Source organism: Telopea speciosissima, chromosome 6 (genome assembly GCF_018873765.1).
Source record: "Telopea speciosissima isolate NSW1024214 ecotype Mountain lineage chromosome 6, Tspe_v1, whole genome shotgun sequence".
In the NCBI taxonomy this organism is placed as follows: Eukaryota; Viridiplantae; Streptophyta; class Magnoliopsida; order Proteales; family Proteaceae; genus Telopea; species Telopea speciosissima.
In genome coordinates, this window is record NC_057921.1 from 55,551,319 (window position 1) to 55,609,723 (window position 58,405).

At 37.3% G+C, this 58,405-nt stretch overlaps 3 protein-coding genes and 4 non-coding genes across 11 annotated transcripts; 5 read left to right on the plus strand and 2 right to left on the minus strand.

Moving 5' to 3' along the window:
* Positions 1–1,907: 1,907 nt before the first annotated feature.
* LOC122664111 (transcriptional repressor ILP1) lies at positions 1,908–19,575 on the minus strand. Of its 2 annotated transcripts, none has more exons than XM_043859810.1 (6): positions 18,327–19,575; positions 10,296–10,463; positions 4,899–5,578; positions 4,149–4,431; positions 3,762–4,051; positions 1,908–2,237 (listed from the first exon to the last, which is right to left on the minus strand). In XM_043859810.1, the coding sequence occupies exons 1-6, from the start codon at positions 19,545–19,547 to the stop codon at positions 2,045–2,047; spliced, it is 2,835 nt and encodes a 944-aa protein (XP_043715745.1). In that variant the 5' UTR covers positions 19,548–19,575; the 3' UTR covers positions 1,908–2,044. The 2 variants fall into 2 exon arrangements, 1 of the variants encoding a protein (XP_043715745.1); XR_006333287.1 differs by lacking the exon at positions 1,908–2,237 and adding an exon at positions 3,467–3,593 and having other exon boundaries at positions 3,641–4,051.
* On the minus strand, positions 8,471–33,238 carry LOC122664112 (protein ORANGE, chloroplastic). Of its 4 annotated transcripts, none has more exons than XM_043859813.1 (9): positions 32,921–33,238; positions 30,963–31,077; positions 29,772–29,888; positions 29,510–29,596; positions 28,314–28,390; positions 25,469–25,596; positions 22,808–22,944; positions 22,215–22,294; positions 8,471–8,484 (listed from the first exon to the last, which is right to left on the minus strand). In XM_043859813.1, the coding sequence occupies exons 1-8, from the start codon at positions 33,121–33,123 to the stop codon at positions 22,217–22,219; spliced, it is 942 nt and encodes a 313-aa protein (XP_043715748.1). In that variant the 5' UTR covers positions 33,124–33,238; the 3' UTR covers positions 8,471–8,484; positions 22,215–22,216. The 4 variants fall into 4 exon arrangements, with proteins under 4 accessions (XP_043715748.1, XP_043715749.1, XP_043715747.1 ...); XM_043859814.1 differs by lacking the exon at positions 8,471–8,484 and adding an exon at positions 9,998–10,007; XM_043859812.1 differs by lacking the exon at positions 8,471–8,484 and adding an exon at positions 19,310–19,320.
* A 7,651-nt stretch (positions 33,239–40,889) lies between these two features.
* Positions 40,890–40,993, plus strand: LOC122666432. The gene has a single exon (XR_006333621.1). It is a non-coding gene; the product is annotated as a small nucleolar RNA Z107/R87 (small nucleolar RNA).
* Positions 40,994–41,144: 151 nt separating this feature from the next.
* LOC122666349 lies at positions 41,145–41,243 on the plus strand. The gene has a single exon (XR_006333541.1). It is a non-coding gene; the product is annotated as a small nucleolar RNA R30/Z108 (small nucleolar RNA).
* Positions 41,244–41,288: 45 nt separating this feature from the next.
* On the plus strand, positions 41,289–41,381 carry LOC122666442. Its single transcript, XR_006333631.1, has one exon. It is a non-coding gene; the product is annotated as a small nucleolar RNA snoR31 (small nucleolar RNA).
* Positions 41,382–41,444: 63 nt separating this feature from the next.
* On the plus strand, positions 41,445–41,548 carry LOC122666431. The gene has a single exon (XR_006333620.1). It is a non-coding gene; the product is annotated as a small nucleolar RNA snoR31/Z110/Z27 (small nucleolar RNA).
* A 14,000-nt stretch (positions 41,549–55,548) lies between these two features.
* LOC122665948 (CASP-like protein Ni6) lies at positions 55,549–56,466 on the plus strand. The gene is made up of 3 exons (XM_043862073.1): positions 55,549–55,784; positions 55,954–56,092; positions 56,230–56,466. The coding sequence occupies exons 1-3, from the start codon at positions 55,549–55,551 to the stop codon at positions 56,464–56,466; spliced, it is 612 nt and encodes a 203-aa protein (XP_043718008.1).
* Positions 56,467–58,405: the final 1,939 nt, after the last annotated feature.

Here is a 58,405-nt window from a genome sequence, read left to right on the forward strand (position 1 = left end):
CTCCCCAATCTGATATTTCTCGAGTGCTCTCTATAACTGCTATTACTATGTACTATTACTATGTACTTCTTTTAGCTTTTTGAAACAAATGTGTTTTCCAAAACAAACCAGTTAATCCTTTTCTTTGTGCTTAAATCTATTTTTAAGTGTTCTTATGACCTTGCCTTCGTGTCTCATTTCACTGATCCTATTGGTTAATTCTCATTTGTTGTGGTAAACTAGCACGCGGCATCAATGGGGGCACAAGATAAGATATCATATAAGAAGGGTGGGGGTTCATTTCAAAAGGAAGAAGAGAGAGATAGACACAGTGGGCACTAGCTTACGGTACACCGGCACAAGCGGTGTGCCCAGCCTTTTTCTCTTTATGTTAATATCAATATTTTGTCTTATGAAAATTCTGATTAGGCTACGCCAATGGTAGGCTTTGTAGATTTTTAATAAATTTTTCATATTTATTTTGTATTTTATAATAGGATGCACCATTAGGCATATGGTCTTAAAAGATTGACTTATCCACCAATTCTTTTGAGAAGTAAAAGGAATTAAGCAAGGTGATTCTATATATTTAGTTGGTGAAGAATGGCACAAATTTTGCCTCTAGATACAAGACTCTACAACTCTCTTTTTGAAGACTGAACACAATTCTATTTCAGTTGCCTTGGATTGCAAAACAAAAATGATGAATTCTACCACTGGTCTTAACTTTCTTGGAGCAATTAAACAACTGATGAGGCTTTTTTTTTATGCTTAGTTTAAAATGGCTGAGTAAATAATGTAAAATTATTCCATAAATCATCTCATACAGTTTTAGAGCAAGAAAAAGTGTATCCAACCACAGTACTGGTACATCATGTTTATTTTCTATGAGATGATTTCTATAATGAAAATTTTTATGATAATTTATGTCACCACCAACCATTTTTTTATAATAACTAAAAACCATTTTACTTCTAAACAAACGTAGCCAAAAGATTTTTTAAATTTTCTCTTTCCTTTTTCTCCAAATCCGAGAAAGTAACCAAACAGCCTCAGATTAAATATATATGCTTTGGCCTACAAGTTACAAGCTGATGTCCATTAATTGAAAAAAAAAATAAATAAATAAAAAGAAAGAAAGAAAGAGCAATACTAAGACCTTCCACCACTAATGATCTGGCCTGTTAACCACCTCATGCTCAAAATCAGGACAACAATTAGAAAGCCAGAGACTTGACATAGACTACCAAAAAAAAATTATTCGGAGGGAGACCATACAGGAGATGCAAGAATTTAACTTCCTTGGTGGGTATTTTGTCAAGAAAAAGGTGATGGATATTGCATAAATGGAATAAAACACCACAGTACAAACTTTTTTAGGGGAGAAGAGAGCCAGTTCTTCACATGCATCACGGCCGGCTAAAAAGAACCCTCAAAGACCTAAGCTACAAGCTCAGTATTCAGGTAGGTTTACTTGAACCCAAGCTACAACAGTCCAGGAATGTAATAGAGAGAAATATGGGCAATCTGCAATCAGAACAAATTAAGGCATCACCTGAACATTGAATTGACAGCTCAAATCACATGGATGGCCATCTTATCTCCTCAAGTGCCTTCATGATGAACACATCTGCAGAACGACCCAAGCTCAGCATGGTGAAAATATGCTCATGATCCTTGTCCTGAATCTGGACCATCCATTTGTTAGGCCCGCATTGATTGTGCCAACCCAAGATATATGAATCTATCAAACCTAGCTGAGACTTCTCCAGAAGGGACCCATACCATTCTTGAAACAATCCCATTCTAAGCACAGATTCTCTTGTACCCAACCCTAGTCACCAGATGTAGGATTGCTTCTAAAAAGTGTAGAACGTTTAAGTATCAGAAGTGGCAAAGTCATTAAGCCAGAAGATTTCCAAGACTAATGGTTAGGGGTCCAAAATGTCCACAAGATCTTTTTAACTGATGCAACATCATCATATTACAAAGCCATGGAGCTGGTTTAGCAATCAATGAAAACAGTGGATGGTCCCATGATTCTGCCAACGAAAGCAAAGGACCTCTAAAGTGCCTCTCTGAGCTGGAAGGTCCTAGAGATAGCCCTGGCCTTATCATATTCATTGAGTTCAACCAGCATTTTCTTTAACCGACGAGCAAGCCCACTAGTCTCACTCTGACTCACACCTGAAGCATGCTTCTTCTCAAGTATCTTCCCCATTGTTAGCACATAATCCACCAATGGTTGCAACTTAGAGCTGCACAAAAGAAGGGGGGGAAAGGGAAGAACACAAAAACTGTTAGGAGTTCTGCTGAAGCTCAGGACAACACTAAAGCACAGAAACAAATTAACATTTAACTGCCAACATAAGACAGCATAAAAGAAATGTATGGAGAACCAAAATAACATTATAAAAGACTATACAAATAGAAATTCAGAAAACATTCATAAAAATAGAACTTCAACAAATGAGAGCCACAGGCAATATGTAGCAGGCAGTGATATGCTATTCAAGAACGCAGTGCAACATGATCCAAATCTTAGTGTCTTTTCTCCTCTTTGCCCTGAATGTTTTTGCTGAAAAATAGTAGTGCTAGAGCTTAAAAAATAACAAACTGTAGGGTGGCTAATGAACACAAGGGTTGTTTGATTTACAAAAAAATAAGTATGTTCTACTTCAATTAATCATAGGGCGGACATTCCACCTCATCACTAACACATATAAAGTGGCCGATGACTACTGCGGTAGAAGGATATCGTGGAAATTTTATTTTTGGTGGAGGGCAGGGGAAGTGGATAGTCGCACAGAAATATGTTGGGATAATTTCAATAACTAAGACAAGAGTAACATGGGTCAAACAATTTCTGCTCATGATCAGACACCAAGATCCCAACACCTACCAACAGAGTATGAGGACTTCAAAAAATTACCGCTTCAAAAATAACAAAAAAGCCATAACCACCATACTATCATCTAGTGTATGGCAGTTAAGATTACAGTCGTACAATTTATTTTGGTACGAGCTATTCGAGGTTCAACCAGTCATTTCTTTTGTACGATTAACTCTTCTTCAGCACAAGAAATGACTTCCTGAACACTGAATCTGATGAAAAACATGCACAGTGTGATTATTATGCTTCTGTGAATCTTCATGCTTTATATGCTGCGAAGCTAATCAGCCTCACAAAAACTGTATAACTTTATGTGATTTCCAAATTCAACTTTACCTCATTGCAATTGTTGCTTCAGTTAGGTTACTAGAAATCTGTTCCATCATTCCACTATATGTAGGCCCATACATTCAATTCTCTGACACGATCAAAATAGCAAGCAAATTTTCAGGATCCACATTTAAATGGTTCAGTGAAGGTTTTCTAATGCTGGTGACACATCCACCTAATGTCCAGAAATCAGGGCAGACCCAAAAGCCCCAGCAGAGTTGTTTATATAAATTTGAGTTTTCACCCCTTTTCTCATATTTGCTTATATTCAGGATCAGAACCAAATTACCACAAGAAGACTACCGACTGCAGGTGAAAAATGAAAATAGGGCAACCCTACAAGAACCTGACAAGCCAGACGCTTCACCATTGTCTTGGGCCAGGCATGTCACTGGCTCAAGAGCACCGACTTCAGCTCATCTCATAAAGGTAATGTGCAGATATTCCCGAGGGAAAACACTGTTAATTCCTACCAAGATAATAACCAAAAATGATGACATAACAAACTGTAAGCAGGAAGAAATATTGAAGCATATGGAATGTGAGCTATTGTAACTACCTTCGATCTCCTGTGACATTGGGACCTGCCCAACTGCCGGATAATGATGCAATGATCCTCTCAGTTCGCGTAACTGCATCATGAATATTTTCTTTGATGTTTTGCACATGAGGCAGAATTTTTCCATTCAGTAACTGATCAAGAGCAAGGTTCTCTAAAACAGGTGATGCAAGGATATCTTTCCACAAGCAAATATTTCTCAGCAGACGAACAGACATGCCAAACCGATATGCTGCAACTCGTGCTGCATTTGAGACAGCCTTCATCACTGATGCAGTCCATGTTGGAACCTATGAATTAGAAACAACACAAACGATGAACTACAGCAATGTACAAACCAAGTAATTATGCATATGCATGGCCATGGGATAGAGTTAGAAAGCATACAATAATATTTGTAATAGCTTCAGATAAACGGGAACGAATGGCTGCTAATAACTCCCGAAGAGCCTCACTGGTAGCTGGGACATAATTAATAACCAAATTTGTAGCAGCAACTGCATTTTTGGTCCGTCTGGTACTTAGCATATCCCAGCAATGAGCAATTTCATGGTGTAAAATTGGAAGTGCAATCTTTTCCACTAACCCAGGAACGAGGTTAGCATCAGCATCATCAGGGTTGAAGTCATTTTCATCTTCTGGCAACCCATAACTAAATAGTAGAGAATGCCTGTAAGGGCAAAGAAACATAACATAAGCATTGAAAAAACCAAAAAAGAAATATCAGATTAAAAAGCAAGCTATGGGATCATAGAATGCCTTAGTCGTACATAATAACCCCCCCCCCCCCCAAAAAAAAAAGACTTGGTATATATCTAAAATCGTAGATAGCAAGTTGAATAAGAAGAATATGCATGTCAATATGTCATAGTTGTGCATAAGGCACCATACAGAGATGCAAAGTTTGTAGTGTTCTCCAGATAACTCTTACAGTCTTACCTCAAACGTAGATCCAATTGTAACTATATCAAGAATTCATATTATTATGCTTTCATAAACAGGTGCAGAATAACAGATTTTTCAGAAAGGAATTCCAGATGGAATATAACAAATAGGTCTGAAAATCTATTTCCAGCCTGATAATCAATACATTTTAGATTTCAAAAATAAAAAGGACAAAACATAGTAAGTGCATACCATTGCATATCATTGAAATCTGCATCTTCATAAAGTGGATCCCATTTTAGTAGCTCTACTCTAACATATGGTGAGAAGATAGCAGGTGCACTTAGTGACATATAAGCATCACGGTAGCTTGATGAATAATATTTTTTCCATCTCTCAAACCTTTCTTTAACCACAGAAAGTTGGGAATATTCCTCAGATGCATCGCTAAAAATTTGTTCAGCAGTTTGAAGCAACAAATCACGGTTAGATTGGTATGCTGAACTCTCACTATCACTCTCATCGGTGCTCGACTCTCCTTCTATATGCTGATAGCCACTATCATCTCCAATATATGACATTCTCTTTGATTCCGAACGAGCTTTTTTGCGTTTTCGCGCTTCAGCCCTCCTCATCATATCCATGCGTTTCTGCAGATTTGTATCTCTGCCAAATTCGTCCAGCTGAACGGGCAGATTTGATTGTTCTCTTGCTGCAGCATATGCAGCCTGAGAAGCAGTAGTGGCAGCAGCAACCACAGATGCACTGTCACCACCTTTACTTAAAATGGCCATTGCTGCACTTACAGCTGCTTGCACTTCCACCATTTCATCAGCGTTATCAGCTGCTCTTCGTTCTATGATAGAAGATGCACGTTCTTCATGAAGTTTCTGCATTTGCTCTTCAAGTTCCTCAATGAAAGGAGCCTTATCCTGAAAGGGAAACAGTTAGAACAGTCATTAGAATATTCTGGACTCAATCACGTAACTCTATCATCGCAGTGTTAAAATTTTGAAAAACCTATATCTCAATGCGGATGCTTTGTTCATGAATATCAGAGAAAAATATAGAATTGGCAAGATAAAACTTCAACAGTATTGAATTGTTGGAAAGTCCTAGGAAGTAATAACAGTCAAGTAGCATCAATTAATAATAATCCAAACATCTTTGTTGGCACTAACATTTGTTTCTTATGGAATGAAGTGATATATGAACCTGAGTCCCCGTAAGTCAATGCCTACGAAGACCATCAGTCTGCGAGCACAACATTCTTTGGTAGAAAATTCAGATATTGATGCATCAAAGGGAATTTTCACATAAGGTCTGTACACATTGAAATTATATTTTCCAGCGCTCAATTATCTATCTCCCGAAGAAAAAATTCTCTTGCTATGCTGAAATTGTGATCCATGGACATGGATTCTCAGACACCGAAATTTTACATAGAAAGATAAACGAATTTTAACTGACATACAGAAAATAAACAGTGTCCACAATGATTGTAGATGGCTAATTCTATGCAATATCAGCAATTCAAATAACAAAATGCATAAAAGAATCCAGAAGCAAGGTGCTTTTAGTTATCAGGATTGTAGGTACAAGAATTCAAAAATTGAGGCCCTAGATCAACTCATTGGGTTTTTATTTTGGGAAAATATCATCCCCCTCCCCTCTAAGTTTGCCTAATATCAATCCAGTACCCAAGTTTTCAAAAATGATTACTCCCTCCCCTACTTTATAAAGATTATATCAACCGTACCCTATGTATGTAACGGTGTTAAAAAAAACACGTGTAAAGACAAAATTACCCTTTTTAATATCTATTGAAAGCATGTCTTTCTCCCTTGCTTATGAAAAGACTATAGTACCCTTTTATGCAGAGTTAAAAGGCAAAAGCCTTTCTTCTCCCTTGCAACAGCCAAATCGAGAGATAGAAGAAGGGGGAGAAAGAAGACAAGCCGAGAGATAGACGAAGGAGGAGAAAGAGGACGACCTTTCTTTCACCATTGACGATCTGCTGCAACCTTTCTCGGCAGTTAACAAAATAAAATAAACCCTCTTCTTTAAAGAAGGAACAATACATCTTCTCAGGATATATTGGGTTTCCATTCTCTTCTTTTTCCCCTTTTTTTGTTCATGAATGTGAAATTGATTAATTTAACCTGTAAAATTCTCATTTGAGAAAGGGTGAACCTGTTTCTGATTGCATAGTCTTCTTAATTAGGGGTTGGCTACTATTAGGTCAGTGGTGGAGAACAGTACCAAATCAAAGTTATATCAAGTAGGGTAACAGATCTTTCTCCTTTCCATAGGGTAAATCTCTTTAAAGATTTCAAATTTCCATTTTCTCTAGCTAATTGCATGTCATCTTCACATTTCACATTCTACAAAACCAAGGCAATACGCTTGTTCCACTACTCTCAATCCTAACCACTGCAGATGAACCACACGTGGCAGTCTAAGTGAAGAAAAGTAGATGGGAGAAACTAAGATAGGGAGATAGGAACTTTTGTGGAAGGGGAAGCCCTTCATTTATAGGTAAAGCTGTCTAGCAAATGGAAGGCATTTATGATCTTAAAGAAAGATAGTTCTAAGAATAAGTTAGTAACTCTGTTTTGCTTTACAGACCCATCTGAGGTTGTTTGAGTTCATCAAAATCTATCAAGTTTTCAAAATCTATGAGTTCATCAAAATCTATGAAGTTTTCTTCTTAGTAACTCTGTTTTGCTTACATTTAGATGATGAAAGTAGCAGAGAGAAGATGAAGATCGGCGGCAGTGTTGTGGTGCTGGCGCTGCTGCTGCTGCTATGATGGTGGTGCTGGCGCTACTGCTGCTGCTATGATGGTGGTGTTGGCGCTGCTGCCGGAAGAAGACGAAGAAGAAGAGGATCTGCGGTGATGGTGGTGCTGGCGGAAGAAGACAAAGAAGAAGAAAGGCGAGAAGCAGAGGAAGAAGAAGAAACCAGAGAAGCAGAGGAAGAAGAAGAAACGAGACAAGCAGGGGAAAAACGATGCAAAAAGGGGATTTTGGGATTGGAGGGGTAAAAATGGAACTAAAATAAATTAAGGGTAATTTGGGGTTTTAGATAAATTGGACCTGTCCACATCATCAATTAATGGTAGTTTTTAACGGTTAGGGTACGGTTGATATAATCTTTATAAAGTAGGGGAGGGAGTAATCATTTTTGAAAACTTGGGTACTGGATTGATATTAGGCAAACTTAGAGGGGAAGGGGATGATATTTTCTCTTTTATTTTTTTGTGGAGATTTCAAAATCATCCTACATAAGGTCCCAGGGTTGTTTTGAGTGTCTAGGCTCTGTTATCCCAGGGTGGTTATGAGTGATTTGGCTGTAGGGCCATTTTTTTAATTATTGTTTAGGGGTTATAGCTTAGTCAGTTTTATTTTTGTTATGGGTCAATTTAGGTTATAAAAGCTAGTTCCCTAATCCTGCAACTGGGTCAAAAATTCAAAAGTTTGAGTTGAAGTAGTGACTTATTCTCAAGTGCTAATTTCCAGATCAGTTCTCTACCTGATAATTCCAAAACCCCCCAACCCCTGAATTGACCTAATTAAGGCTTCATCTGAACAGATCCTGTATTACATTTAAAATAGATGACAATTAACCATATATTACCAATCTAGTTAGACAGGAGTTGATTACAGGATGTCTGTCTTTCATATGTTGATGCTGTCTTTAGCAATTTTCATGCAATTGGACAAACACTCTTTCCATAGCACATATTAAAAGTTACTGTACGTTTCTTAGAGAAATCAGATTCTCTAGAGAGAGAGCACTTGTTACTGTCCACCCACTTGCTGAAGGAAAATATGTTCTCCCTTTGAAGTTCTGTAGCTTTCAAGACAGCTCCCTAAGCTCATATTTGATGTCTAGTCCACTCTAACTATATGCAACCACGAAAATGCGAGACAGAGACTCCACACACCATGTCATTCACCATTTATAAGGCATACTCAATGCCCATTCTTGAGCTTCTTTTATGTGCCAAATAACCCATTAATTAAATGGGAACTATTCCAATCTTTGGAATTCTCTTTCATCTAGCAAACTAGCTTAATTTTGATAGCCTAGGGACCAAATGACAAAAAGACTCAGAACCATCATTCTACATGTTAAGTTACATGACTGCCTAATGTAATTCAATTTGTGGTCCTCACTTTAATCATCATCTCCTTCCCTTTACCTTTTAAATTTATGTTTCTTCTCGAATCCATGTAGCCGACCCCGTCTAATTGGGATAAGGCTGAGTTGTTGTTGTTGTTGTTGTATTAGAATGACTGGTGCTTGGAAACTAAGTACTTTATGATAATCTTCCTTTTTTTTAAAATGCTTTGCCTTGTTACCTTACGTTTCGGAAATAGATCAGCTTAATCACAAGGTGATTGTGAATCCCCAGTCCCATGTTTTAAAGTCTGATAAGTGTATGTCATTTGGAAATTGGATATACAGAATTAAGTATCTTAGCAAGGATGTCAAAATTGACTCAAGTGTAAATTTGTTAAATATTAATTAGCTTACTGAAGAAAAAAAAATTTGAATGCATTAAAAAAGTATAATAAAAAATGTTCCTACCAAAAGTATCATTGAATTCTTCAGTTAAGTCGAGCTTTCAAAGTATCTCAGTTATCGGTCAGAGCCTAAGTTTAAAAAGAGCGAGTCAAAATAGCAGAATCCTACCACTACTGGGTGGATTGGCCAATTTTCAAGTTTGCCCAAATCTATGATAACGCTGGAGCTGCTGCAGATATTAATTTTACATATTTTTCAAACGGAGCTGACTCATGTCTTGAGTGAAGTCAAAGCCTAGCGATCCTCCAGGCCAATTATGTTTTTAACATCATCAGCACCACGATGAAAAAGTCAGAGCTGACTTCAACTTTTTTATGCCTACTATGATTTTGTCATGACAAGAATGGTGTCTGACTACTTAAAATCATCAAAGAGGGGTGGACCTCGGAGCAACAGTAAGGTTGCTCCATTGGGACCTAGTGGTCGCGGGTTCGAGTCGAGAAACAGACTCTCCGTGAAGCGGTGGTAAGGCTGCGTACATTATGACCCTCCCCAGACCCCACAGTGGTGGGAGCCTCATGCACTGGGTATGCCCTTTTATAAATAATCGTTCCCTAACAAAACTTAATTATTAGTTATTGAATATGTCACTAAATGTTGAAAAGAAATGCTGTCCACAGTTTTCTTGGATAAAATGAAATCAGCCCCAAAACCTAGTACACCATGAAGATTGATGGAAACTACTAAAAGAACAAGAGGTTAGGCTTTATTATCCTTTCATGTGCTTCAGGATCGAAGTAAGTTTCCAGTATTTCACCAGCACCACACCTTATATCAACAACAATAAAACTAGTAATAGTAATGATGATGATAATGACAATTATGACAATGATGTCTCCAGCATACAACTTGATATAATACATACTGTGATATTAAAAGTTGAAAAGCAACATTTGTTACATTGAGATTAGTCAACACTCCAGGCAGGGCGGAGTGGGGAGGGGAGAGAGAGAGAGAGAGAGAATTGTCCACACACAGTTCATTCATCAAGCATCAAGATAGAAAATAAGTAGAAACACATGAAAATGGGCAGTTAAAACTCAGATATCTACCCACCTGTAAAAATTCACATATAACAGAAACAAAGTCACGAAGCTTTTGCATAAAGAGGAACCTCTCACCAGCAGCTGATAGAGACTTCTCAAGAGCAGTGATATTCAACAATGATGCAGCCAAATTATCATCAGTCATAGTCATTGATGACATGATTCTTCCATGTGATTCCTGATAAGAATTTTATAAAAAAACAAAAAACAAAAAAAGAATAGAGTACATTCATCAGCTTCTGCAACTCTTGCACATGTAAAAATTGAGTTGGAGGATCCAGGAGCAATGCTTTTACTTGCTTAGTTGCATATGCCAAACCAGGAGCATCCAACAGTTAAGGCCAAGTTCTCACAAGCAAATAAACATTTATTGCATCAAGTGACTCACTTAAACTTAGGGGGAGATCAAGAAAGGAAAAATATCAGTCCACTAACTGAAATAATCAATTAGCTTCCATAAAGGACCAGAGGTTTGACGTTTGAAATAAGGGCTGCTCCGGTGGAAAGCAAGAATGCGAGACTGTTACAAATTTTTTGGGTTGGGAAATTAAGGAATTGCTTCATCTAAACTTAGAACATTCTCCTTTCCCATTTCAATCTCTCGTCGAGTTTTCATTTGCCATAAGTAATTTTCTCTCAATCCATTTTGAAAGTATAGTTTTTCAATCTTTAATGGAGGAAGCCAATTTAGCAAAATGATAACACAACCAACCCAATCAAAGCAGTACATTCCAAATTGCATGTTCACTTGATCCCAAGCACCACCAGACATGCAACTACTCTCCTACTGACCCTTGCTGGATCATGTTCCATGGCACTTTTAGCTCAACCATCTCTATTGAGACTAATTGCAACCGCTATCAATAGTGACTTTGAATTTTGCCATTGTACTCTCAACATGTGTAAATAGTATATCAGATCAAGGCCATGTTGCGGAGTGCTGACAAATGTCTTCAGAAGCTTAGTTTCCAGGCAATATGCTCCACTCTCAGTCTCAAAACCTCACAAGCATGCCTTATATTTTAATTTATAATAATATACATAAAAAAATACAACCATATAAGGTGTAGTGTCTGAGCTAGGGAATTTTAATATGTTTTAGTCCTTAAAGGAGGGGGGGAGGGGGGAGAACAAAAAAGGAAATCTTTCACAAATGGTTAAAATTTTAAAGGAATAAATACGCAGGAGGAAAAGTAACAAACAAAAAATATGAAATATGGTGGCTCAAATAGAAATATACGAATGCAGAAAACAAAAATCCTTAAAGTCTATATAATTTGCTATTGGTAAGAGCAGAACATATGGGGCTTCCAGCTCCAAAAGATCATTTTACAGCAACCACTCCAATGAATTGAAAGAGAGACATAAAAATAGGATACCCTAGAGTAGCACCTGAGAGTGTAAATGCTACATAGTTAAAAGGAATGTTAGAATGTAAAGGCTACATAGGTTCTCAACCTTCAGATACTACAAGTGTAATAGGAACATCCACCGACAAAAAGGATCACCTATATGATCATCTCATGGCTATTGAGAACGAATCAAATCAGATGGTTTCTCAATCATTCTGACTTGATCCTACAGAACCAAGGTTGAGAAGATTGAAAAATCAGTCGTTCACAACCACTGATGCAGAATTCCTCTAAAAGTTATAGTGCAGTAATCCTTTCTAGAAATCAAATGGACTCGATCTATACATACGCGAGGAAGGTAATCAAAAAGGAAAGACAAATCCAAGAAGTATTATCAAGATGCAATAGCATAAGACACCAGCTAATGGTGTCTCCCTTTGTCAAGCCCAAGTCAGAGATAGGGTAGATCTTTTGCTATTGCAGAAATCTGATATTAAACAGCTCGAAGATGGAATTATTCATGAGATACAGGCTTGTCAAATGGAGATATGTGTCATTTCTGGCAATTGGTACAGTAGGTATATGTGTAACAGTGGAATGAAGATGTTTCTAAAGCTTTAGATGCTGTTGGTTAATCTCATCATAAGTAAAACTATAAGTCAATAATGGGGAATCGGTTTGACTGAACCTTCAAAAATGTGAACGAATTAAATGATAATTAAGCCAAAGGTATGCTGGTCCGAACTTACATGAACTTATATTACATAGGGTAGAACCATAGGTGATGGGGGGAGACTTCAATACTGTTGGAATATGTAATCCAGAATATCGTGAGGGTATTCTGGTCTTTTTGGGGTTAGTTTATTTATTATGTTATTAGGTACGGTCGGCTATGTGGGTTTTAGTCCCACATCGCCTAGTTTAGTCTCTTTGTAATTTTCCCTCTATTATAAATAGAGGGGCTTACCTATCAATGATATTATTCTAAGCCATAATTTTCTCTCTATTTCTCTCTTCTCTTCTCTCTCAAGTTACTGGTTACAGGTCCTAGGTTTTCTACATGGTATCAGAGCCGTTGTAACCAGTGATTTATTCTCTTCTTGGTTTGCAGTTTTGAGAGTCGTTTCAAGGTTCTCCGATTTATGGAGAAACCCTAGTTTATAGAAAGAAAAGAAGAACTAGGGTTACCTGCTCATTTAATCTTTATCGATTTTTTAATCTTTCATAGTCGTTGCACGGTGGAATCGCAAGGTTGAAGAGGACCCTTGGCTGTAACGATTTTTTGCTGCTGCCCTAAGATCTGTTCTACCAACGACCTTCTTTGCTGAAATTCCAGGTTGCTTGAAGACCTGCTGCATCTCAATCCATCTCGATCTACCATATCTGAACCAGATCCGTTGGCTGCTGGTTCGAAGTTTGAAGACAACCTTCATCAATGGGTCCTTTGGTTACCGCCTCTCTGTTTCCCCTTTTCTCGTAAGTCAATGGGGGTATAGGGGTTTCCTGCTGGTAGTGTGACTGTCAACAGCCTCTCTGTTTCCACCTTATTGGTATCGAGTTGCTACTAGGGTTTGCTGAATCGATTACCCTGTTACTGGTTTGTGAAGATGCTCCTCCTTGATTCGAAGGTTTTTGTCAATGGAGTTGCAGATCTATCGTGAGATTGGGTTTCTATGATGTGCTGCCATCGTTTTTTTGGCTGGAGGTTGGAGATGGTGCTGCTAGTTCTAGGAGATCATGAACCATGATGAGTTGCCGCTGGTTCCTCTTCTTCCCTAGTTTCTGCTGCCGAGTTTTCCCTGGTTTCTCTGCTGTAAGTTTGAAGATAACCTTCGTAAGTTGGTTTCTTCAAAACTTAATTTTGTGATTTCCATTAATACCCCTTTGTTTCACGTGAAGACAACTACTCCAATAGTACCCTATGTCATCATTACTTTATCTAGTTTCATATATTACCCCTCCTTTCTCTGTTTATTCCACTTAAGCCATTCTTCAAATTTTCATATCATGTGCCATCATTACCTTATTTGAGTTTCCAGCTTTGCCCTTACTTTGTGAACTTATTTGCTCCTTGACCCTATGGCCTTCTTTGTTTCTTTCAAAGGAATCCTATACTGTTCACCAAATTTACCAGAATGCCATCCCTTTTTCAACTTTGTGTTATTTACAGTTCTACCATTCCCTTATTTGACTACCCAATTGACCCTTGAAAATTCTGGTTTATTACCAGTTTACCCTTTGGCTTGGATTGTATTTAAAAGTGGATTTCCACCAAATTACAGCCATGCCATCTTTTTTTCCAACACCGTTCCCTTTCAATAATTCTAATTCCCTTCATATACCATACTTTTGGTATTTACCCATAACACCTTTGGAAACTTCAAGTAAATTACAATTTTGCCATCCTTCCTTTTTACTTACCCTTAGCACCTCTTGGAAGATTCTAGAATATTATGTTTTTGCCCTATCTCTTACATCATCTCTGTTATGTCCACGTGCACTACACGTGAGGAGGGTTATGTACAATACACCTGCAGACATTGCAGAACGCAGATCTTGCAGGAACATTGGTGCAAAACATAGAAGATCAGTTTTCTCCACCATTGCAGCCATTGGGTATCCTTCGTTATTGGGTTGAGTTTGCCGTAAGGGGGAGATTGACGTATTGAAGAGTATTGAAGATATTTGGTTGTTGCCTATTTGAGGACTTTCGGTTGGGTTGATACAGTTTTTTTTCCCCTGCCTGATTCAGTTTGTTTTCGTTGCTTGCTGCTCTAGTTATTTCACTTCAAGATTCTATGTCACTATGACAATCTGAGATTCATCACTGGATAGCTATTGAAGATCGTTGAAAGCTGCCTTTTTTGGAAGACATTCCAGTCCCGCTTTGCTGATCATGTCTGTCCAAGTTTTGAAGATCTATTTTTTCAAGTTCTTGAAGGTTTATTTGGGAGCTGCATTCATATGTCAAGCTGGATTCTGCTGCAAGTTTTTTTTCCATTTTGTTCAAGTTGGGCATTAGTACCTTGTATGCGCCAACTTGAGGGGGAGTATTAGCATTATTTAGAGTTCTTTTTTCTTTAGTTCAAGCTGGATCTTCTTTCTTTACTTATTTGTATAGTCCAGCTTGAGGGGGAGTGTTGGAATATGTAATCCAGAATATCATGAGGGTATTCTGGTCTTTTGGGAATTAGTTTATTTATTATGTTATTAGGTACAGTCGGCTATGTGGGTTTAGTCCCACATCGCCTAGTTTAGTCTCTTTGTAATTTCCCGGGGCTTACCTATCAATGATATTATTCTAAGCCATTATTTTCTCTCTATTCCTCTCTTCTCTTCTCTCTCAAGTTACTGGTTACAAGTCCTAGGTTTCTACATGGTATCAGAGCTGTTGTAACCAGTGATTGATTCTCTCTACATGTTAGCATTATTAGGAGTTCTTTTTTCTTTAGTTCAAGCTGGATCTTCTTTCTTTACTTATTTGTATAATCCAGCTTGAGGGGAAGTGTTGGAATATGTAATCCAAAATATCGTGAGGGTATTCTGGTCTTTTTGGGGTTAGTTTATTTATTATGTTATCAGGTACAGTCGGCTATGTGGGTTTTAGTCCCACATCGCCTAGTTTAGTCTCTTTGTAATTTCTGGGGCTTACCTATCAATGATATCTAAGCCATTATTTTCTCTCTATTTCTCTCTTCTCTTCTCTCTCAAGTTACTGGTTACAGGTCCTAGGTTTTCTACATGGTATCAGAGCTGTTGTAACCAGTGATTGATTCTCTCTACATGTTAGCATTATTAGGAGTTCTTTTTTCTTTAGTTCAAGCTGGATCTTCTTTCTTTACTTATTTGTATAATCCAGCTTGAGGGGGAGTGTTGGAATATGTAATCCAGAATATCGTGAGGGTATTCTGGTCTTTTTGGGGTTAGTTTATTTATTATGTTATTAGGTACAGTCGGCTATGTGGGTTTTAGTCCCATATCGCCTAGTTTAGTCTCTTTGTAATTTCCCCTCTATTATAAATAGAGGGGCTTACCTATCAATGATATTATTCTAAGCCATTATTTTCTCTCTATTTCTCTCTTCTCTTCTCTCTCAAGTTACTGGTTACAGGTCCTAGGTTTTCTACAAATACCATCATAAATCTAGGCAAGGCTCACCATAATCCGAATTCCCAGAGTTTCCTTCCCGCGAGAGGCTTCTATTCTATCATGAGGATATAAATGAAATTTTGGATGCTGTTCTGGGATATGCTGAAATGCTCTACATGTCAACTCAACTCCATAAGCATTATCCAAATTGTGTGGGGCTGGCTCACAAGAATCCTGTTCAACCATTCTGCTCTAGTTAACAAAATATAAATTGTTAATTCACAATTACTCCTGTATGTGCTCATTATTTGAGCTCACGATATCTTCAGTCTCGCCCTTGTCGTTAACTACCTCTATTTACAACATGCCAACATCCAACTCCTCAGCAGTGCATTGAACTATCTTTGTTTGCATCTCCAAACCATTTGAAGCAACTTTGCCGCATTTTGTTACCTATTGGAATTACTCCTAATTTTCCTTGAATGTAATTTTATCCTTCCTAATCCCCCATACTTCCCATATCAGCATCCTCATTTCAGCCAACCTCAACTTATCATGTACCGTTTTTGCATTGCCCAACATTTGGCTCTGTTGAACTTTTCTCATCTTCCAGGCATCTTATAAAATTACTATTTCACCTTTGGCAGTATATGTCAGTCACATGACACTCCAAAAGCCTCTTTCCACTACATCCAACCCTCTGATTCTATCAGCAATAACCTCTTAAGTTCCTTATTTTCTCACTTATGATTGAACCGAGGATACTAAAATTGATCCACTCATAAATAGAAAAAGAAATAAAGACATCTATCAATGAACACATATGCAATGACTCTAATATCTAACGCATGCATATGAGAGAATAGAAATCAAACTGAAGGGATTAAAGATCACAAAGTGGGCAGGCAGCAATTCAATAAATCTTGTAAAAGAGAGCTTTATCACATTTTCAACTTTATAACCAGCTCTTACCATGAAATTAGCCCAAGATTGTACAATTTCTTTCCACAAGCATTCCCCAAATGTGGAGTTTACCCATCTTGGAGCCCAATAAACCACAGGTAGTATGTTTATATTCATCATTTCATCACAAAGCTGATTCCTCTAAATCAAAAACATCACAGCTACTTCCCAAGTAATGACTTTTTCCTTGAAACCCTCCTACTTTTACTATACCTTTCAGTTCTTAGGCCCTATCCAATTGTGAAATGAAATCTCCTCCGGTGCTCTCACCCCTCTAATAGAGCATCTTGTCAGCTTCTCCGCCTGCCCCCGAACTGATGCCACCATTTCTAAAAGAGAAATACAGTAAATAAGTGACAAGAACCTTCTCAACTAAGGCAACTCCCACCCAAAGACAAATACCTATACTTCGATATCACCAGGTGATCCTCAACTCCTTCACTCACTAGATTCCGTAATGTGGCATTTTTTAATGTTAGCCGGTTAGCCCAAATAGGGAGGCCAAACCAAATGGAAGGCATCCCAGTATATAGGGTCCATGACAAAATCGAAGCAATTAGATATGTAGGGCCAGAACACTATATTAGATTCAATGATTTTGTAAGTCTCTGGAGTATATGACTACACACAACCACATGACTGTGGCCATGAACACACACAAAAGTAAGTGTGCGTTTGTGGAGAGAGAGATGCATAACATGAACAAGAGAGTACCACATGAAGTTATACAAAAGGAACCTTAACTCCCTTTGCAATTACAGCATTGTAAAAGGATGTAACAGTGAAAAACCCACTTCAGATCCCCCTTAAACAACACTTGTTCTACTACTCTAACTGCTTTATTTATCTTTTGGGGATTGAATACTTTCTGGAATTGATATATAGTATAAGATTTAAGACTTTGTGCTAATTTTTTACGACATCTAAAGAGAACATTCTTGCAGTCATGTTTGGGCTTTGATAAAAAACATTAGTTTTTTATTCTTTTTCTTGTAATATATTAGATTCAGGGGAATTCAAGAATATATAGATTTTTTTTTCTCTTTCTGATCTCCACGGCTACTGTGTTGGTACAAAGCACACTGTCCACATCACAAGGTGTGGTACATCTATACAATATGTTTCGCTTTCAATAATCAGCATGTGCGATGCTCAAAAGTATCAGGGTTGACTGAATTATCACTTATTTTTAATAATAGTCAATTTTTAGGAGTACCCGGAACCTAGTCTTCCCCTCCCCCTCTCCACTCCTTGCCCATCTTTGTCTTTTGAGTCCTTTCTCAGTCCATGTTTTTGAAAACCACATTGATTTCAAAATTCCGCCATATGGAATTTCTGCCATATCAACTTTTGCACCTCATTATTAATTTATTATGACCTAGATATATAGCATGGACATAAGAGCATCTACTAAAAGCATTGATATGAAGCACGCAAGCTTGCCTAGGATAAGAAACTTATAAGAAAAAAGTAATAGTGTTTTGCGGTTCTAGAATAAGTATATAGTGTCAGGTGAAGTTATAATCAAGATCATAATAAAAAAAAGTCAGAATGACCAAAAAAAAATTACTGACAGCATCTATCACCTAGCAATTATATGCTATTTGAGAAATATAAATGCAATTTCAATAGCATACCTTGAGCCTCCTAACATTTTCTTGAATAGCTTGGCTAGCAACCTCAGCCTGTTGAGTAATAGACATCACCTCTGCGCTCCGGGACACTCCAACAGCCCCTCCTATGCTCGGACCAATTGGCGTTGTTAAGGATGACTGGTATGTAGCCCCATTGTAGCCGAAAGGTTGCTGCTGAGCAGTATGACTATGAACCACCGGTATGCTGGTACTCACTCTAGAAGAACCGTCATCCACCCTCTTTCCCAGCCCCTTCCGGAACTGCTCTTCTTCCCAAATTTTCTCTTCCTCATCTTCATCATCCTCAACTTCAAAGTCCCCATCTTTCACTAAACCAGTCTGCTCCATCGACCTTCCATTAAGAGTCTCAAAGACACCCTTCGCTCCATCCGTCCTGTCACCAAGCATTGCAATCCTACCCTGAAACTCAGGCTCTTCATCACTTAAACCTTCAGCCGCCCCATGGTTACTCCCTCCATCTAAAGAAATAAAATCAGGGGCCGCTGCCCGGGACTGCCGGAGTCGTTCCCTCTGAGCCCTAATTGCATTGATGGTAGCTTGATCTGGAATTAAAGAACCAGAGGAATCCCTAGCTTTCCCAATACCCATTGAAGCCAGGCGATGCTCAGTCTCATCCTTATCCTTCTTAAATGAACTAGAACTCCCTCTTCTAGCATTAAGCTTTTCTCCAAGTTCCAATTCTTCTTCGTCATCCCCCTCGTTCCCTGCGATATCCTTGTCTTCAACAGTGGAGATAGGCTTGACAAGGCCTTTCAAGACGACCACGGGTTCAGAGGGAGGTTTTGGTTCGGAAGGAGGACGGGAGCTGGCTAGGGTACGTGTATTCTTCTGAAGTTCTCGGAGTTTCTCCTTGGTGTATTCACCAGCTTGAGGCTGAACGTTGGAAAGAAGTGAAGGAGAAGCGGAGGAGGGACGATCTTTCAAGGAAGTTATCTTGTGAGATGAGGTGGATGACTTGCTGAGACGAGAAGCAGACCTGTCTCTATCGGAGGAGGCAGCTTTAGAAAATGCGCGAGAATGGGATTCATCTTCTTCATCGGCAAAGCTGAGGAGCTTTGGGGCTTGTTGATGATGCTTCTTAGGCTTGGCAAGGGTGTCTTTAGAAGAGGCTTTGATGGTAGCAGCGCTGGTGGTTGTGGCGTCTTCTCCATTGACATCGTCGTCTTCGGCTCGCCGACGGAAGTTCTTCGATCTACTGCCCATCTTTCAGTCTTCTGCATGACTCAATCACTCTCAATAGTTAGTTAAAACGGGAACAGAAAACAAAACAAAAAATTGTTTGGTTCAGCATTTTTAAAACGGCTCAGAAATTGAACAGGAAGGTTAACAAATCGAACTATTTCTACAACACTCAATGAGCAGACTACGGAGAAGGGGAAGGGACTTACCGAGAAGAGACTCGCCAGCTGCCTCTGCAATCAACTGAGAACAGATACTCACCTCTGCTATTAAATGGGAACATAGACAGGGAAGAAGAAGGGGGCAGTTAATACCCTTTGGGAACAGAGAGGGCACTCGATTGGGAACTCGCCGGCCGCCGCTGCATTCGATTGGGACGTTTAGACGGAGAAGAAAAATGGGCAGGGGGCTAGGGTTTCAACCAGAGAATCCGAAAAGCTGAGAAGTTCTTCGATTTCGGCAGTCAATGGACTCAAAGCCCTTTGAGAACGGAGATGGCAGTCACGGACTCGATCGAGAACTCACCGGCTACCGCTGCAATCGATTGGAACATTCAGACGGAGAAGAAGGAGCAGATAGCTAGGGTTTTAAAAGACCAAAACCAGAAAATGGGAGAACTTGAGACGGAGAAGAAGAAGGGATCGATGATTTCTTTGGTTTTTTGCGTTTTTACTTTTACTTTTGTTCTTTATTTTCTTAGCGTTTTTTATGATGTATTATACGTCTAAGACGTATTATACGTATTTATTGCATGTTCCTGAAATCCGCATCTTTATCCTTATCAATGATTTATACGTTAGAAAATGTATTTAAATTATTAGTATACATACCCGTATAATACATGTTTTAAACGCATATTTACTAAGAGAAAAATAAAAAAACTATGGCCTCGATTAGGGATGTCAATTGATCAGGCTCGGTCGGGATTAATTGGGCTTAACCAAGCTTGAAGCCTACATCATGACCGCTCATTTCGATAATCGGACCAGGCTTGGATGGGCTCGCTCAACTTATTATCAAGTAGAATTGGGCCTTAACCAGGCTATGGGCCTGTTTGAATCTAGACGGTCTTTAAACGGGCTTTAACGTGCAGCCCTAAAGAATTTGGCTAGCCCTATACAAAAATTATTAAAACATCAAGAAAGAAAAAAATTTATTTGTTTACCAAAAAAAAACCCAAAGAGAAGATAAGTCTGTGTTGATTGTGGGTGTGAAAGTATAGATGTTAAGGGATTTCATTTTGAATTTTGATTCTGGTGCAAAATGATTTATACAAAGAATGGGTTGTGTTGCAATTCTATGAAGAATCAGTATTGGTTGACACTTAAATGATTTCTTAGTGATTTATTAATTGTTCAAGTGTTCAACTACCATCCGCACTTGGAAGATAATAAACTGTATATTAGTATAGATCAAATTCAAATGAATTTCTTGTGTGAACTAGGAATAGGGAAAATGTTCTACTTTTTGGACAGTTATCTGCACTCCCATTCTTTTAATCCAACCAATATTTATGTTGGTATTAAATAAAGGGGAGAGGGTTCTTGAGCAAGAGGCATAGGGAGAACATCAACGAGGTCTGACAAATTGGTATTGTACATTGGAGGGACAGGATCATTTCATGTGAGAAGAGAGCTAGGCACAGAGGTGTTAGCGTGTCTTGCCCCAATGGCTTAGAGAACCTTTTTCCTTAAGGCTCCGTTTGATTTGACGTAAAATTTAATAGAACGACAAATTTTACATGTTGAAAAATTTTCTAATGTTTATTTTCATTAAAAAAAAAGGGTAAATTATAGACCACCCCCTGATTTTTGAAAAAACTCAAATCACCCCCTGGTTTATACCCCAAAAGAACAAATTAATCCCTAACATTAATTTTATGCTGTTAAGTGATGATGTCAGCCAATTTAATAAATTTAAATTTCTAAACTATCCTTGACCAATGTTGAGGATGAAGGGTAGTATTGTAAATTTAATTCTAATGTTTTAATACAAACATAAAATACTCCTTTCACACCAATAACTAACAGTAGACTAACAGTGTTACTGTAGAGGAGGACATTTAAGTTTTTTCAAAAACCAAAGGGTGATCTATAATTTACCCAAAAAAACACCTTGGAACACTTTTCAACATTTAAAATTTTTTGAAGTGAAAATTGTCAAGTAATTACATTGAAACAAACAGAGCCTAAATGAATTTAATATAAAAAGAAGTTTCAAATTGCTTCCTTTTGAGTTATACTTGTTTTGTTTTTGAATCAGATATTTTTTTGCAAAGCATATGAGTGGAAAATCTTTTGTCCCTCATTGAAAATGAAAGAGAATGAATTGAGATTTATATATTGAATCTATGAAAGAAATGCTCACAATGCTCTCATATCTCCGGCGGGATTCAGGGTCTATTCTCGTGCCAAGACAGAGGTAGGGCATAGTGAGCATCCTAATAAAGTTTCTTGACTCAGCTACACTGTCATTTACCCTTATTCAAATAAAATAAAAATAAAAAATAGGAGTATCAGAGTCGCATTACATAATTTCATAAAAGGCTTCAGATTGCAAATGCATGTATAATATTGACATTTCCCTGTTATTGATCTTGAGCAAAGTTAAATATGTACAAGACTGCTTTAGTTTCACCATTTGACATATCTGAGACAGTTAAGACATCTAAACCTGTCTAAGAAATTGCACCCTTAATCAAATGGGTCAATTCTTGGATCATGCTCACTTGCCATTGCCATCCCTGTACAGAGGCATGTAGGACACATGACCTGCAAAACAATAAACAACTATGAGAAAGAATTATAGAGATTGAAAACGAGGAACCATTAGTAGGACTAATAGGAAACAGTTTGGAAGAACAGACTAGTGTGCACTGTTGAAGTATTTAGAAAAGAAAAAATAAAAAAGACTTGACAAACCCATGAAATCTGAATGTCTGAATAACTGAGCAACTAACAGAATTTTGGTATCAAGGCAAGTAACAGAATTTGTAACCCAAATTAAGCCTAATGGCTATTAGCAGGCTGTAGTTATTTAGACCAAAAAAGAAAATGAGGAAAAGATAATTAAGGCTTTAACATAAATGAAATGGAACAAAAAAGATCTGTGTAGCTGAGTCAAGATACTTCATTAAGGGTCAGATAAGTGGGACCCAACCCTGCCATGTGTGCCATATGGATGCAAAAGGCATAGTGGACCTTCATTCTCCCATCCTAATGCAAGGAACCCTAAATTAAGAAAGGTGAATATAAAAATAAAATGAGACTTTTGCATTCTCCCACCTTTCCTGAGCCAGAACAGTTGGAACATCTTTCGGTTCTAGGTGGTGATAGAGGTTTATCACCACCATTAACTGTAGCCAGTGGCTCGATAAGAACAAGAGATCCTGTGCTTGAACAGCGAGCACAAGCAAGATATCCTGCATCAAAAATTAAATCATGTGTGAGTATAACTAAGTAAACAGTCCACACTCAATCTTCTTAACCAGGACAATGGTCAATTATAGTGTTTTAACTAGTGATTTTATGTGTCTCATAAAATAATTCCACAGTTTAAGGTGATCATGATGATGTTGGTTACTCACTGATGTGGTTGACTGGAACTGTAATTGATATCGCTAGCACAAAAATGTGAAGCGCAATTTAGGGGGAAACAAGCATCAGGTGAGGTGATGAATCTGCTGTTTTGAAATTTTGAAATTGAAGACACCAGAGAACTAGCAATTTTAAGGATTTGAAGGTAAGTTTAGGGAATAATATCCAAGGAGTTAAACCAAAGAGGGAAAAAATCCAAGGTGTCTCATAGAGCTGGAACAAGCAGAGCCGTGATTTTAGTTAGTTGAAAAATTCCTTACATTTTATCACTATCCAAAGCAAAACCTCTACTTCTAAGAGGTTAAAATATAAGGACTGTCTTACAAAGCAAATGCAACACTAATGTACAGAGACACTTGGCATGTATACTGCAGTAATGGTTTAACATTAGGACCTGTTTTGATAGTACTTCATTATATGCTTCTGTTTTAAAAGTTTTTATCTATAATGGGCTCAATCATAAGGCCCAAATTTAGGTCTATAGGGGGCACACGAGATTAGTGTCCTAAGTGTTTAGAGTTAGATTAGGATACTTGTTAACGAGATTTATGTCCTGTTTTGTCAGTGTTAATGCTCAAGTCCATTAGGTTAGTTGTTATTTAATTCTGCTAGAATTTCTGTAAAGTGTTTGAAGTTTACTCAAACACTGTTGTTGAGTTTTTTATATAAGGATGTAAACCTTATTAGATTACACAGTAGAATAGAGAAGCGTGTGAGCTGTGAACTCTCTCATCTTTTAGTTGAGCTCCAAAAAATGGGTACAAAATCTTCAAATTGGGGTGCAGGGTTTTCAAAGGGAACTTCGAAGTTTTCGGATGAACAACAAATGATGGCAAAAGAAGAAAAGCTTTTTTGGTCACTGCGAGGAAGTACTGGCACATGTGGACATGGAAGAGCAAATCTTGGAAGTTTGCGTCAACAAGGAAGGTAAACTGATTGATCTTTTGATTGTTGAACCAGTTGAATTTGTGCTTCCAAGTTGTGTCTTAAACAGCAAACTTCTTGTTGCTGATTTTGTAACATTGGATAGTGAACTGTTTTAGCTTAGGCCTTGTATCAAGTATGATCTTGAACAGAGCTGATTGGAGGGTAAGGATCCATGTAGCAGACCCCATTTAGTTGAGATAAGGCTGAGTTGTTGTTGTAGATAGTGAACTGTTCGTAGGCTTCACTAGATCGAGGAGGATGGTTGCTATTGCTCGTGCATTGAAGATCTTCCCATTCTACAAAACTTGAGAACAAATTTTCATGAACCAAGGGGAAATAATGGAGCAACATTAGGACCTGTTTGATAGCAATTGGTAATGGGATTTTGTTTCAATTTTTTTTATCTGTAATGGGCTCAATTATAAGGCCTAAAGTTTAGGTCCACAGAAGGTGCGAGATTAGTGTCTTAAGTGTATGAGTTAATTTAGGATACTTGTTAGCTAGATAGAGCTATGTTCTGAATCTACTTAATTAAATTAGAATAAGAGTGATTAGGAGTCCTTTTATGAGTTAGTGTTAATTTTAAGTCCATTAGGTTAGTTGTTATCTTCTTCTTCTTCTTTTTTTGACAGAAAGAAGGTGGAGAAACGCCTCCATATTTAAAGAAATAAAAGAAAGATTTCCTGCTGTGAAGAATAGCAGGATTTACAATGAAATTAGGTGGTTCAATCCACGAAAATTTTAGACACACGCACAAGAGAAGCCCCTTTGCAAGGACATGAGCTTCAAAATCAAATCACGCTTAACAAAACAAAACCTAACACTAACAAAGCACCAGCACAAAGTTCTAATATCATCAACTATGCCCGATGCCCAATCTAAACCATCAGCAGACCCATTAAACACAGAAACTAAAACTAGAGAACCCAAAATACAGCACAGATTCTGGAGATTGTTATCTAATTCTATTAGAATTTCTTTAAAGTGTTTAAAGTCTACTAAATATTACTTTTGAGTTTTTTATATATGGATGTAACCCCTATCAGATTACACAGCTGAAAAGAATTTTATTTCTGAAGCATTTGAACCGTGAGCCTTCTCCCCTACCCCTCTCCTCTTTTCCTCACGTAATGTTCACGCTACTATTCAGAGCCCCATAAGAGCCATTATCTCTTCTCTTTCTTTCCCCATCGCAGGCTGTTGAAATCAACAAACCAGCAAGCTTTTTAAACCCTCTTTTATTGGGAAAATAATTAGATATGGGCATGTGGAGCAGCCGATCTGATCTTTGATTCCTAATCTGGAATCGGGGCTTGCAGGCTGCATCAATACAAGACCTAAAACAGTGAACAAATAAGAACTATTTTCTAAGGGCCAAGGATGTTAAGATCCACACTGAAAATAAATTTTCAAAATACATACCAGTTCCAAGACAGTATTTGCATCGTTTATGCTCCTGTTGTTTGACATTGTTTACTTCAACCACCATCAAGGCTGAGATCACCCCAACTGCACCCCCTGAGAATGATGCCACTATAGGATCAACCTGACTGCACATTTGCAACAGGATAATTTAAAATGCCGTAATCAACCTTGTTTAAATGGTTAAATGTCAAAAAAATATTACCCTCTCCATGTGGCTATTAGAGAAGTAAAATGTTGCATCTAATGCATGGACTAAGTAAGAACCAAACATTGACATGAACTTCTAAGGCTACGTTTGGTAAATGTCTGAACAGCGTTCAGAACTGTTTTTCCGTTCTTTGGGAACAAAAAAACGCCATTTTGTGTTTGGCTTACTGGTTCGTTTTTTTATTCTTTAAAGACCGAACCGGGCATTTTTTAAGTAAAAGAACGTTCTTTACAGACCGTCTTGGAGACGGTCTGCAAAGAACAAAGAACAAAATCGAGAAGGCTATCGAGCAAAACCTGTGACTTCATCGAAAGAAACGCAACTGCGAGAAGAGGAGGGGAAGGAAGAGAAGGGAAACGCTCGAACCACCTGCAGGTACAATGGTTTCTCTCTCTCGCTCTCTCTTCCTTTCTCTGTGTATCTTCCTCTCTCATCCTCTCTTTCTCTCTTTGTCTCGCTCGCTCTCTCCCTCTCTCACTCTCTATCTCGCTATCTCTGTCTCTCTTTGCTCGTTCTTTCCCTCACGCTCTCTCTGTCGATCGTTGTTAGATTGTGATTTTGGCGAGGACTGAATTTTTTCCTCCCATTTGTGTCTCAGGAATCTCAGGTTTTGGATCTACAACCGTAAAATTAGAAGTACTCGCCGAAAGGTATGATTTTGGATCTGTTGAAATAATTGATTTTTAGGTCTGGATGGATGTTAGGGATTTCGGGGATTCTGGTTTGTGAAGGTAGTAGATCTGTAGTTCTCTGATCTGTCTACGTAATGGTTGTTTTACTCGTTTTTTTTTTTTTTTTTTTTTGTTTTTTCTGGATGAACTCTCTCTGTCTTCGTAATGGGTTGTTTACTCCATTTTGCCCTTGGTGTGAATTGACCGAAACTTTTGGGATAGATGTGTTTTATCAATTTAAACTCGAATCTAGCTTTTGGTGCAAAGACGATATCGTTTGATCATTATTTTAGGTAAAAAATCTGTTTGCAAATCCCCTGCTTCAAATGCAATTTTGATTGTGTTTCTATTCAAATTTGTGTCCGATCTTGGCAACATATGACTCAGAAAATCAGCTATTAGACACCCATCTCATATAATCAGATCCAGAATTTGGATCTGGCTGATATTCTCAACAACTGTTCTATGCATTAAGAGAAGGAACCGACCAGGATTATCAGTCTATCTGAATTCTGGATTTTTCTCGGTGACTTTTCTCTCAATTCTGGAAATTTTCTCTGTTTTATGTCCTGTTCTGTGGGTACTGATTTGCACATATCAGAACCATCTTCTATCATGTTGTTTTCTCCAAGTTATAGATAAAAGAGTAAGGGTCTAGCCCTCCATGAATTTGATAAACCCTTAGCTCAGTACTTGTAATTTTCTGTTAGATGTAGGTGCTTTATTGAGATGCAACAGCAGCCTCTGGATGCCAAGATGGACTGGTGGCTAGTCAAGTTCCAGTTAAGAGGCCTAGTCCATAACCTTTCCTGCTATCTTTCTTCTTCTTCTTCTGCTCCTTGTCGATCTCAGTTTTCTGTTGTTTACCCTTTCTTCACATACTAGTTTCTTATTTCTGTTTTGTTTATAAGTTGAAGAATAGCACTGTTCCACTCTGTATTAGCAACCGGAAACTGAGATTGAGAAGGAGAAGAAGAAAGATGTGCAGTTTGAACTAAATACCAAGAATAGCACTGTTCCTCTCTTTATTTTCTATTTCCAACCCCTCTGTTTGAACTGAACACCAAGAATAGTAGCGAATGCTACTTGAGGATTTGAAATATTCATATGGTAATTAGATGTGAAATATTCTATTATGAATTCACAGATTGATAATCGAGGATGTGGGTATTTCAAATGGATAGAAAAAGACACGACCTCATCATCTAGTCAACAAACTAATGTCTCAAGGGTTTGTCCATCAGTGTCAACAGCTGTATCTGCTACGCCTTCATCGGAATTTCTGAAAGGTTATTGCAAGAGTGCAATTACATCGGCAGAGAATCAAGCCAAGATGTTCAAAGACATCCTTGAAGGTCTTACCAATCTAGACCTGAAGAAAGAAGAAGATTAATACAACTTTTAAGGGGTTAAAGTAGTACTAATTGTTTTAATTAACTATATAACATACTATATTTTAATTTATGGTAAGGTTGGTTTAGGATTTTATATTTTAAATTATTTTAATATGTTTTTATAAGATATTTTTAATTTAGGTTTGTTATGTAAGACAAATTTTATTTTATTTCCTTGTGTGGATGACATTATTGTAATTAATATAAAACACCATTCAGAACAGGTTTTACCAAACACCATTTTCGTTCTGAACGGCGTTCTTGAGACCGTTGCCAAACAGTCATTTTTGGTCTCAGAACGCCGTTCTAAACAAAGAACGCAAAAGAACGTTCAAAACAAAAAACGGGCGTTCTTTGTTCAGACATTTACCAAACGTAGCCTAAGTACTGGCTCTCTATGGTTTTTTTTTATTCTAACAAATAGTTCTTCATATCTTATGGTTCTCTCAAGGAAAAAATAGGACAGGAAACCATTTCTTTTGCAACATGAGGATAGAAAAGGGTACAAATACAAGAACGAGAAAGTGAGCAACATATAGAGAAATTATGGATTGAGATAAGGAATGTACCTTAGTTGCATGGGCAGATGCACACTATGAATAAAATCTGCATAAGATGTGCCCCCAACCCCCAGTTTAAGCTCCAGCTGACACAACAGCAACACCAGAAACATAAAATCAGATGGAATTCATGTTCCAACAAAAATTAAGAGCGCCTCAATAGACGAGGTGTTCCATTATCTCCTGAGGCCACCCCTCATGATTTGCAAAGATCACATCACTTGATGGAAAAGCAAATTGAAGGACTTCCATTGTTAGTTACTACATACATTGATGCTTTTCCAGTATAAATTTTAATTATAAATCATCATTACTTTTCCAGTCTGAGACTTCATAACACTAGGAAGTATTTAATGCTTCCTTATATAATTTCTCAATATTTAGTGCTGTTTCTCCATGATTGTGACCAGCATTCTAGTCCCAAGCTATTCTGAAACCTTAAGCCGTCAACTTCCCACCCCATTATTAATACCACCTAGCAATACAGCATACCATCCACCAATACCATCCAGTCACCTCATTAATAACACCTGTCCCCACAGCCAGTTCCTGATTCCAACTGAAACTCTAAACCTCCAATCCCATTTTATCCCTATGAACAAAACTAAACCTCCCTTATATCCTTCCATTATTTCCTTGTTTACTTTACCCTAGAACACCAACCAGGCAGTTTAGAATACCCGTTTTTTAAGTATCTATAATCCTTCCATGGTCATACATCAAGACATGACTGCTTACAATTTAAAGGAATACAATGGCCTTAAGGAATAATGGATTAGGATTCATGGAACCACCCCAACTGGTTAGGATAAGGTCTAGTTGAGTTTAGTTGAGTTGGTGTCCCTATCTGTTCCTATACCGCACCTACAATTTGACAAAACACAGCTGAGAATGGATTAATAAGAAATATTAATCTAGTTATGATAGCCAAAGTTCTAACATCAAGGATCGCATATTCATGCAGGTAACTTTTCCTAATTTCCTTTTTTTGCTTAGCCATATGTAGTTTACTAGTAATGACAGTTATAAAATAAGGACGTTGGAACTCCTTTTTATAGGTAAATAACATAATTGCAGTTCATAAAGTTGCAATGGAATTAAACTTAGCAACTCCATGGCATGAAACAAGAAAGGCTAGAAAAGAAAAAATTAACATATGGAGGAAGCTACAAAAGTCAATTTATCCAGTCAGCAAGAAAACTTACAGTAGGAGCAAGAAGGCCACCAAAGATGATAATTGAAACAATTAAAGAGAAACAAGTAGCATAGTACACCTTGAGATTGGCTGAGCTCTGTGTATAACATCCAAGTTTAGTAACTTCACCGAAAATTAATTGAAGGACAAACACAAGCACGAATTTCCTGCTAGATGACTCAGTGATAAGTTACAAAGATGAGGCATCTGAAGGAAACAAGGATTGCTGTGTTATACACCCCAACAAAAACATGAGACACAGAAAGGCTCACCAAGGGAGGCAAAAATGGAATGAATGATGGGAAATTAGGAAGTTCATTTTCTTGCTCATCATTTAGGATTCCAAGTTCAGCACTCCTAATTCTCTGCTGAATCCTTAGCCGACGAACCTGAAACATTTATTGAATAACATAGTATAAAAATAACACAAACAGGAACCAACCATGAATACTCATTTATAATAGATCATTTTGACATACAAACACAGATTTATATAACTATTAATTCCATAATGAAGCAATGTCTCTATTACAACCCTTAGGTTTCCAATGGATAAGAAATTCTCAAATGCATTCTATGAAAAGGTAAAAAAAAAATAAAGGAAACCAACAAAGGAGAAGAAAAGAGAGAAGCGAATAGAGGAAAGAAGAACTACCGATCGGAAGAAAATAGAGAGCAGTCCAATCAGTAGGTATGCCTAGTACATATAAGCACTGAAATAAAATAAATTACAATAAAGTCCCTGGTTTATGTGTATTTACACACAAGACCAAAATAATAAGCCATTGCTCAAATTCACAAAAAAAAAAAAAGAAACCATTGCAAAAATACCCCTACGTTTTAACATAAAGCTTTAATTCTTAACACTCCCCCTCAAGCTGGAGCATATATATCTTCTATGCTCCAGCTTGAAACAACCAGAACATAGATAACCAGCAGGACCAGACTGAATAAATATATCAGAAGAAGAGGCCAGTCACCAACAACCACACCCAGATATGTAGCAAACAAAAGAACAAGAAGAAGAAGAACCTTAGATCTGATCAGAGATACCAGCTGCCATTAGCAGCAACAGAGAGAAATCTTCATTAAGAAGAAATCTAGACAGCCACGAACAATATAAGTAGCAGAAAATAACACCCGTTGGCCAAGAAATAAAGCAGTAGAAAATGAAGAACTCATCGCTGTAGGCTACAAAACATCAACAACAACAGGCAATAAAATAGCAACAGTAGAAGATGAAAACTCAATGTTGCAGGCCAAAAAATCCAGAAAATCTTCAGTAAGAAGAACTGATACAGGTAGAAATATTCAATAAGAAGAAAACTAATTAGGGAGAAATTTTCAATACGAAGAAATCCAATTAGGAAGAAATATCCAATATCTTATTAATTTAGCAAAAGAAGAAGAAAAAAATCTCACAGCCAAACCTAAATGAGATGAAAGTGCATATTGAGACACACCTCCTCCATGTGCAGGAAGATTTTATTTCGACGGCTTCGAATATTGTCCTGAATTTCTTGCAGTTCCATTTTGGCGAAATCTTGCACTGTCTCAGGCCCTTCTATGATACAAAAGCTGTATTTATAAGCACATGACAAGATAAGTCGAGGGAATTTTGAATGATAGTACATGAGTTGAAGTTATACTTGAGATCATTCCTAATTATATCTTAGCCTCCTGACAGCCAAACTCTCTCCCTCTCCCTTTCCTTCCGTCTAGGTGTTATTAATTTTTATTGAATCTTAAACCATTCAGATAAGTTCTCCTAGCTGCAAAGTTCTAAAGATGTACCACTGCTTCAGATTTTGAACTTGACTTGCAGCAACCTCCCCTCACTCTTTAGGCTATCTATCTATAATTCCGATTTTCAATGCTCGAAAACAACTTAACAACAACTTTAGTGATTTCACCACAAAAAAAAAAAGTAAAAATTGCATATCATTTCCAAAATTTGGACATTGGATAGTCGACACTTTCATAACAAGGTAGGTGGCAGTAGCCCTGATCCAAAATAATAATAAAAAAGAAAGATAGTTATTACGTCTCAAACAAATTCAAGTTTTCTCCTGCACAGAGGTAATGACAGGCATCCTAATGAATTCTGTGAGTCTTTTGTTCATTGCCACTTCAGTCACTTGTAAGTGCTTTTCATAGATGAAATATGAACATACATAATCCTGGCCTTCCCCACCCCCTGCAATCTTATACAGAACCATAGCTTTCTGAAGTAGAGTGAAAATTCAAACACAATTAGTTGAGAAAGTGAGTGAGAGAAAGAGAGGCCATAAAGGCACTTAGACTTAAGGACTATCTTATATTGTAAAAGCCTTAGTTACAATTACAAACATCATGTCTTCTGAAATCTGAGGTCACCATTGTTGTACAATGAGGATTAGAAGCCTATGCATACATTCATCGGGTCTCTTATCTTTATTTTTTAATTTTTTTAAATCTTTGTCCCGTTTTCCTTTGTTTCATCTATCTTATTATAAATACCTTTTATTTACTCTTCTGATACAGTTTTTACAGTACAAATAAAAAAGATGGGGAAAAAACACGAGTTTGGCCTGTCAAATTCCACATTACTCTTCGTCTAGAATGATGATACATATTTATCTTAATGTTAAGAAAGAATCAAAGATACAATTCTATGTCGTTGGTTGTGATTTGACTGGCTTAGTGATTTGATTCAATCTTTAGAATACTTTCTTTCAGTGCATATGGAAGAGGCATATGCCTGGTAGAAAGCTCTTACATCTTCCAGTTTCTCTTTTTATATCAAATCTGTGGACCATAGTAGACTAGTTTACAAAATCCTCCAATGGTACAATGAAATAACAATATCACAAAGCAAAACTTTGATAGCAAATTAATACCCTAGAATTTCCTCCATAAGAGTTTCATTTAAACAATTTGTTCAAATTCTTTATTAGCAGCCCAAAATCTTCCCAATTCTTCCCTGGTATCTTTAACATCTCTTCTTCATAGTAGACTAGTTTACAAAATCCTCCAATGGTACAATGAAATAACAATATCACAAAGCAAAACTTTGATAGCAAATTAATACCCTAGAGTTTCCTCCATAAGAGTTTCATTTAAACAATTTGTTCAAATTCGTTATTAGCAGCCCAAAATCTTCTCAATTCTTCCCTGGTATCTTTAACATCTCTTCTTCATAGTTTTTAACACTTCCTTGCCAGTTCAGGACAGAAACATCCTGAACCTTGCCCAGATTTTTGAAAGTGTGATTGTTAACTATCCAAGATTCAGTAATCGGTCTATTACTAGCATTTCTCCTCCTCTAATATCATGAAAAGTTCTTGACTCGCATTACCTATGATATCTAGAGAACCCAGCAGGGCTGAAATTTCTAATAACAGTGCATGAAAAAATGAAAAAATAAACAGAGAGGGATTACCCAGCAGCGTTCTTGTCAGGAGAATTGGAATCAACAGAAGGTGAAAAGGAAGAGGGTTCGGGATCAGCACCGACGGATGGGCATTTGAGGTCTAACTTGAATTTTCCATGAAAAAATCTTGAGTAGCTCCTAAATGGAGAGTTGGAAGGAATCTGAGGTTTCAGAGAAGGCCAAACTGCTAAAATTCGACCCGAACAAAGCATGTCTGAAACGCCCCAGTTTCCTGTTCTGCTCGTGAACTACGAGATGAAAAAATTATACTACAGTTTACAGGAACAGAAATATCTCTCCACTCTAAATCAGATCTGCCATTGTTGAATGGAAGTTTTATCAAAAAAAAAAGCCATTGTTGAATCGAATGAATCGCAGTGTAGACACTAGTGCGTTTGGTGGGACCATGGAAAAAATGCCAGTGGGCCACAGCAACAGAGGACGTTTGCCGCGTGGATTATTTATTTTATTTTTTTTTCAAGAAATTGAGTGGAGGCAGAGACTCGTTAGTTCTTAAGTTGAGGTCTTTAACAGGGAAACCTGGGACCTGTGCAGTCGCTCTATTAGACTTACGTAAGTCCGCCTCTTAAAATCGTCAGATCAGAATATTCTGTCGAGGTCTCAGGATTTAATATGTTCAGAGTCGGAGGCTTTCTACCTAAGTCGTTGGATGAAGTTTACATCGTGTGGTAAAGATAGACTGGGACCCACACATCCGCCATCACCACACGAAGAGGATAAAATTTTGGTGGGTCCCATATCAACAACAACTGGAATGACTCAAATCATGACAAGAGAGGCATTCATAAGGGTGGACTACTGTGGGGCTCATTGTCCTTGTCAAATCCGAAAATTAATTGCAAAAGGATACTGTGGGGTTTGGTCTTTGTTGGGTCAGGAAAAAAGAACCTCCTGGGATCTGTCTGTTTTTTTTTGGTAAATCCTGAGATCTGTTTGTTTGCTGGATCAGGAAATAAGATCCTTCCTTTGGTTCAAAAATAACTTTCTGGGTTTTCATATTATCCAAAATATCCATTTAGATTCTGTTTCTTTGGCTGTGAATTGGATACCAAGAACATTCCTGCAACTTGGATAACAGCAAAATTATCGGGATATCATTGGGGCTGTTTGGGTGATATGACAACAAATGAGGGTTGTTCCTCAATGGAAGTGGGAGGAGACTAGAATGAAGTTGATATTGATGATGAGCAAATTGATAGGCTGTTGTTTTTGTAATTGATTTCATGGAGGCAATGATTTAGATATTTGCAAAAGGGAAAAAGATTTCTACTTGGTGGTGCCCTCTCACAAGGAATCGTGAGATGGCACTCTGCCCCCTTGGGTAGATATCTAGGCGTACTCACCTATTGGCCTAGGCGCTTGAGTAGAGACCATGTGACCAAGTAGAGATCTCTTGCCCTTCGTAAAACTATAGTTCTCATTGATTGGTAAGGTTGCAATGGGCAAGAAGCCCATGTGAGAGAGAGAGATGCGTTAGCAGCAAGCGAAAGTGAGACGAGAGAAACGGTGCACTAGTTGTAAAGAGAGTGGGTTGCAGTAGAGTAGTGGTTGAATTGAACATCTAAGATGTAGATAGAGAATCAGAAAGTCAATAAGTGGGGGTGTAGCCGTGTAGGAGATTTCATCTCACCCCACTTGCGTAGAGAACCTTTTGACCTTTTTAATTGTGATAAATATATGTAAACCATTAAGAAATCATAGAAATATAGGAAAATATGAAAAAACTTCAATGGAAAAAAAAAAAAAGGAAAAAAGAGAGAACCACAAAACTATGAATTTGGTTCTTTAGTCAATGAAAAAGACAAGACCTATATCACATACAAGTGGCTATAGACCATAATTATTGGGGAAAATATCATTCCCTCCCCTCTAAGTTTGCCTAATATTAATCTAGGACCCAAGTTTTGAAAAATATCTTCCCCCTCCCCTACTTTATAAAGTTACTATCAATCGTAACCTAAATGACTAACTCTGTTAAAATAGCATATGAAAAGTCAATATTACCCTTTTTAAATTAGAATTAATGGGTGGATCCACCAACACGACCTTGGCACACATTAGCACCTTCTCAGCGGTGCACGTTAGCAAATTCCAATTACTTAACTTAAAGAAAACATTTTTTCTTTTAGTTATATTGAGGGAATCAGACAGATAATATTCCCCATCGTCTTCCCCAAATCGACAAACAGGGAAAAAACCCTATTAGGGTTTCAATTCACCCACCGCCGTCCCTTGTGGTGGCCAAAAGGAGGGCCGGCAGCCTCCAAAATCATGGGCGAACAACAACTGCTGCTGCTATTTTGGCTATCAAACTAAAAGGGCTACTCAACAGTAGTTGAAGGCTGGTATGAGATTAGGTTTGGTCTATGTTAATCAATCTCTACATCTGATCCCTATATCAAGAATTGGCATATCTTAGAATATATTCATCTCTTTAACTTGAAGTTTTTAGAATTTATCCCTTGTTATATTATCTCCACTCGATGGGATTCTTAAGCTCATCCATGTCTCTTTGAGTGTGTTAAAGTAAATCTCTTGAATCCTGAGTTCAAATCCTAATTTTGTTAAAGTGACATACTGATATGTACAAGAGTTCGGGTTGAAAGAAAATAAGGAAGAAAGTAGGGAAGAGATAAGGTAAGGAGATGGAAATGAGAAGCCAAATAGAAGTTGGGTGGAGGGTGGAAGGTGAAAGGTGGAAGTTGGGGTGATTATGGATGTTTGAATGAAAGATAACAAAAATCAAATCTCCAAAGCTTAATTTCAGTTTTAACAAACCAGCGGATTCTCTGTTTTTATATTTATTTCAGCATGGTTTGATTTATTACTTAAATCTGATTTTGTAACCTGTTCAGCCCCAACTTTTGGGACATCAAAGAGCATCTCGTAGGTAACCTTCGACCTTGGTTTGGTGGGCATCAGATCAATATCTTGGCTGCTATCTAAAATCACCCGAAACCTGCAAATTTTGGGTGTCGTTTTTTTGGGTTTTGGAAAGGGAGTGGGTCACGGTATGATGATAAATTTGGTTAATTGAAGGAAAAGAGATATGGGTTCGGTTAGGGTGTTTGGAGAATAAGAAGAAGAAAGGCGAGAAGAAGATTGGAGATGGAGATGTGGGCTTGAGTTTTAGTTTCGTGTGGAGAAAGAGATGGGTAATATCCAGTCCAAGAGAAGGATGGAGGAGCTGAGTTAGAAGATGGAAATGGGGTTCGACGGTGGTGGTGCTGGTGGTGGAAGAGGATCTGTGACGACAACGGTGGCGATGATGGTGGTGCTGGCAGAAGAAGAAGAACAAACGTAGACAGGAAGAAGAGGAAATGGGGTTTTGGGTTGAAGAGGGTAAAATTGGAATAAAATTACTAAGGGGACTTTGGGGTTTTAGAAAAATTGGATATCACTTAATGGCATTTTTTAATGGTTAGGGTACATTTGATATAATCTTTATAAAGTAGGGGAGGGGAAGATATTTTTCAAAACTTGGGTACTGGATTGATATTAGGCAAACTTCGAGGGGAGGGGGATGATATTTTCCCTAATTATTGTTAAGGAAAAGAAATGAGAGGAACGGGAAATGATCAAACTCGGTGAGCTTTATGGACTTGGGTAAAAGTATCGAATCACTTGCGATTTGGGAGGACTTGCAAAGTCTTGTCACTTTTAACATTAAGCGAGTCTTGAAGACTCTTGGCCAAGTTTTTTATTTTGATCTTTTTATATATGCTCAATTGGACTGACTTGCTTGAATCAAGACTTAGTTTTCCAATAGTTGGGATTTAGGAGGCAGACACAATGCCACAACATTTTTATCTTGAGTTTTTTTTTTCTTTGGTAAACATATTTTTATCTTAAGTTTGTGATGATTTATTATGAATTTTCTCTAAATCATAACTACCTTAATGACATCAAAGAAAATAAGCATTCCAAAATCGACTGGAGACACTAGAGGAGAGTTGAGGTATTGGGATCTAAAATCTAGGAAGTTGGAAGCTATTGATCCTTCCAGATCTGAGAAGCCTATGAGTTACCCTTCACTCACCACTTGGGAGTTCTACATTTATAAAGACAATGGGTCATGATTTTATTGTTTTTTTTTTTTTGGGTAAAAAGCAAATTTATTGATGGATAGAGCAAGAAGAACACATGGCATCCTAAATACATGACTCAGAGAGCCAAGCAGTAGAAACCGGCCAAACTGTCTTTCTTGCAACAGACCGGGCCTTCCTGCCTAGGATGTGAGCACATAAATTTGCTCCCCTAGAAATGGCAATGGTGTAACACGAAGGGATCTTGGCTGCAAGAGCTCTAATATCATGGATGATACTCTCCACAGTAGCTGGGGCTGGAGAGTATTGCTGGTTGATAATGGAAATGAGGAGCTCATTGTCTGATTCACACTGAATCGAAGAGAGAGAAGCGCCAACAACCCAAACTAAACCTTCTCTAATCGCAAGGGCTTCACCCACTAAAGCTTTTGAACAATGAGTTGGGTCATGATTTACTTGGACCTTCAATTTAAATGGGATAATTGGGGCATTTATATCAAATACATGGGAGAAAAGTTGAGTCCTACTTTGACACTAATACCATGTTCTCAATAATAGTCAGTCATTAACCAAAATAAAAGGGAAGATCATTAACCCCAAGGGGCAGCGCAGTTGGCAAGGGACGAGGCTTAAGGAAGCTGGATGTCCTGAGTTCGACTCTGCATCCCTCCTTGGGGCTACCCGCCCTGAGAGAAAACTCCCTCGTGAACATGGGGGGCCCAGTACCTCCTGGTTCGTGTGCGGGGTCGTGCACGAGCCCTGGGGGCTAAACAATGCATTGAAAAATCTAGACTATCAAAAGGGTACATAGACCACCTAGGGAGTGTATGAAGCGGAAGATAAGTGATTGAATATAAGGCTCAAATTTGATAGGTGGCCAATATAGATAGTTTCCTAATTACCCTGTGGTTAGAATTATCACTTCATCTTTCCAAGTGGCACAACTATATTAGTAGATCAAGTAAATTCTATGGTCTACATATACCAATGAACCGTTCACATTAAATTACTGTACCCACTAGGTGAAAAATATGATTGGATTCCAAGATATAGTGCCTTTAAAATTTAAAACACATAACTTCAAGTTTCAATCCTCAAGTATGATTTTAAGTATTGTGATTTGGGTTTTAAAGAGTAGAAGGTTTGCGGTTAAGCCAGATCCAATGTGGGTTTTATCAAATAATCGGCAATGGCTCAGATCTCAAAATTTCCCCCATCTCGGATGTTTCTGATGGCTCTGTTGAGATTATTCTTGATTTCTCTCATTTGGATTGCATTATCAATATGCCTATATACCATTATCCTATTCTCATGTGTGCAGGTTTTGCAAAATCCAATATAGACTCTTCAGGATTGGGTATTTTCCATTTTGCATCATGGTGATCTTAAATTAATAGTTGTTGGTTTTTTGGGGACTAATAATATTTTGGAGATAGAACTTTTTGGATTGCTTCAGGGATTATAGTATATTCATGATTTCCATATCAAGAAAGTTTGGCTAAATTCAAAGGAGTTGGTTGATATGATCAAGGACCCTTTGGATGCGGTGCATTCCTTGTCGTTGACCAAGATGCTTATTGATGCCAACAAAGATCTGGAGCATCTTCTTGTGCTTCCCACTACGGATGAACATGTTCGGGATTTGTTTTATTTTCTGTCTCATTATGTATTTTCTAAGAGGATCCATCTGTATTTTAAAGACAATATTGTACAAACGCTTGCTTCCTTAGTTTAATATAATTTATTTTCCCATCCAAAAAAAAAAAAAAAAGAGAGTAGAAGGTTTGGATCAGCCCGTATTGGTCAGGAATTGGATAGAATTGGATAGGTTATGTCATAACCTGAGAAATGCAGTATAGATTAGTTGCTCATGATCGAACGATAAGACCGATCCCAATTCTGGCATCCTATGTTTTAAAACTCTGAATTTGTTATCCTTTGCTGCATTGTGCTTAGACTGACCGGCTTAAGGCTTTGGGTGTCAATGTGGTACCAAAACCAACATTTGAAATCAGGTCGAACTAAAATGAAGAAAATTCGGTTCAAATTTGGTTATAAAATAAGAATATTTTATAAATTTGATTCACTTTTGGTTTCAAGGGTGAAATCGTTCAGTCATAACCAAATGAACCGAATATATTCTACATTGTTTTGTAGTTTCGAGTAATTATTTGTGTAATGCCACCAAAAGCACTTCGAAAGTCATTGATGCACAAAGGACATTTCTATATAGAAGAATCTTGGTTACAACTCGTTTGGATATAATGAAAGAATGAACCAATTGAATTTTTAAAGATAAAAGCATAAAGCATCAATAAGTCACAAGCAATTTGGGACGTTTGTTAAATATTTTCTCCAAAGAAAAGCCTCAATAGATTTGTTTGGGCCACAAAAACCTTTTGATGGACCCAAGAAAAAAAAACAAGTGATTAAACCTATGCCATTAAATTTGAAATATAATTTATTTGGTTATTCTCGAAACATGATAATAAAACTTTCAAATTTTTTTTCGTGATATGACTATGAGTTCGATTCGATTTTGGTTTATTGAACCAAAATTAAACCGAATCGAATAACCAAAACAAAACCGATTACCACCCTTACTTAAACCCGACCCATCAGTGTAAAGGTTGGAGTCGGACTCCGCATCTAACGCATGACTCGGCCGCGAAGGATAAAGCATTAAAGCCAGTGTTGACCGGTTGTAGCCGGTTATGAAGTCTCGAACCCTAATCCAATCCTGTTAAAAATCTGAACAAAAAAGGAGAGGACAGAAAGAAGGCCTGAGTCGAACGAAATCGTTCTGTCCTTAAGACAGTATTTGCACCCTCCTAATCCTGCAAAGGGTTGCAGCAAACCTGCCTCCCAAGATAAATCAGGCGGACTGTTACTGGTTGCAGAGACAGTAACACTGTGAAGCTATCAGAGAATCTTTTTTTTTTTTTAATCCCTGGACTGAGAGAATTCGTGGCCCATTTATAGGCCCACAAGGCCTGTTCGGATGGGTCACACGCACCCTTTGATCAGACACCGTCGATCCCGAAAAGATTAAGGCGACATACTGCGACAGTGCGCCATCAAAGCGCCACATTGCACCTCGCGCACGCTCACGCGTACGCGTACGCGCTCGGACGGGTACCGTCCTCGCTCGCAAGTGCACCGTACAATCTCTTCTAACATTACATGTGATAATAATAACTACTTACTACTAACACATATAAATCCAATGAGCTTTCCTTTCATAGCCGATGTGGGACTAAAAGTCCACATCAATATTTTGAAAAATTCCAACAAATCCTATAAATAAGCAGTATCAAAATTCGTGAAGTCTTGCAAAAGCTGAATGAGCTAGGGTTTGGATTGCGGAAAAGCCTCAATAGATTTGTTTGGGCCAAAAACACCTTTTGATGGACCCAAGAAAAAAAAACAAGTGATTAAACCTATGCCATTAAATTTGAAATATAATTTATTTGGTTATTCTCGAAACATGATAATAAAACTTTCAAATTTTTTTTCGTGATATGACTATGAGTTCGATTCGATTTTGGTTTATTGAACCAAAATTAAACCGAATCGAATAACCAAAACAAAACCGATTACCACCCTTACTTAAACCCGACCCATCAGTGTAAAGGTTGGAGTCGGACTCCGCATCTAACGCATGACTCGGTCGCGAAGGATAAAGCATTAAAGCCAGTGTTGACCGGTTGTAGCCGGTTATGAAGTCTCGAACCCTAATCCAATCTTATAAATAAGCAGTATCAAAATTCGTGAAGTCTTGCAAAAGCTGAATGAGCTAGGGTTTGGATTGCGTTCGCTGTTAGTTTTGTTAGCTTTTCGATTCGTTTTAGGGTTTGGTTTGTTTGTGTTTTTATGTTTAGGGTTTCAAAGGAATACTAGGTAAAGTAGAAGATTGCGGTGATGACTCCGAAAATTCAAGCTCAACAGACCGGAATGCAGGTTTCTCCTCTTCGGAGCAATTTGCGTGTCGACAACCCCGCTGAACTGAGCGATCTTCTCTTTTTGGTTTTGATTTTGATTTTGATTTTCTATTGTTTTCCTCTCGTTTAAGCAGCTTTAAGGGCTAGGGTTTTGGGGTCTTATTACAAATTGTTTTTGGTTTAATTTGTTTTTGTTGGGATTGGTTTCAATCTCGAGGGGAAATGAAAGGTTGCGATGAGGATAACAAGCTCCCTCTTCTGAAATGAAGTTGAGGACAAATGCTGGCAGAATCGAACCTAATACATAACGCCACTACTGAGTAACCTGTTTTTTCCCGTCTAAATTCTTTTTTGATTACAATGGCCTATGGGATGAGGATGAGGCAGTAGAAACTTCATATCCAACACTTGATCTGAGGAATTTGTTTCCGGGTAATTTCATCGTTTTGCTTCTGAAATTATATTCTGTTAAGCAATTTTTAATCTGTAGGTTTATTAGGTTTGAGGATGAAAGGGGGAAAACTGTTCATCATGTGATGAAATCAGAAAATTAATCTTAGGACACCTTCCTACACGGCTCTGGAATCTGGAGTTGTGGATGAGAAAGAAATTTCTATTCTGATGATGAATAAACCCTTTCATGCGATCCGTTTTAAATCATTAAAATGATAAGAAGCTGAGCTACGGAACTTGTTCTCATAGATCAGGGTTCTAACTTGAATTCTAGTTCATACAGGTTTAATTCTCGCTGATATCAAGGGGGAATATTGTTGTTACTATCCTTGCAAATGTGGATAAAAGGACACGATTTAAAATAAGCTAAAAAGTCGTAGAAAAGTAAGAATTTAATTTAAATTTTAAAATAAAAGATTAAATCGTAATTAAGCACTACCCATAAGCTCCAAGACTCATCCATATTTTCGTTGCTTGTAGGCCCTCCAAGCTCTGGGACGACCTTGGCTTTGGCGAGAAAGCTTGATCATGATCTAAAAGTAAGGGTATTAAAAATCTTTGGTATTCCTCGTAAATCATAATATTTCTTTTGTGGCACTTTTGTAATTCGTCTCCTAGTCATCTGTTGAATAGGGATTTTGTATTATTGTGCTATTAGCAAACTAATGATGTTGGAAACCGAGTTGAAACTATAGAACGAAATTGTGAAGAATTGAAGAGAGCAAGGGTGTTGGAAATTTGGAATCCACATGCTTTTACTTTGGAGCTTTTGAATCCTTCAATAGACCCTTGAGAATCCTCCCAAGTCGTACCACTAAAATCTACAGAATTTCTAGCTGCAGAGAATTGAAACTTGAGAGTTGAGTTGGCAGAGAACTGAAACTTGAGTGTTGAGATGGCAGAGAACTGAAATTTGATTCTAAGCCTTGCATTTAAAGATTCCAGTGGAAATTAACCATAAGAAGGGACTTGGTTTATGTACTTATAGGAAGTGGTTTCTGGTTTGGGAGCATGGCTTAGCTCTCCTTGTGTCTATCTCTGGCCTCCTTGAAATTAAGGACTTTAGTCTTTTTGCATGGGGAGGAGAGAGAGAGAGAGAGAGAGAGAGAGAGAGAGAGGCACATGGGAGCATTGGCATAGGCCATGTTCTTGGGCATAATATCTTTTCCAATTCTTATTATATAGACCGTTTTGAAGTTTCTTTCATTTTCTATTAATTGGACATCAAGATTTTGTTCCTCTCCAGATCCTGCTCATGAGATTGTGTTGTCAGAGTCCTCGAGGGATTGGTTTTTATCTTCTATAGATTTCTCATCATATGATATTGGTTAATAATATTGTTTGGTTCTAGATTAAGGTTAATCCTACAAAGTGCGAGTCTCTCTCAATAGTTTGTGATTAGCAAGTATACTCTTCTTACATGGTTATATTTGAAAATGTGACTATATGAACAGATCTTATGTTAGTTGATTTCAAATGTAATGTTGCCTTCCTTGATGACATTAGGTGTGATGCAGATTCATCACCCAAATAGGTTTATTTTATTAGGAATAAGTCTAAGTTGGGATATATATATGTTGCTCTTTTGATCCCAGGGGTTTTCTATGTAATAAGTCACTTTTATGGGCCTAAAATTGGGTATATAGGTTGCATACGGGATTAGTCTAATACTTAGTTTATTTTTATGTTTTTTTAATTGAATCGGTTCAAATTGGTTGTATCCAATTGGTTCAATTTAAGTGATCATGTGACTTGGTTAAGTGGTCATTGATAACTTAAGTGGTCAAGCGATGTAAGTTGGGCTGGATTAGGACTCTATAAGTTCAGCTATGTTTTGAGTCTATTTTTTTTACTATTTCAGTTTCCTAGTCAGTTTAAGTTAGCTAATAGGTTAAAGATTGTGTTAGGTCATTCTTTTTTAGTGTCTAAGTTTAATTTTGAGTCTTTTATATAAGGTTCTGAGGGGGTCAAGTATTGAATACGAATTTTGATTAATAAAAGTTCAGTTTTATGCTTATTGCCTTTGTTGTTGCTATTGCTCCCTTGTGTGAGTGTTGCCTTGTGGATCTCAAGGTGCTAGGGTGAGTGGACTCTCACGACTCCTTGCGTCTGTCCAGTACCGGGAGGTTCTTCTTCTTCGTCAATCGAGCTTCTTTAAGCTATTGCTACTACTGCCTTTGAAGGAGATCAAACCAATAAGTAATTTTAGTTTCCTGCATATATCCTTCACCTATATCCATCAAACCCTAACCTCCATTAAACCTGCAACTCCTATTTTAAATTAGGACTCCCGCATAATTGTAGATCTGTCCATTAGTTTCAAACCAAACTTCCAGCATACAACCCCTACACTTTTCCCTACGTTCGATCCTAAACCTAGCTCATAACTCCCACTCTATCCCCTCCATTCCTCCACTCCATTAAAACCCAAAACTTGCAATTGAATTCTGTCTAGAATTGCAGAATTTTAAAACCTTCCCAAATCCAATTATTTTTATCCCATAATAACCCCCTAGACCTGCATATTAAAGCCATATAAGACCCATTTCCAAATTCCCATCATAAACCCTAGAATTAACTTAAATCCTAGTGCTGTCCATTCGAACGAGTAACCCTTTTTGCGATTGATTCTGTTGTCTGGCTCTTAGTAGGTCTCCTACTTATCTAGGACTACATTAAGATGTATGTTGACTACCTTTATCAACAGTTAAGTCAAGACATGTGCATGACATTTATTTCTTTTGTGATTTAATAAGTCAATTTCAATTAATAGCGAGGGTAGGCCTTGGTGCAATAATAAGGTTGCTCCATTCTGACCAAGTGGTCACAAGTTCAAGTTTGGAAACCTCTCTACGAAAGGTTGCATCATTACCCTGCTAGGCCCTGTAGTGGTGGGAACTTTGTGTGTTGTGCATGTCCTCGAATTTTGATTAATAGTGTTTGCATTTGGCAATTCGAATTATTGTTTCGTAGTACAAGGATATTATCTCTTCCCAATTGGTACTTATGTTGTGATTACATATTACCATTTAAATTTATTGGATGAGGATCATAAAATCCTACCAATTGTGGTTGTTTGGATTTCTTTGTTAGATGCCCTACTTAGGGTTGCACAAAATTAGCCTCTTCTCCCCAATAGTAGCTATAAAGCCTTGGTTCATCTTGGAAGGTTATGTTAATTGGTTTGGTTGATGTTTTCTATGAACACCTTTAACCATGGTTTTAGGGATTGGTATCGAATTGGTAGAAATCACTTGTTTTGTATTGGTATTTGCAATCCCAAATCCTGATCTAAGAGCCACCCTGGTTCGAGGGGATCGGTGATTTAAACCAAGGGTAACTTTGTCTAATCTAGATAGATACGAGTTGATTTGTATTGGTATTGGTTGAGACTGATCTCATATTTGATATTGATTCTTAGAATATTTGATATGGATATGAATGAAGCGTAGTTCATACTTGATGGAGATAGGTGAAACCTTTGTAACACTCATGATTGTACGCAACAATGGAGATTGGGTACCATTGTTATTTTTAGATTGGTTTGTTAACAATTTTTATTGACCCTTTTAATTGCTTAGGTTTTGATTGGACAAGGTCTTGACATTTTGTTTCCATTAATTTTAGAATTTGATCCTAATAAATATTTTACACTTGAAGATATTCTTATTCAATTAAAATTGTTCTCATATGTTTTTTGTATATGAGTTTTTAATTTTAAATAAATACAATATTTGAAATTCCTAAGAGATGATAGTTCAAGTTCATAAAGACTTGTTGATTTTTTTTAATGTTTATGTTTTTTATGAGTGTAAATGATAATTATAGACAACATTATAGTAACCAAAACATAAATAAAAATTCTTTCAATTATTTTATAGAAACCAAATTTTAGTTTTGACATATTCGTCTTTTTTTTGAGTTCTATGATGTTATTGATAAGTGTCATTTATACTCATATTATAAGAATAAAAAAAATGAAACATAAAAAAAACCAGAGTCTTGATGGATTTGAACCACCATCTTTTAGGGAATTCACCAAATGTTTTCAAATACTTTTCGTATGTGAGTTTTTAGTTTTAAACAACTACAACATTTGAGATTTTCCAGAGATGGTAGTTCAAGTCCATTGAGACTTGATTTTTTTTTAAATGTTTATGTTTTTTATGAGTGTAAATGATAATTATAGACAACATTATAGTAATCAAAACATAAATAAAAATTCTTTCAATTATTTTATAGAAACCAAATTTTAGTTGTGACATATTTGTCTTTCTTTTGAGTTCTATGATGTTATTGATAAGTGTCGTTTACACTCATGTTATAAGAATTAAAAAAATAAAACATAAAAAAAACAAATAAGTCTTGATGGATTTGAACCACCATCTCTTGGGAATCCACCAAATGTTTTCATATTCTTATTCAATTAAAATTGTTCTCATATGCTTTTTGTGTGTGAGTTCTTAATTTTAAACAATTACAGCATTTGAAATTTCCAAGGGATGGTAATTCAAGTTCATCGAGACTTATTGGTTTTTTTAAATGTTTATTTTTTTTTGTGAGTGTAAATGACAATTTTGGATAACATTATAATAACACTAAGACATAAATATAAATTCTTTCTATTATTTTATAGAAACCAAAATTTTAATTTTTACATATTTGTCTCTCTTTTGAGTTCTATGATGTTATTGACAATTGTCGTTTACACTCATATTATAAGGATTCAAAATGAAACATAAAAAAAATTAATGGGTCCTGATGGATTTGAACCATAATTTCTTGGGGAATTCACCAAATGTTTATATTTGAGTTATAGACTCTGCATACAAGATGGCAAATGAAAGCAATTCTAATTTAATTAAATTATATGAATTTTTTTGGAGTATAAATACTTACGAAGATTAATTTTGAAAATAAGGAAAAAAAATTTAGACCTTACCCTCTCGAAGTCGAATCAAGAATGGTAAGAGCGTACAAACCTTAGAGAGATTCATGTAGATATTAGGAAGGTTATCAAACTCTTCCGTCTATCTATTCTGCACTATTCTCTGAAATATCCCTCTGTTATGTATGATCATATTCACTTTTTACTCATTGTTAGTCTATTACCCACCAAAAATCTATCGCAAATGCCTTAAACCCTTCTGGGTTTAACATCTAATTAACTCCATATATAACAAACTTAACTAGATTACTTCCATCTCTCTCTCTCTCTCTCTCTCTTTGTTTTTGACTTTCTTGTGTAGGCGACATCATCTCTATCACCCTTTTGCTCCTCTCAAAAGGAAAACAATTTAGGGTAAAACATCTATTCCCCAGTAAGTGAAGATAGCCTACAACTTCTAAAATTTCCAAAACACAGAGATTCTTGTAGATATAAGGAAGGCTATCAAATTCTTCTTTCGTCGATCTGTTCTTCACTATTCTTTGAAAATGTCCCTCTGTTATGTATAATCACATTCACTTTTTACACATTGTTAGTCCATTACCCACCATAAAATTTATTGCAAATGCCTTAAACCCTTCTGTGTTTTGACATCTAATTAACTCCATATCTAATATACTCAAATAGATTACTTCTAGCTCACTATCTCTCTCCCTTTGTCTTGGTTTTTGACTTTCTTATGCAGACATCATCATCTCTAATACCCTTTTCCTCCTCTCAAAAGGAAAACAATTCGGGGTAAGACATCTATTCCCCGGTAAGTGAAGATAGCCTACAACCTCTAAAATTTCCCCACCATTAATCCACCTTCTCCAATGAAAAGTAACTTACCAAATAACTTTGATATCTCATCATGTTACGATTTGGGAAGCTATAAAAGCCCTATATCTGCAAGTTGCGGTGGCAACAAGAGCTTCCAGCCTACGCACAGTGGGCCAGTGGCCTTTGTCGTGGGAGAAGATGGAGTTCGAACAGCCATAGGTTTTTAGCTTCTTCAATCGGAAATTCAACGATCTTGACTTTCTAGTTCATTGACCAAACCAGGAATTTGTAGAAATGCTTGTTGCTGAAATCGGGAATAAAGAGCTTTGTGCCCTAGATGGCAATATCTTCTATGAAGACTGGATCCTTAATGCGACAAGAGCTTTTGAATAGCCATTTTGCCCCCTGGTTCTTCATCCAGATTGCACGCTAGGTTTTTTTTTTGTATGTGTGTGTTAAAAATTTCGCTTTTGTTTGTTTTCAATTGCACTGAAATAAGTTGCAAAAATCAAACCAAACAATTTTCGAAACCAAAATTACCCATTGAAATTGAAATAGAAATCATACCAAAACAGCCCTAAGAGTGTCAAGCACACCAATATAGCCAAAATCCATGGCTATGTATAATCAAAAGTGAGGGAGGAGAGACTTCATTTACCTCTATCAAGAATGAATTGCACCTCATCTGTACCAGATGTGGGAAAAAAACACCTATCCAGCTAGAAAGAGAACCAAAATTCAAATCGGCTAAACCCCAAACCCTTACACATGGCCTTCCAGTAGATTGAGGGAAATAGAGTGCAAGTAAATAATTCCCAAGCAATGTAATTGCTTAATTTCAAACTTAGGGTAGTTACTAGATAATAGGGAATTAGAAAGAAGGTGACTAATAATTTCCCAGAGCAATGTAAGTGGATCCAAAGGTGCAATATCGATATGGATTGGAGATGGAGACGGTCAGATATTGTTAGTTGTTGTCGCATTAAACTTTGGTTGAGTACTTTCTCATTGTGGCCCCTTGTCTTGAGCTAGGGTTCATGTGTGAATAACAAAAAAGTAGTGAACAATTTTACAATGAAGCAAGTCTAAGTAAGATAACAATACCATGTAGGTAAATATTCCAACACAAGTTATAGAAAATGATACAACTATTTATTGCAAAAACTCCTTTAAGTGGATCAACATCTAGCTCGACATTTCAAAGCCATGGTCCCTTCAGCCAAATGTTGAGTCACCTACCTTTGTCTCTATTTAGAGACGAAGCACAACCTGAGAAAAGAATATGATCCTGCTCAGTAGTTAGCGATATAACAAAATAGACTACATAGGAGCATCCTTGGATCAAAATTCTTGTCTTTTGGAAACCCCTTAGCCATCCTCAACTTTATTTATAATTATCACCTTTAAGTGGATCAACATCCGGCTCGACATTTTAAAGCCACGGTCCCTTCAGCCTAATGTTGAATCACCTACCTTTGTCTCTATTTAGGGAGGAAGCACAACCTAAGAAAAGAATATGATCCTGCTCAGTAGTTGGCGATATAACAAAATAGACTACATAGGAGCATCCTTGGATCAAAATTCTTATGTCTTCCAGAATCCCCTCGGCCATCCTCAACTTTATTTATAATTATCTGAAAATCACCAGCTAGACATCTATATTGTTCAAAGAGGTAACCCATCTCTTGAGGATCAACACCCATATCTTTTTTTTGAATTTCCTGTCGTACATCACAAATGCCAGAGTCAAAGGTTTCAGTATAATTGAAACATTTAAACACGTGCAATCCACTTAGTGATAGTATTTTCTTGGAACCCATTGACTCGGACGGTTACGTTATTCAACATGATATAACAAGCCATAGATATGTGCGTAAGGTTAGTGTGGCGGAAGTTAAAGAAGCCTTGAAAAAGATGAAACTAGGCAAGACTTTAGGTCCAGATGAAATTCCAATAGAAGTATGGAAAACCATAGGAAGATGTGGGGTTTTTTGGTTAACCAAGCTGTTTAACAAGTTTATGCACACAAGGAAGATGCTAGATGAATGGAGAAGAAGCATTGTGGTCTCGATTTACAAAAATAATGGTAATATCTAAAGCTGTAATAACTATAGAAGCATAAAGCTAATGAGTCACATTATGAAACTTTGGAAGGATGTTATTGAAGCCTATTTGAGAAGAGAGACTCATGTCTCGATGAACCAATTTGGCTTTATGCCAGGTAGATCCATGGCAAAAGCTATTTACTTATTGATGAAGCTTATGAAAAATATAGAGATAGCAAGAAGGATCTCCATATGGTCTTTATTGATCCAGAAAAAGCCTATGATTGAGTGCCTAGAGATTTAATTCGACGTGTTCTAGTAAAGAAAGGGGTGTCGAGTAAACATCTTGATGTAATTAGAGATATGTATGAAGGTGTGGTGACAAGTGTGAGGTTTGGAAGGCTAGGGCAAGGAATTCCCAATCACGATTGGTTATGCATTAAACCCTTACCTCTTTGCGCTTATCATGGCCGACCTAACCAAGAGCATTCAAGGAGAAGTCTCGTGGTGTATGCTATTCGCCGATGATATCGTTTTGGTGGATGAGACAAAAGCAGTGATTAACGCTAAGTTAGATCTATGGGGATTAACCTTGGAAACAAAAGGTTAGTAGAGAACGAAATGGAGTATATGATGTGTAATTTCAGCCATGCTATGATGTATACTGACATGGTGCGTATTGGGGAAAGGGAGATACTGCAAAGTGATTATTTTAGATATTTGGGGTCAATCATTAATAGGGAAGGTGTTATAGAGGATGATGTCTTACAAATAATTAAAATGGGATGGAAGAAGTGGAGAGGGGCATCTTGAGTACTTTTTGACCGATGTATTCCATTAAAGCTTAAAGGAAAGTTCTATAGGACTGTTGTACGACCGACTATGATGTATGTGGCAGAATGTTGTAAAGTTAAGAAATGTCATATTGAGAAGTTATGTGTAGCAGAAATGAGGATGTTAAGATGGATGTGTGGAAAACTAGGAAGGATAAAATAAGGAATCAACGTATTAGAGCTGACTTGGGAGTTGCCCCGATCGATGATAAGCTTCGAGAGAGTCGTTTGAGGTGGTATAGTCATGTTCTACGAAGGCCAAGGGATGCCCTGGTAGGGAGGAGTGATATGATCATGATCGAAGGAGCTAAAAGAGGTAGGGGCAGGCCTAAAATGACCATAAGAGAAGTTGTGACGAAGGACATGCATAGTTTAGCTCTTGTGCCAAATATGGCTTCAGATAGAACCTATTGGAGGGCAACAATCCATGTAGCAGACCCCATTTAGTTAAGATTCTCCTGATTTGTTGGGCTGTGCATAGTTCCTCTTACTTCTTTCTTTTTCTTTGCATTTGCCGTCTTTCATTTGTCAGTTTTTTTTTAATCAATGTAGCCGATCCCATTAAGTTGGGATAAGGCTGAGTTGGGTTGTGTTGTTATTGTTGTATGGATTTCGGATACAATATGAGTACCCCAATAACCTCTCCAATATGGAAACTTACTGCAGAAGGAGCTTCTTTCAATATAAGGAATTCACAGAACATGCAATACCTCTTCTCACTTTTTCCTTTTGGATCAAAATCACTTCACCCCCTCCTACTCCAAGTTTGAATAGTGAAAAAATTTATTTAATGTCTGCCAGAGAAGTAGTTAATAACAGTCATTAAAGCGCCCTGTAAAGACTCAATTTAGTTCTCATTCTTCTATAGAAGCCAGAGACTTGGATTTAGATCAGAACCCAAGTCCAACTGATACAGGGACAAAGAAGAGAACCAGGCCCAGCTCGATGGTGTTTAAGCCTGCCCAATTTGTGGGCTTAGTTATTTACCAAGTCTTTTATTAATTTAATTGTTTTATTAATAAACCAACTTCTGTGTGTGGGGCTGGTTTTATGATTGGGTTTCCTTTTTTAATTCTGATTCTATGTTACCTTAACAACAGGAATACTTTCCAAGTAGGATTAAGATTTGTCTCTCAAGTTTCTCTTTTAATAGATTGTAACAGCCTCTGGCCAGATACGTTCGAATGTATAAAGTTGATGAAGCAATGGAATTGTGCGAGTCAGTCTCAAGGTGGGAAGCTGATCCAAGTTGGTGGGAAACCATAAATATTTTGTCCTATTCTTTATAATCTATTTTGCGATTCAGTTTCTGGTTTTATTCCTTCAATCGTTTCTCTACTGTTCATAAATTTTTAATCACTGGTTTGTTGGTCTAATAATTAATGTATATTGCTGTTATTAGTGATTTGATTTGGACATTATTCCCCTTGAATCTGTGGTTAGAATTAACATGTGGTTCCCCTGTTTTAGTTTCAGATTTCATCACCATAGATTTGAAACCGCAGGCTGATTTGGTCTTCAGATCAGACCCAAACTTAGGGGTTTTAAAGGACACCCCAGGAGTAGAATTGGATCAGAAATTGGGCCTTTTCTAAGTCCTAAATCCTTTGCTACTTAAAATCTCCTCTTTTGCAGAAACTTGCTGTATCAAAATTTTATTTTTTATAATTAGTTTAGTCCAAACCGGTAATTCATTCTGATATTTTTGGGGATTGGTTTAGGGTACTAAATGGGTGGTGTGATCCGAATTTCAGACCAATCTGTTGGTTGGATTGGGTTAATTTCAATTTCAATGTTTCTGGGATGTCCATCCGTGAGATCACTGTTTCCTTAATTACTCCTAAAGCGCTCATCAGATCATTCCCATCTTTTGAAGGGTTGTTATCCTTCCGATGAATTATTTCCTAGAGTTCGATGTTATTTTGAGTAGTTTGAGACTTCAGTCAATTTTTCGGGTTCTATCCAAGTGGGGCTTTTAACTTGGGATCTTATCTGGGAGGGTTTTAGAGTTGTTCCTACTTCTACCAATTTGGTATCAGAACTATAGCTATTCCAAGCAATAACCCTACATGTGACCAAGGATCTCTTCAATAACTAATTGATATGGTCAAGAGTCCAATTTTTAGGTGAACTCACTGAAGCAACAATTGAACAGTGGGACACACCAAGCTAATACACTATCACCATAGACCACTCTAGATGATCACAGAAACGAGCCATCTCAGAATACCAATTGATACCAAAGAAGGCTGCCATAGAGCATCTTTACACCACCAGCACACAAGAACTTCAATAATCCTACTAGGAGGATTATAATACAGGACCATATGATCGTGACATGAATCAGCGGCATCCACACGTTGGATTGATGGAATACAGCAGAAAGTTTGATTCATAGTTATTTCTTGACTGGTCTGAGATTTCAAAAGTTTGAAAAATCAAGTTGATCAAGACAGCTTATTGGACCAGCCAGAGAGTGGTGGAGAAGATGAGAGAATCAGAACCGAGAATGAGGCACACTTGTTACTACTTGGGATGACAAAAATGCTGATCTCAAGAGAAATTATCTTCGACAATCTTTTGCGTTTCCTCTACATAATCAGCTGAATACACTAACACCAAGTTACAATGTCTGTATCTGACTACATAGGCAAGTTTGATTGTATGTTGTCATGTTTGGCACTTGAAGAAGATGAGATGCAGCTGATTCTTCGAATACAAGTTTGGACTATGTCCAGAGGTCAGGAAGGCAATGGGTACAACTCCTGTGTATGATCTTCATGATTATTATGACTGTTGCTAGCGGCTGAAGATATATTGAGGATTCCTGACATTCCTTATGGCTCGAGGAGAACAGGCGACCATCAACAGCTGCACGACCACCTCCACACATAGGTGGATCGAGTAGCACTTCTTCATATGATGATAAAGGGAAAGCTCGAATGAATGCGAACGAGACATGAAGTGCAATCATTGCAACAAGTATGGGCACTTTGCCAAATTCTGTCCTCAAAAGGCATGTACTCAAATGTTGTTGCTGCCGCCAAAGATGCTGAGGAAGATAAGTATAGAATATCAACCATCGGATGATGATGACAAGGGCGTAGGGGCATCCATGTCCTATTTGTTACCTCATTCATTGAGGAGACTGAGGATAACAAGGAAGAATTTCAAGAGCTCGAGTATGAAGTTCAATAGGTTGAAGACACATTCGTGGACGACCCCATGGATACGTTTTGAAGGAAGAGCCCCTTGCTTATATGACTATATTTGAATCTTCAAGGAACTGCTAGAACTAACCTCATGAAGATTAGTTATAGACTTAACAAAACTTGTGGACAAGTTTCTTTTAAGTGAGGAAGAGTGATGCAAGGACAAAGAAGAGAACCAGGCTCAGCTTGATTAAGCCTGCCCAATTCGTGGGCTTAGTTATTTACCAAGTCTTTTATTAATTTTAGTATTTTATTAATAAACCTCCACTTCCGTCTGCACTGTGCTTTTAGGATTAGGTTTCCTTCTCTAATCCTGATTTTTTATGTTACCTTGGCAATAGGAGTACTTTCCAAGTAGGATTAAGATTTGGCTCTTCTTCTCTTTAAATATATTGTAACAGCCCTTTGGCCAGATACATTGGAATAAATAAAGTTGCTGAAGCAATGGAACTCTCCAGGTGTGAAGCTGATCCAAGTTGGTGGGATACTATAAGCATTTTATCCTATTCTTTGTACTCTATTTTGTGATTCAGTTTTCCTAAGTTTGTCTAATCACTGATATATATTGCTGTTATTAGTGATTTGGTTTGGCCATTAAATTCCCCTTCAATCTGTGGTTAGAACTTAGAACTACCAAAAACCTATTATAGGAAGGGTGAGGAAACTTGGAAATTTTGAGTCATAAGTTACACTCTACTACAAGATGGGATCTGGGGACTGGTAAAAAAAAAAAATGAGATTAATGAAAACAAAAAAAAAAAAAAAACCTATTCAAACCCAAGAAATTTGGCAGTACTTAAATTCATGGACCTAAGACTTTGGCTGAATTGAACATGAAATCCTTGCTTTATAGGTCTCTCTCCCCAGTCATCAATTCATGGAACTAGGAAGACAATCATATGCTCAGGTTCTATTGAGTGCTGCGGGACTTGGATATAACTGAAACACACAGGAAACTCACTTGAAAAGATCTGCATAGCCTTCACTGTGAAATTGTATTACTTGATATGAACTAGTCCTGATTGAAGAAAATTGCTCCTTCAAGTTGAACTCACTGAGTATTCTTTGCTATCACCCGTTCTATGGCTTCTTTCAGTGACTGTATGAACTCAACCTCGTTTGGGTCTCTCTTCTTAACACAGCTTCAACAATCGATCCAGCAGTTTTTGACATAAGAACTTCATTCAGTAGGAAATAATAAATATTGTATAAATGTAACACCAAAATTCACAATAACCTTTAAATCAAGCATTAAATCCAAATTCACAGATGAAGGGGTAAGTAAAAGAAAAATATCAAAACAACTGCACCATAATTCTCCAGGATATAAAATTTATAGTCAACCATTATGGTTTAAGACAAAGGTTCATATTTTAAACTACAGTGATGATATTATGTGCATTTACTATTGAGATGTATATTGAGGTAGAACTACAGTTGTTACTTACTCTTGGGAAACTATTTATTTCAAAGATAGATTTTCTCTCTCTGGGACAAATTTTAGTAATTATCATGGCTTTCACCTCAATCTTTTGAATTGATGAACAAATTCTTTCCTAAGACCAGAACAGATAAATATCCCTGCTTCAAATTGATTTGATTCAGCCACCAAAACTATACATCATGTTCTTAATACAGATGTTAAATTCAACATCTCTAGAATACAAGGTGAGTTAAAAGAAGAATTCCCGCAACTAGTCTAGTTTCTTTTTCCCCTCAATAGCAGTATAATTGGGTTAAGTTGGGGGGGGGGGGGGGAAGAGGAGAGGTGAGGTGGGGTGGGGTGGATTAATCTACAATTTAAGATTGGTATTTTTTTTTAAATGGGAAATGTATGGGAAAAGGTTCTCTGAGCCACTACGGCAGGGTACACGAGCATTCCTATGTCTGTATCTTTCTTCCAAACATGAAATGATCTCGCTGCCCTCTCATGCACGATATCGTTTTGACTCAACTCATTGGTGTGCTTTTCTATGCCGCTTGCTAAACTAAGGATTTCACCATCATTGGTTTATCTTTTCCCTAATTCCATGAAGCTGTTAAACCACTCTCCATCAATAGAGAAAATCTCTCTTAGATGTCACCGACGCATGATTAGGTTTTGATTGTGATCGTACTGTGGTTGTGTGTGGTTCATGGAGCCGAGATTGGCATGGCTGCTATGTTTTCATGCCATTTTGGGTGTTTGAAATTCGAAGACAATGACCTCTTACCGTTCGAATTATTATTCTATACACATTTTAATTTTCAATTATTAATTCTTGTTATCAATAATTGCAAGCAACTCGATCTCCTTCTCTCTTCTCTATAAATTGCAAATCTGTTTCACTACCTTGTGAGCATGAGTGTGTCTGTGTACTCAACAATTGAGTAAAAATGGAGGTCGAGAGAGTGAACAAGTATGGGAATATAGAATCGGATAGTGAGTCGATGTTGATGATAAAGGGGTCTTCCAAACTGATCATGGCAAATTTTTGGCTTAGGGTCTTATTGTTAGCTTCATCACTTTCTGCCCTACTGCTCATGGTTAACAGCACACAAATCAAACTTATCCTCACACTATTCGGCGATGTCTCCGTAACAGAGAAATACACAGGCTTCCCGGCCCTCGTGTGAGTCTTATAACGAGTAGTCTGATGTGAAGGTTTATAAGAACTTGGGCAGTTTTTCTCTTCTTCTTTTTTGTTTATTTTTTTCTTTCTTGGACAGTTTTTCATTAACGACTAGCTTTTAAGGTTAAGTTTTATCGAATTATGCTTTGTTTTGTTTTTGTGTGTACAGATACATTGTTGTTGCGCTTTCAATATGTTTTGCATATAGCTTCAGTACAATATGTGGAACCAGATGGATCCTTAAGAAGGAGCGTTGTTCCTCCAAAACACTCCTCAAGTTCTATTTGACACTTATTGTCACTGACGTGGTAAGTTGTTAGTTTTATTACTCTCTTATCGTGTTGATCAGGAAAGAAAGAATCAACAGTACTTCTTGGATTAAATTGAAATCAGACTTCACCAATAACATTTTTAACTCTGGTTGAATAATTAATTGGTGGTGCAGGTAATGGTTGGGGTTGTGGCCGCAGCCACCGGTGCAGCTGGTGGCATTGGTCTTTATATGGGGCTGGAGGGCAATCCTAATGAAGGATGGATATGCGAGGTTTTTACCAAGTTTTGTACCAACGTTGGGGTTTCAATTATATTTTCATTGTTCGCTTCCGTTCTTCTTGCCGTGCTTGTTGTCTTCTCGGCTTTCTCGATTTATCGCCTCGCTCACAAAGCATTGAATTTGAACTAGGCTGCAGCTATTTCTTGCTTGGAGATCAATATAAAAGCCTACCAAAAGTATTGTGTTTTCTCTATCAAAAATACCATCTATATAAGTTAATTCTTTCCAAGTCTATTAATCAAAATATTATTAAGGAGTTTTATTCCTAACTCAAATTTTCAAATGGAAAGACAGATGATCATTAGGAATCATTTCTTTTTGACCCCTGGACCTTTCGGCTTTTCCAGAGGGTGACTGGTCTTTTTGTGCTGGGTTGTGTCTGAGGGCAAGTACACGTCCATTTTATGAGATTTTTTTGTGATAAATTTTTGTTTCAATCTCTTTTTATTTTTCCCCCTCTATGAATGGTGGCACCAATTGTTTAGAAGGTGAAGAATTAAACATACACTAGGCCATTGACGTTTAACCAAATAAACCTTCATTGGCTGACAACTGACCAACCAGGCTGTTCTAAGCCTGTCCATACTCTATTCTTTTATTAAGTAACTATAAGTATGTATTACCTAACCATTTATTTTTCAATTGTTTAGGCACTGTCATTCCTCCTTTTTTAAATTATCGTCACTATTGTCTTTAAACGGATTTTAATCCTCTTGAATTTCCTAAATTGTGCCGTGCAGCAGTTCAGGATCGAAATTTTGACACGTGACAGTTTGGGCATCCAACGATCCGAGCTCATTGATTTCAATTTTTTTTTTTTTTTTGTTAAATTCGACACCGTTGGATGTCCGAATTACCACATGTCAAAATATCCACTCCGAGCAATTCTTGGTTTAACTTTACCCTATATCCATGAAGCTGCTAATTAAAGCCTCTTCATTAATAGAAAAAATATCTACATTGGTGCATTTATCATTTAAAATCGAGTTTGTTAACTTATTTGCAATGGCCACTAGTCTTGTGGTTGTGGGTGGTTCATGGAGCCGAGATTGGCTTATATGTTTTCATGCCACGAGGGAAGTAATTGGTGTTTAAAATTCGAAGATCTGTATTTGTAGCCTACATCACCTTCTATTCGTTCAGATAATTTTAACTTAAAAAAAAAATCTATTTGTGGCTGAACAAAGCTTCAGAAAATGATAAAAAAAAAAAAATAAAATAAAATTGTTGACAATTATTATATGAGAGAAAAAGTCCAATATATGGGGAGTTGGCCATTCAAGAATGAAAGGATTCCATTTTTTTTCTCTCTCTTTCTATGAATTTATATTGTCTACGGTTCCCTGACAGGTGCGGTTTCCTAGTACCTCTCACAAGAGGGGGGTGGGATCCACCTGGGGTAGTTGACCGAACACTCTGCCCGGGTGGGATCCACCCTCCTCTTGTGAGACGCATTAGAGAACCGCACACGATAAAAATTCCTCTTTCTATTAGTTTGTTTGGAAGTTTTTATTTTTTTATTTTTTTGAAGGGGGTAAAGGTTATTATGAGAAGAAAACAAAGATGACATTAATAAGGAACGAAGTCAGATACACATATATTACCACTGTGTTGAGAGCTATATGCTACCTGTCCTAGGTACTCAACTATAGACATTGACTTCATAATTTACGAAACCAAAATATATACAAATGAGAACTTAGACATAATACTCAAAATATCCTTTTCATATTTTCTGTATTTTAATCTTTTTTCTCCCCAAGCAAAAGGTTTCAGCCTCTCGGGGCTGTTGACGTTGACCTCTTCCAAGGTCATAAGTTAAACTGTTTTACACTATCCGACCAATGTGGAACTAGACTCTCCTCCTATTTCTGGCTATGGAGCACATTCACTACATAAACTCTCCAGTCCCAACTTTGGGTCATGGGCCCCCATATGGTCGGTGCACGGACAACCTGCTCTGATACCACTTAATAATGTCGTACACAAAAGCCCGAACTTCAGAGTGAAGAGGTATTTCCAAGATCATAAGCCAAATTATCGCACACTATTTGACCGCTAAGACTAA

Bases quoted from the DNA above. Each gene is read 5' to 3' on its own strand.
- LOC122664111 (XM_043859810.1), bottom strand. From the start codon at position 19,547: ATGGGCAGTAGATCGAAGAACTTCCGTCGGCGAGCCGAAGACGACGAT. The intron at 5,579-10,295 runs GTGGGTAGATAT...TTTCCCTTTCAG, and splicing joins TTATATGTGAATTTTTACAG to GATAAGGCTCCTTTCATTGA. The intron at 4,432-4,898 runs GTATGCACTTAC...TTGCCCTTACAG, and splicing joins GATTTCAATGATATGCAATG to GCATTCTCTACTATTTAGTT.
- LOC122664112 (XM_043859813.1), bottom strand. From the start codon at position 33,123: ATGCTTTGTTCGGGTCGAATTTTAGCAGTTTGGCCTTCTCTGAAACCT. The intron at 31,078-32,920 runs GTAATCCCTCTC...TTATAAATACAG, and splicing joins CCTGACAAGAACGCTGCTGG to CTTTTGTATCATAGAAGGGC. The intron at 22,295-22,807 runs GTGGGAGAATGC...ATTGTTTTGCAG, and splicing joins ACTGTTCTGGCTCAGGAAAG to GTCATGTGTCCTACATGCCT.
- LOC122665948 (XM_043862073.1), top strand. From the start codon at position 55,549: ATGGAGGTCGAGAGAGTGAACAAGTATGGGAATATAGAATCGGATAGT. The intron at 55,785-55,953 runs GTGAGTCTTATA...TTGTGTGTACAG, and splicing joins ACAGGCTTCCCGGCCCTCGT to ATACATTGTTGTTGCGCTTT. The intron at 56,093-56,229 runs GTAAGTTGTTAG...TTGGTGGTGCAG, and splicing joins CACTTATTGTCACTGACGTG to GTAATGGTTGGGGTTGTGGC.